Source organism: Orbicella franksi, chromosome 4 (assembly GCF_964199315.1).
Source record: "Orbicella franksi chromosome 4, jaOrbFran1.1, whole genome shotgun sequence".
NCBI lineage: Eukaryota > Metazoa > Cnidaria > Anthozoa > Scleractinia > Merulinidae > Orbicella > Orbicella franksi.
Window position 1 is genome coordinate 13,430,287 of NC_138148.1, and position 71,594 is coordinate 13,501,880.

The 71,594-nt window shown below is 39.5% G+C and overlaps 3 protein-coding genes, 3 long non-coding RNA genes and 1 other non-coding gene across 8 annotated transcripts; 2 read left to right on the plus strand and 5 right to left on the minus strand.

The window, feature by feature from the left end:
- The first annotated feature begins 1,056 nt into the window (after positions 1–1,056).
- On the plus strand, positions 1,057–1,128 carry Trnah-gug (transfer RNA histidin (anticodon GUG)). The gene has a single exon. It is a non-coding gene; the product is annotated as a tRNA-His (tRNA).
- Positions 1,129–9,615: 8,487 nt separating this feature from the next.
- Positions 9,616–13,160, minus strand: LOC145483479 (uncharacterized). Its single transcript, XR_014048929.1, has 3 exons — positions 13,039–13,160; positions 12,028–12,150; positions 9,616–11,747 (listed from the first exon to the last, which is right to left on the minus strand). It is a non-coding gene; the product is annotated as an uncharacterized LOC145483479 (long non-coding RNA).
- A 2,361-nt stretch (positions 13,161–15,521) lies between these two features.
- LOC145485471 (uncharacterized) lies at positions 15,522–16,997 on the minus strand. The gene is made up of 2 exons (XM_081464136.1): positions 16,446–16,997; positions 15,522–16,411 (listed from the first exon to the last, which is right to left on the minus strand). Exon 2 carries the CDS (start codon positions 15,873–15,875, stop codon positions 15,525–15,527), a length of 351 nt encoding a protein of 116 aa, XP_081320262.1. The 5' UTR covers positions 15,876–16,411; positions 16,446–16,997; the 3' UTR covers positions 15,522–15,524.
- Positions 16,998–17,914: 917 nt separating this feature from the next.
- On the minus strand, positions 17,915–23,474 carry LOC145485524 (uncharacterized protein F54H12.2-like). Its single transcript, XM_081464186.1, has 2 exons — positions 23,391–23,474; positions 17,915–19,443 (listed from the first exon to the last, which is right to left on the minus strand). Exon 2 carries the CDS (start codon positions 19,220–19,222, stop codon positions 17,915–17,917), a length of 1,308 nt encoding a protein of 435 aa, XP_081320312.1. The 5' UTR covers positions 19,223–19,443; positions 23,391–23,474.
- Positions 23,475–29,751: 6,277 nt separating this feature from the next.
- On the minus strand, positions 29,752–31,883 carry LOC145483431 (uncharacterized). Of its 2 annotated transcripts, XR_014048919.1 has the most exons (3): positions 31,703–31,883; positions 31,413–31,442; positions 29,752–30,698 (listed from the first exon to the last, which is right to left on the minus strand). It is a non-coding gene; the product is annotated as an uncharacterized LOC145483431 (long non-coding RNA). The 2 variants fall into 2 exon arrangements; XR_014048920.1 differs by lacking the exon at positions 31,413–31,442.
- A 421-nt stretch (positions 31,884–32,304) lies between these two features.
- Positions 32,305–34,148, minus strand: LOC145483429 (uncharacterized). Its single transcript, XM_081461937.1, has 4 exons — positions 33,749–34,148; positions 33,266–33,382; positions 32,898–32,948; positions 32,305–32,672 (listed from the first exon to the last, which is right to left on the minus strand). The coding sequence occupies exons 1-4, from the start codon at positions 33,938–33,940 to the stop codon at positions 32,322–32,324; spliced, it is 711 nt and encodes a 236-aa protein (XP_081318063.1). The 5' UTR covers positions 33,941–34,148; the 3' UTR covers positions 32,305–32,321.
- Positions 34,149–41,680: 7,532 nt separating this feature from the next.
- LOC145485867 (uncharacterized) lies at positions 41,681–43,357 on the plus strand. The gene is made up of 3 exons (XR_014049233.1): positions 41,681–42,101; positions 42,629–42,742; positions 43,039–43,357. It is a non-coding gene; the product is annotated as an uncharacterized LOC145485867 (long non-coding RNA).
- Positions 43,358–71,594: the final 28,237 nt, after the last annotated feature.

A 71,594-nucleotide genomic window follows, 5' to 3' on the forward strand; every position in this document is an offset into this window, starting at 1 on the left:
CAGAGACTCACCTCCTCGAACCGTGCAAGTCCTGGAAGCCATGGGACTCGACAAATTCAAGAAAGACGACCTCGTAGAAGTATCACCTGAAGTGGATGACCGAGGAGAATTCACCGAAGTCCAAGTGTTGGAGGAATTCGACCCCGATCAGTTCCTGAACCAACTGAAACCACAAGATCCCACTTGCCCGCGTTGTATGGTACCCATGGAATATGGAAGAGTGAAAACCCCAGACGGTGGTACCTGGTGGGAGTATTACCGATGCCCCTCTTCCAGATTCTACACCAAGTGTTATGTGACCTGTGGCGTCAAAGAGGTGGGGACTTACCTGAGACGCGTCGAAGAACAGACCCACCCCTGCTACAGGAACATCGACCCGGCTCGTTTCCGATGTCTATGCAGCAAATCCCTGGTCTTAGCCACCTCCCACTCCCAGTCCAACCCAGACAGGCTCTATCTCAAGTGTCCCAAGCGTACCTGCAAGTTCTTTCAATGGATCGACGAATACCCACGAGGAGTCGCCGAAGCCATACTGATTAATGGACAGGACCCAAACTAAGAAAAAGACAGACACAGTTTTTTGTAAAAACACACTCTGATTTTTATTTCACACTATTTACACGTTAGGTAATTTGTCCTCCGCGTCGATGATGGCTCGCATCGTTACTTGATCACAATGGTTGAAAGTACTATAATAATCGTTTATTGATTGATATCCCGAAGAAAAAGAGGGCGTCGGTCAATAGGACCGTGCACACGTCCCACCCTGTAATAAGTGGAATGACCAATAAAAAGTTGTTTTTGTTCTATTTTCAGACTCCATGTCTCGATTTCCTAACCCTCAATGTCTATGGTGCAAGGAAGGATACACTTTCAAACACAGTATCAGAGACTACTTCCTGACACCCTGTTGCGACCAATTCTTTCACGGAACCTGTAAAGCCCTCCACACTGAGCGGTTGAAACCCTCCGAAAGACTCTGCCCTCATTGCAAAGCCGTGAATTTCGGACTGCCTCCCGATGACAATCCCAAAACCAAGTCCTAAAGAGGTAAGCGCTTCGATGGTCTAATGGTTAAGACGTTGAGTTGTGGCCTCAAAGACCCAGGTTCGATTCCTGGTTGGGGCATTAAATTTTTTCTTTTTTCTTTTTAGAGACCCCTGGCCTGTAAAATCCGTTTGGACGAACCCCACCCCGACGAAAAAATCACGCAACAAACCATGTACATTCTCTCGTTAAAGGATCTTTATTAGTGTTACAGGCATGAATAAAAATGTTTTTTCACTCCTCTGATTCTGGTGGTGGTGGTGATTTTTTTACAATTTGTTTGATAAATGCTCGGTATGCCAACTCGTCTCGGTCCTCCCAACTGCTCTTCCACGCTTCCCATCCGTCCTCAAATCCATCTGACAACTTCTCCAAACACACAGGGTCTTTAAACGAGATGGACTGGTCATCAAACATCTTCTCAGACAGCATTCTTCTGAACCTCATCACCTCATCCGCCAGCTTCACCACCTCTTTCCTCAGAACGACATCCATAGCGTGAGAAACGGCGCATTTCATTATCTTTCCAAGAATACCGTCATGAACAGCATCCATCACCCTCGCGGCAAGTTCTTCTATCTTCTCCTCTTCAGAAACACTATTCACCTTCGTCTCGCTCTCCTCTGAAGACATCTTCTAGTCGCCTAGCTCAAAACAACAATACTCACGACACTCACGCAAACCCTTTTATTCCCATCCGAACCTTGATTTCATGCACGTGACAGCCTTGATCTCATGGATTGGCTATCGCCTTATTTGGACATGCGCGTCACAACCTCGATCTCATATTCTCCTTATTTGGACATGTTGCCCTTATTTGGGTATGTGCCAAAAATGTCGGCCATCTTGTTTATGCAAATCGAAAATACTGCCATCTGATTGGTCGAGAGCCAATTTTAATGATATGCACTGCCTCCTGATTGGTTACGTGCCCTATTAACGTCCTTTACTACTTACTCATCATGTCATGGTTTATTCAAATAATTGCTTTTTTGGCTTAAAAATGATATTTATTGTGGTTGGTTTATGTTGCTCTTAAATCAATTTTGTGATAACTGGCATTGGGCATGGCATAAATTAATATTTTGCCAACACAAAATGGAGAACTGGGTCTTAAGCAAAGTTGCAGGATTAGTATTTTTGTAGAAAGAAAGAGTTGAGAAATTTGTGACCTTGCCATTCGCAACATCCAATAAGGTTAATTTGTTCCCTAGAGTTGTGCAAATAGCGTTCTCTAATTTAGAAATTATTTCAATCAGTTGTTTAAATGATTGCCTTATAACCCCATCTCCAGCTTTGGTGCATGCAGGATATTGATGTATTGTTTATCCATTTTGCTATAAATTATCTTTAATTGATGTGTCAATCTAAACATATCTTTGATATGCTGGCTTTTTCTGACAAATGTACCTATGCCTCATAATCTTTGAGTGCGTTTGGTTGTGTAGTGCAGACAAAATACACGTACATAATATAACTTACTTATAGCTTACATGTACTTATAATTCTTGGTATAATTTAATCATTATGAGCAAAATTAATTAATGGAACCCAATAACAGCTCCTGTATTCCACAATCTCAGTCGAGAAAAAGAACAAATCACATTGGAATTGAATAGTAAAATTATTATCAGAAGCCTATGCAAGTATTCATGATCAGCAACAAAATATCATATTTATCGTTCATGCCAGAGTGATTTTGCTTATACTTATACTTTAAGAGATGGTGCAAACCCTTTTAGCAGGAGGAGATGCCATACAAAAATGAAGATAGCTAACTGTCTTTGGGGATCAAGTTAGAAAACAAAACTTTTAAACTTTTTACATGTGTATACTACTTTGGTATTTTTGTGAGATTTCATTTGGTAGAAATTTGGGGACTGAATATATTGTAGCCACTACATTTCAGTCATACCCCACAACAACAAAAAATGTGTAAATAAACGTCTTTTGTGCAGGAGTCCCAATTGTTAACTAAGAAAGAATATAATGATTAATAACAATGTCATGTCTTTCTCAATAAGAAAGAACAGGAAATGTCACCAAAAAGCACAGAAGACAGTTCTGTTATGTGATCAACATTATTGGTGGCTCCCCTGAAATGCTTGAAATCATGGCTCTGTTTTCATCATTATACCATCTTACACCTCGATCTGCTGATGTGATCCTAGTTCGGGCTGAAACTATAAAATCGCTCGCAGTTTACTTCACATACATGTACATGTTGGATTATTTTCATCAGTAACAACATTCCAAAAAATAACTGACGAGCTCCGCTTTTAGGCTTGGCTAAATCTATATATTACAGAAATAACTAAACCAGTACAATGTATGGTTCATGAAATTTGATTTTTTTTTTCAGGTTTTGGTTGCTTGAGAGGGAGTTAGGATAGTGAGAAATATTTTTTTCTGACCAATATCTTCGCATGATTTGAAAAAAACAAAAACAAAAACCACCTAAAACCCATCTTTTAGAATCTCTTTAATATTCTTATCCTTGCCTTGGATGGATTATTAACAAGGCAACTGATCACTTCGCCATCAGGGACTCTCGCAACCACAAACCAAACTGGCCAAGATACTAGCCATACCATATATTAACCGTTCTATGTACACAGTCAGACAAGTAACAGCATGTTTGTTGGTGGAGAAACTCCCTGGTGGTGAGGTGACTGGTAACCATTTACATTCAAATCAGGCACGGATTCAAACCAGTTTTCACCGTTTTACGGAAATCGGTCAGAGTTTTCAGAATGACTCAGAAACCCAGGAAAGGGGACTTAAGAGAGTTACTGCAAATCCAGAACATTTCCTGGGGAAGCATGGCCTTAGACCCCTGTAGTTTGCACCTTCAGCACTTGTTGTTTCTGGCGGAAATCGGTCACCATTTATCCTAAATCTGCACCTGCAAATTAAGAATTTTTGTCACCTGTTTAAAAGCAAAGACCTAAAAATGTGTAGTTCCAAAAACATGTACCTCTCCCACAGATGTTTCTTTTCTTTGTTTAATGAGATTTCCAGTTTACCTTTCTACTGTGAAACCCCCTCCCACTCAGAATTTTCAATGTCTGACCATTACTGGTTTAGTTATGAGTTCTGGAGTTCCCAAAACATTTACCTCTTCCAAGGATGGGAGAGGTATCTTAGGTTTTTGCCATGTTGATCCGCATTCCAATTGTGATATCTTGGAATAATTTGGTAAACAGGTATAATCCTGTTACTTAGTTCATTCTTCTGATAAACTTGATAATAGTATCTCCCTGAAAATATCTGTAAGTAACTTAAGGCTTATATTACCTGCAGGTATTTATGAGTCTCACAAAAAGAAGACTGGGCAGAGTAATTCAGGCTTCATTTATGCAAACCAATCAAAAGGAAAGCCTATCAAGTTAATGCCAGTTTCCCAGCCACAAACTGGAAGTTCATCTGCATCTTCTAGCACATTGAAAAAAAGGAGTCAAGTCATTAAGAAATTTGTAGAGTGTAGCATCAGCAACAAAGATGGCAGATGATGTCATACATCAGACTGCAACATCGATTAACAGACATAGGATCAGTCTCTGAAGTCATTTTCAGAGGGAGGTCTGAACATCATAAAATCTTTTACACTTAAGCAGATGAGTAACAACTACAAAGATGTTTTATTTGGAAAACAAAATTGAAAATTTTCAGTTGTTACATGTGCATTTTGAAACAATGCAGCAAAATAATGAACTAGTGTGAAGCCTGCATGGATAAAAAAGAACTTAATTCATCCTGCTAACCCAGTGTGTGCCATTATCTCAGCTCTGCAAAACATCTTTTAAATTTAATACAGGTTACCAAAGACATAAAAAGAAATAATTTCACATAAAGTAATTGCCTACCTTCCTAAAATCTACACTGTATCAGTACTAGACAGTATAACAAAAACAACAGCCTGTAACATTTTTGAAATCAAAATGGAAAAAAGCTCAACCCACTGTTTGTCTGAAATTTATTATTATCACAGTTGACATAAGCTTCTTTCAGGTTGCATAGCTTAAAGCCCATATGCCCAGTACCCCTCTCTGTCGTCATGAGGTAACCTTCCTTGCGGTCCGATGTGCTAGCTTTGGTCACTGGTTTCCTATAAACTTTCCGAACACCAACTTGCTTCAAAAATTGCATGTGTTAACTTTCCATGTCTCTGAGAAAGCCATTTCCAAGAACACCATGGGCATGGAAGCTGAACACTGCTCAGAAAGTATACACCCAGAGGGCAACAGGCTTGAAAGGACTTATGCAACTACACAAAAATATTAATACATGTGATTGCTTGGCACTCAGGTAGTCAAGAGCCAGTGGCTTAAAGGCAACTCCACTCGAACAAACTTCAGGAAACCTAAACACAGAAACAGATCAGATGCAATTGTAATTACAACAGAAGAATAGTTTCTATATTGAAAATCGAAAAGTTGCCAAGCTTCCATAATAAATGGGGACTTATGGCATATTGCACTAAAATATTCTACGATTCAGATAAACTGTAACCAGCTGACATGTGGAGAAATGTTGTTTTTTTTTTCAAACTGTAATAATTGTTCCTGTAGCTATTGTGATGCAGGCAGTAGCAATATACTTTAAGTCTTAATTTATAGCTGATCATGAGAACTTTATCATACATGTAAATCAACAAGTGCAATGAAAGTCACACAATACAATAACATGAAATGGCAAAAACACAAGAATACAATACAATACTATTTGCCAATACTATTTACCAATATTACATTGGTTCTATAATATACTTTTCTGAAAACCTTTTACCGAGGATTTATCTTCAAATTAGTACATCATGAATCATATACAAGAAGCCTAGTTTAGCCTGCTCCACAAAAAGTTCCATCCACATCATTCAGTGCTTTCACATAATTCACATCAATATGTGCCATTATGGATTTGCTTAATTTTTGTATGTCATAAATGTTAACACATCTTGTAACAACAGAAAACTGCAGTAGTATAGAAAACCAATTTCCCTTACACCATGTAGGGCCTAGGGGTATAGTATCACACAATCAAAACCATTTCTCTCATTTAGGGAAATTGCCACTAACTGGTTTGGCATTTAACTATTCTTTTAGAGAATTGGCATTTACATGTAAGGCATGATTATTTTGATGGCCAGTAAGCAATGTACAGAAATAAGAAAATGTAGTTGTCTACGCAGGACCATAGTAGCACCCTGGTGTATAATAATGTTATGCAGTGCTTCATCATTGGTATTATGTAAATATTTTAAATGATAAATGTACATAAGCATTTGAACTACTGCAATTACCACAGAATACCACAGTATTATTTAACCTAATTGTAGGATTTTTACATTACATGTACATCTATGAAGCTAGTTTCCTTGCTACTGCTATGTTAAAATCATACTTAATATAAGGCATTAAATAAGAGATCTCAACAAATAGACAATTAAATGAAAGTGTTAGTTGAAATAAGCATATAAATAGTTCCATGTTGCTGTCTTATTAAAACCTGAGGGGCGGTTGTATCATGGTGCAAAACACTGCTAAATATGGAAAAATTTACAGACATGCAAATGTGTATAAAAGCAATTTCATTGGAGACTTTATAGCACAACTTTGTCTGGGAATAAAATTGCACTTTTCATTTTAATCAAAATTGCACAAATGATCTTAACAAGTTGCACAATTCCCGGTGAAGTAATGTTCCCTTGAGTGGGGAAAGTAATTTGCATTATTATCAATATACGCGGCCAAATTGAAAACCGCCCTCTTGAAAACATGCGCTTTGTGGGCCGCAAATGACTCCTAGCGGGCCGTTAATGTATTAACGGCCCTGCAGCTGATTGGTTCTCGGTTCATCATCCGATGAATATTAACCAATCAGGTTACGTTTATTGACGCGGGAAAACCATTCAGGTGCAAACAGCCCGCGTAGTGAACGTTTGCCGTTTGGAAATTTCATTTTAAAATGGAAGAACTCCCAAATTTTCAGCTTTTTTCTAGTCAAAACTCGGACTTAGACAACGAGCAACTGGATGAGATTGAGCAAAAAGCTCAAGCGAAAAACACCAAGAGAGCAACTGAGTGGGGAGTAAAAAAGTTCGAGAAATGGTGTGAGAAAAGAAAAATTACAGTGGATCTCAAAACAGTAAGTGCAACGGACTTGAGTGAAATTCTGCGAAAGTTCTTCGCTGAAGTGAAAACAGAGAAAGGCCAAGCATTAACTCCAAGTGCATTGACTGGAATTAGAGCGGCCATTCATCGCCATCTAACCTGTGCTCCACTCAGCCGAAACATAAACATTTTGCAAGACAGCGAATTTATGTCTGCCAACAAAATGTTTGAAGCGAAGGCCAAGCTATTTACGAAAGAAAACAATGCGAAACCAAAACACAAATCATCCATTCAGTCAGGAGACATGCAGAAATTGAATCGATACTTCATGGAAGGGCAGAACACGGACGGCGTTTGGAAAGATGCGGAGAAGTTAGTTGAGTTTATTTGGTTTTCGTTGTGTTTTCATTTTGCTCGCCGCGGCAGAGAGGGATGGCGGGAGCTTACAAGGCAGTCATTTGAAATAAAAACTGATGACACTGGAGCCCGTTACATCACCGAAAAACTTACTGAACAAACTAAAAATTACCAAGGAGGCGCTAAACAGTCTGAGCAGTCATACTCGGATGTTCGTATGTACGAAACTTCAACTGCACTTGATCCAGTGGCTGCGTTTGAATTTTACCTCGGCAAGACTCATCCCGACTGTAAGGCACTGTTTCAGACTCCAAGCAAAGCTACCACCAAGAATGTAAACTTTGCAAGCACCCGACACTGGTACAGAAATGAGCCTACGGGAAAAAATACTATCAGCAAGATGATGGAAAGGATTTCCATCAAAGCAGAGTTATCGGAGCGGTACACGAATCACTGCATTCATGCATCGACTGTCACTTCTTTGTTCCAGCGCGGTGTGGACGCAAGGAAAATCTGTGCAATCACAAAGCACAAAGATGAACGGAGCCTTTCCCACTACATCAGCGAGACAACAAGTGCACAAAAGAGAGTGTTCAAAGATTTTAAGTGACACATTTCAGCCACAACTCGCTGTTCAGCAAGAAGCTTCAGGAATCACAAGGCAAAATGTCGCGGCCCATCAGCCGGTCCTAGCTCAAACTTAAACCCACAGTCTCTTCTCCAAAACCAATTTATTTCCTTGGCACAGCCGTACCAAAATTGCACCCAAGATATTCAGATTGGAACAATGAACATTTATCACGGAAAGTATGAAGAACCGTCGCCATCAACCCGCAAACGCCGCCGAATAATCGAGAGCGATGATAGCGACTAAAAGCTGTAACTTATTTGATGAAATTAGCAAAGACAGTCTGAGTCCATTGCCTGTGAATGGGAAGACTATCATTTTTTTAAATGTAAACTGTCTTTTTGCTAATCATTGTTACCAATCTTTTTAAAACTAGATTATATTTGACATTTTATTGTAAACAAAAAGGAATTTTATTTGGCTCTTGTTTAGCTGTTCATATTGTAGCAACAACTTTCCATTCCATAGTTTCATGCTACATCTCTGTTAAACATTTTTTTCTTATTAAATGAATTTGTACGATTTGGCCTTGTGTATTGATAATAATGATAATCGCATGACTTTTGTCGGTCATATAGTTTATTTGTGTCCCTCGTAGCATCATTTGCGCCCTTGCGCTTCGCGCTCGGGCGCAAATGATGCTACTCGGGCCACAAATAAACTATATGCCCTCCAAAAGTCATGTGATTGTCCTATTTACTTAAGTTTTTCATTCATTTGCTTACAGCGCGATGCGCCTTCATGTAGCCACCCAACAAACTTTTTTCACAAGTTTAATAGCCAACCAGAGAGCGAGAATTTCTTTGACCGGTAACACAGCCTCCTTTCAATGTTAAAAAACATCACCACAAAACTGTTGATCTCATTTGTAAACAAAGCTGTGGTGTTTGCGGCATGATACAGAGCTAACTAACTTGTTAAAAAAGTTTGTTGGGTAGCTACACTAAGTGCGTCAAGCTATAAATATTGGCATAAAAAAACTTGCACCACTTTCTCAACAAATCATGACTTGCTCATGACTTGCTCATGTAAGTTTTTCAGAGTTTTGTACAGTCTGGCTAAGTGTAATTGCTTTGAGTTATGAATGGTCGAATGGCTTGTAAGGGGCCAATTATTTTGGGAGAGGCTTGCAAAACACAATAAGCCACAGTTACAGCTGTATGGATCAGTTGTTTACAAATTTATTGTAATTTGACAAATTTAATTTCCCAAATTTATTTTCTTTTTTTTGGTTACTTTCTTTAGCCTTTCTCTTTCCAGTCTTTCCTTTAACTCTTCCCTTCTTCTCAATTCTCCTTCCTCTTGATGTCTTTTTTCTTCTGGGCTTCTGAAATGTATTAATCTTTTAAGACCAAAAACTCCTTAAGTGTCTCCTTTTTTAATGATGAAACCACATCAGGAAACACTGAATTGGCGAAAGCAAGCTACTTTTTTCATCTACTTCTGGCCATACAACACCTCTCGGTTTTGACCGACAAACAACTGTGCTTCTTCAAACATAGAAAAACGAATATATTTAGCTAGCAGCTGAAGCCAATTGCCTCGAAAATAACATTTACTGAAAGCAAAACAAAGCAAAACCCGACAATTAAATGCACTACCTTTGTTTTGGCATTCTGCAAGATACCAAACAAGTCGTAACCATTGAGCCACAAAATTGCAACACGCGCGGCAAAATTCCCACGCTTTTTGAGGACGCGACCGGCTGACTTAGCATCAAACAAAGAGTGGGAAATTTCTGGTCAGGAAAATGTCTGACAAAAGAGAACACTTGATCGAAATATTCGCAATTGACAGCTCGAGAATCTGCTGATCAACTTAATTTACAGTGAAGTTCGACACATTTAAATATGACAGTATATAGTGAACAATCTACCCCTTGACGTTGTCCTGTCAAGAGTTTAACACCGTAAATAGAGTGCCATGACCTTTGAGTTAACCGTTTAATACTCATAGGTCCGTTGTTAAATAATCATCATAATATTTCATCAATGAAACAAATAAACTACACAAAAAAATAAAAACTAACCTGAGGCAACTGTCAAAGTTCTCCACTAGGTTGGTGGAAAGCGCCAACAATCAGTACCACCGTATCTAGGGTGTTATACAAAACCGTAACGCGGTAAAACCTCGAAATCGTCTTGCAGATACTGAAAAAAATTCCACTCTCATACAATCGAGATTGGTGCAAACTGAAACCAGGTCTGTAATCTTCTTTTGAGTGTAAGGGCTTAATGGACAGCAATCCTCGATGAGCCAATCTAGGAGAATGAGCAACGGGTGTCGTTCTGATGGATCCTTTCTGTCACCTTCCAATACATCCACTTCTGAGTCATTTCACTGGTGAATAAGGTCCAATATAAACATTTGCACTCAACAAGACTTTTCAATGTAAAATTGGACTGAGGCAACCCTATCATTTTTGAGCGATTGCAAACAACACGTAGACAGACTGTCAGGCGCAAAATCAAGCTTCTGGTAAAACGACAAGAAGAAACTGCTAACTATTAAAGTTTCCAATAAAATAAGAAAAACAGAACTTACCAGTATATCGACCTGTTTCCAACGATGACCTTTATAGCATATTCGTCACACATACCGTCAAAATTTATCACAAATGGCAAAAAACAGCAGGCACGTAACCACAGATTGAAAAACTTTGCTCTCACGTGCTGGAACGCAAAATGCCATTACGACCAGCGGACTCATCTCAAAATCTACCGCTGCAAAGTTATAACGCGGGCTTCAAGTGGATCTGGTAGCCCAAGAATGAAACGCTCGTGAAGTGTCGTATGGAGAGCTTCGCTCTTCTTCCTTTCCTTGGGCGATCACAAAGACTGCCGGTTGCTTTGTATTGTTTAAGGAAAAGGCTCACTGCCAGTCTTGAAGCTACTATGGCATCTTCATCCCGTATATTCCAAGTAATTTGACTTACATTTTCACCACGAAAATGTAAGTTTACCATTCGTTTTCTCGCATAAAGCGAGTTTACCCATTTCGTGAAGTTGCAAATCACTGTCGCTAATTCCCCTTATTAAAAGCGTTCTTGCAAACGGGTTCTCGGAAACATCATTCTTCTGAACGAGTTTCGAGAATGCTTACCGATGGAACGCTAATGGAATGGGAATGGAACGGATACAGAACGGATACAGAACGGGAACGGAACGGATACGGAACAGATACAGAATAGGTACAGAACAGATACAGAATGCGTTCTGTCAAGCGTTCCCTGTTAGGTTTCTTCTGATCGGTACTGTATTTCCTGTATTTGTGCCTAGAGCCTCCTGCATCGGTTTGAAGGGAAAACCTACTTCATGCTTTACATGTATGTATATGTATGTATATGTGCATGAATGCATGCCATGTATGTACATGTGTGTGGCATATTGAAGTTACAATGGTAATGGTACCAAAATAGAAAAAGTGACTGCTTCATTTATTTTAAAAGGCATATACTACAACATTACAAATAAATATTCTTGAACTTATGCAGACTTGAAAACAAATCCAGATCCTTCCAACCTGTGCTCAATCACATCTACCACTGACTTGCCATCTTTGGGCTGTGGCCTGTTGCATGCCATTCCCTTGTACTTGTCTATCTACAATAAAGACCAGGTGTATTATTACAAGACAAAGAAAAATAAAGATCAAACTAGTTTTATAAATTTGAAACTAAGGAAAAATTTGAACCACAACATATACATTAAAAACCAACATAAAAGAACCTATGACTTTCAGTGTCAGGCTGAAAAATTTCAAGTATCAATCTAATAAACTGGACTTCAACCTTCAGCAAAAGTTATTATAATTATTGCTGTGTCCCACAAAGTGCTGATCAAATTTCATGAACAAGCAGGCAAATGTAAAATGTTGGTATACCTGATGTGCTCGCTTCCAGTATTTGGTGTTGTTCATGTGGTTTCTTCTATAAATCAAACTGACAGACAGGTGGCGAAGTATTTCTTTTGAACGCCCAGCAAGCTGTGGTAGCTCTTTTGTCACCTGTAATAATAATTATTAGAGCAGGGAAATTAGCTCCACCACATTTTTCTTGAAACACAACAGAAATACCATATTACCTTGCTTACCCAAACAGTGAAGGAAAATTAAATCAATTATTCTAGTAATCAGGGATCCAAGTAATCCAATAGTAACTGAATACAAATTAAGAGTTTTGAATCATCAGATTTCAGTTCTAATGTTAGCACTGGGTTTGAGTTATCCATGTGAGATGTGACAGGAGTTGTTCTGTATATATAATGCTGGCACAATAAAGTACTTACATGTACTGTACCATAATTTATTATGTAATTTAGGAAATGTATGAAAATTCATGCAATATTTAATTCCCTGTTCATAAATAACTTATACAAAATCCATCCCATCCCTAGTGTATAAAAAGCTAGGTATATACTGTAACAATCAGGATAAAATAATAATAATTTATAATAATAATAACAACAACAACAACAGCAATAATAATAATAATAATAAATAAATGAAGAGGAAATCGGTAGAGTTTTATGGATGTCCCTCATGAAATATTAAAACTTCTTCTCAGTTGGAGTTTACTTTCTCACATTGAAGCACTCAGAAAGTTGACATCAGCGGTAAGCTCTAATTAAAGTTCAACAAAAAAACGGCGGGAAAGTGCAAGAGCATTAAGTACTGATTTCAATACCTTTCATGTCCCAATAAGCCTCGTAGGCATTTAGTAACTGTAATAAATCACATAATAGGCGTTAAAAGATGACAACAAAACTTTTAAAAAGCTTGATCAATATTAAGAATGACCATCCGGCGTTACAAAGAGTAATAAGATAAGCCTTCGAAAAGAGCGGGAAACTTAAGTTGCAATTCAATATAAACCACGAGATCCAGCCCTCTCACCTTTTTCTCAAATTTGGCAATGTTTTTTGCCGGGATGTCTTTAATGTGCGGGGCACTCTCCCAAATTTCGCATTTCTTTGCGGCTTCTCATAGAATAAACTGAAAAAAAATGAAATTGTTTACAAATTTTAAGCCAGTGTGCTAGATATTTTGGCCTAATGATTTTTAAAGTAATTACATAAAGTAATATTAGCATTATTTGGTCCTCTTAACTTTCATCAGTGCTATTAATCATACTTAATGTGTGAGTCTAGATCAGTTGTGGAATTAAATGTTTTTACATTTCACATTTTGACATTAGAATTTCACATGTGGATTTTGTCTTTATGTAATTTCACATCTGTTTCACATGCCTGTGATGAGTTATTTCCATTCTACAGCAATTTCACATTCATGTGAGTAGTGGTATGGGCTAGTCCAGTACAGATTTGACAGGTATTGTGATGCAGATGAAAAGGTATTGTTATGGAAAGGAGTTCTATTGTTTTCTCGAGTTTGATGTATCCATGGTAACCAGAAGCCCCACCCCCTATGACGTCATTAATCTCGTTTCCATATTGACCGAGTAAAAAGCCTGGTTTCTAAAATAGAGCACACACATTGTAATCAGGATTTTAATACTAAACTTTGCTTTAAAACGAACACAGAGTCTGATATTTCATTTGTCAACTTTTATTGAATAATAACAACATGAACTCCCAAGGGAGAATTGATTACAATTTTAACTTTTTCTTCGCCTGCACGATTCTTTTCACAATCTTTTCAGTCACCGTTTTGTTGCCGGGTAACCTCATTATGGCCTTGATCATCTTTGTATCTGCTTTCCACTTGTCTTGCAAATTCTTAACTGTAATCGATGTCGTGTTGTTTGGCAATCTTGTCCAGTCGGTTGATGCCCGGGTCTCCTCATTTCAGTCTCTTTGTCAAATTGGTCCCAGGCTCCATGTAAATGCAAATTGCCCCCATGCAAATTCTTGACTGTAATCGATGTCGTGTTGTTTGGCAATCTTGTCCAGTCGGTTGATGCCCGGGTCTCCTCATTTCAGTCTCTTTGTCAAATTGGTCCCAGGCCCCATGTACTGGTACCCAGGCCAGTGAAATTCAATCCCCGTCTTGCCTAACAATTTTTGAATGTCAAAACCACGTCCACATTGGCGACACTTACGCGTACGGGTCTCAGTCGGAGTCATATTCGTGTTTTAGATTTCTTCTCAGTTTCTTTCGTTTGGTCCAGTCTTCCCAACCACTTGTAGGTTTTAAACGTTCGGCCTTGTTTTTACGTTTGCCCTTGCCTTTGCACTTGTCTTTACCCAGGAGAATGTCAGCTTTTCTTAGGAGCGTTCTCAGATCCGAGTCAGGTGGTGGAATGGGTGTTTTAGCAGCGGGTTGCTTCTGTCTAACACCTGATGTAGACGGTGTAGCTTCTTCCTTGATCTTTGGTTTTTTTGTACCTCGAGAAGCGTTCTTAATCAGTTGTTTGAACACGGTTTCCAAAGGACCCTTCACCAAATCTCCTTCCTCCCCATCTTCCTCTTCACCGACATCAGCACTGTTGCTTGACAAAGGACCAATTTGTCTGATACGTTTGGTTAAACGACCTCTCTGACGAGCTAGAGGTTTAATTTTCTTGATGGCAATCGAATCTGGAATCGATTTATCACGGAGTATCACGTGAGTTTCGGTGGCCAATCAACCCACTTTGTTCAACAAGGCATTGTCGGTGATTTCTCCTTTGTAATACTGAACCAATTGGTCAAACTCTTTTGTGGGTATCATCATGACCTCTTCTGTCATCCTCGAAATGTTGTTGGAGTAATATTTCGTAGCAGTCTTGCCAGTAACGAACCTCTTGATGAACCTTTTCTAGTTTCAGCTCCAGGCTACGTTTTGTTTCTTCTACTGTAGAACACTCCTTACACAACAGGATGGTCTCACCTGCTTCGGTCTCGTCGCGGTGTCGTTTGCAAGCTGAACACGGATCCTCGTACTTAAATGCCATATGCTCTTGAAGGAGGGCGTTGTAAGCTCGATGCCAATGTTCCACATCATGTTTCAGGGCGTCTTCTCTTTGGCTGGCTTGTTGTAATAACCTGACCAATTCGCTCAAGGTGTCTTTGGGTTTGGGGACGAAGTCGTAACCTTACAGTGGATAACCGTGGGCATCTCTGGTGTTTAACATCGACATGCTTGGAACACGTCGTTCAAACCTTGCCAGAATCCGCTACCTTTTTGCTTTTGGAGATGTTCTCTTCGCCTCTTGACCAAGTTTCTGCGTTTCCCCACCTCGCGTAGCGTTGTCTTATAGCAATGCAGTTTCGCCGTGGTGATTGGGTGAACAGGAATTCTCTTTCGTAATAGATTGAGAACCATTTCGCTTACAGCGTTGATTTGATCTGCATTAGCATGTTCTAACATCTCCTGTCTCCTGTTCCGATTGTCCTCTTGGAGAATAGCTTCCAAGAAAGGGCGTTGTCTGCGTAATCGAATCACACTTCCCAAGGTGCAGGACGTCTGTTGTAACTGACTGTGACAACCTTTACACCCATTCTCTTATACCGTTTGTCCTTTCCGAGCTTGTACCTGATCTTGGCTGCATTCTTGAGAACAGTAAACAGTGCACCTCCACATTGTCTCTTGTTATAGTGATTCACATTGTCTCTGATTCTTTTTGCTGCCTGACCCGCTAATTTCAAAGCCAGCATAGCAAAGGTAAGTGAGGGTCCCGATAATAACATACTAGCTCCTTCGGCGATCTTGTCAACCAATCTATGTTTACGTTGTGCCAGTGCTCCACCTCGCTGTTTACTTCTTTCCTTGGTCTTTGGTTTATTTTTCATCGTCGACGTTTACGCGAAGCAACTTCCAAACCCTTTTTCACACTGTAACCAGCTGCACCAGAGATTCCTCCTAGAGCCGCCACCTTGCCTGCTGCTACTAAAGCTGGAATGAGAGCTGCCAATGGTAACAATCCCCCTTTTTGTGTCCTCCTACGTCTCCTTGGTTTTTTTACGAACTGTTCGTTTGCTCTTCATGACACATACTACCACTCACGCGTAAGTGCTCCCGCTTTTATCGACGTGGTCGTAGTGAAATCGTTGTTCGTATTCTTGCATGCACTTGTCAGATACTGGGGGTGTGAAATCAGTGATTGTGTCATCCAAGGTTTACATCTTGATTAAAAATCCCTTAAACTCCTCCATCGGAAGTTCTCACACGTAGGTTCTCAATTTGATCAATGTTTTGTCGTAAGTGGTGTAGGCAAAGCGAGACATGTCGATTTTGAACGAAAACTTTTTGAAATCGTTCCACCCCTTAATCACAGTTCCAGCGGCAGTTAAACAGGCAATCAGGAGACTGTTTTCTAAGACGGATCCTATGACAATGCCTGCTGCCACGATGATCAATACCAAAGCGTTCAAACAACCGTGGCACCACTTAAAGTGGTAAAACATCTGGCGATGACACCACCACTGACGGTGGTAAAAGGCAAACAACCCATCCAATCGGTACAACAAATCTGTGTTTACCAACTGGGCGCTTTTCTTGGATCCGTTCATTAGAGATACGGTAGTGATTGAATCTTGGGAAGAACTCATCACGATGTCTCGATGAATTTGTGACATCTCATACATCCTTCGTCCTTTAAAAGGTGGCTGAGAATCCTTTGATCGTCCGAACTGCCTGGGTGTAAATCTAAGACCATGTATCCGAACGGACGTTCTGTCAAATACTCTTGGCATATTTCACCGGCAGAAACATGTCTTGGCACAAGTAGAGCACGGTGACGTTCTGATGGTGAGAATGTTTGGTGAACAGATCCAACACTCGTTTATCGTTCCCTCCTTCAGCCATTAGATCATCCAACACGAGTAATCCGCCTTTAGGAAACCACGTTTTCAATTGATCTGTTTCGGGAACGCCTTCATGAAACTTGACCCCCTGTTCTTTCATGGGCTGAAACCCATCTTGCTACACTGTAACAATAATGTATTTGGGAGGGTGGGGTATGAAACAAATCGAGGTTGTTCAGTGAAAGTTTGGTGGTAAACACAGTCTTGCCACACCCTGAAGGACCCACCACCAACAGACTGGAAGGGGTGTGAAATCGAAAAGACTTGCGTCGTTCCATGAGTCCAAATGACCAAACGCGCATGGGCATGCTACTTTTGATACCGCATGGAAAGGAAAAATTCCACCCAACGGGGAATGGAGCCCTAATCTCGAGTGACAGTCAAGAATACTAACCATTGTACTACAAGATCATCACACGGAAAATGAACATTTTCAATCGTATTTTAATGTCAAACCAACAATCATTACACTAAATATCTCACACCACGAGAGGTGTCTTGGTGATGTTTTACTTTACACACTTTATCCCATTCTAACTCTTTCTCGATCAACTTCTTTAACATCTGGCCTATTTTGTGATCGTTGTCTACATAATCATGTTTCGAGAAATGCCTCAAGAACTTGTTCATGCTTTGACCTCTCGCTCTGTCTTTTAAATAGAACAAGGCGTAATCACCACAGCTTTTACTGTAAATCGATTGCAGAGACTGTCCATTGTAATTGACATGTTTCCATTGACTTTTTAACCAGTCTTGCAAAGGCTGTGTTGACTTGTAAGTCTCTAAAGGTAGGGTGTAGCTGTCCATCACCTCGCACACATTCCCACTATGGGTCCAAAGTGCCAGCCAGTGTCGACCCCGTCTATCATGCGGATCTGTGTTTACAATGTACCCACGAGGTTCTTTCTTGATCGGTCAACGTGGTAATCGATCACAAGCCACCATCCCATAAAAGTAACGTTTCAAAATGGCATCTGCTTTTGCCAAGTGATCCAGTTGCACGTTATTCAGAGGTACTTTTTCCATTAACGTTGGTAAATGTCGTACAACACGGCTTTGTTCTTGTCTATTTCCAAGAGGTTTTTAAACTCTCTGTACAAGATGACTGTGATGTTGTTACCTGGTGCGACACCGAAGTTCAGCACGATCTGTAACTCTCCTGACTGCTTGGGGTTCAACACCGGACTGTCCAAACATCTGTTGGCTGCATTGTCAAATACAAACAGTGTGCAATTCTTGCCTTGACCCCAGTCTTTGCTTCTGTCCATGTTACCTTGATGTTTGCACAAACATCCTGTGGCTTGTAAGAATCGATAGTAACCTCTCAGATCTTGGGTACTGTCGTTATGCACTAGCTCCAGGGTCTCATAAGGGTACTCTTCTCCTCTGACCAGTTGCCTGATGTTACTCACACCAAACGTTTGAAAACAGAATGGGTCATGTGCCACAGTACCATTGAAGGCTTCTGAAAACACAAGCCCAACAATGACTCTGTTAGGAATTCTGCCTTGAAATAAATTGTTGCACTCATATCTTTGGTAGACACTGGGGTTGAGCCTTACTTGACACAGGTACATTCTCACTTTGACCTCTTCGTGTGTCAATCTTCCAGCTACGTTCACACCATTCAAGAACAAATTGGGAGAATTGAAGGACATCTGGATTCCAATCTGCACACCAGGTACCAGCAGTTTGTTTAAGTGGAACACCTCAATGTGGGGTGTGAACCTTAGCACGTGTTGTTTTCCATCCGTGTAATTGCCTTGTTCTGCTTTCATGAGTTGCACTGAAGCTTGTTGGTTGGAGGACAATGCTTGGAAAGCCTCATACCCATCTCCTTCCGTGTTTGTGTTGTTCACAGTCAATTGCGCTGGAAAGTCCAGGGCATTGTACCAACCTTGAGGCTTTAACACGGTTTCTCCATCATCTCTGTTGTAGTTGAGCAATGTTTCCAGGTATGCTTTGTAGTGATAAGTGTCGGTCTGAGGACTGATCAAGGTACCATTGAGTCTCACACTGATCTGTTTGAACAAAGTGTGGGCCAAATTGTTCGTGGGCCAGAGTCTTGTGGCTTGGACTACGTTATCATCATTTGCCAGTTTGAGTGCCAACTCAATCTCAAAGAAACTTTGACTGAGATCGACATGATCTTCTTGAGGATCCACTTGGAATTCCACGGGGTTGATGCCTGTCATGTAGGTCTGAATGGGTACAATGCGATAACTGGACATGCTGAGATCAGTGGGTGGAACGGTGAACAGGTTCAGTTGAGGATTCAGGACTGATTTGGAACCCAGATGTAACAAGCCACCGTCCATCAAGGTATCCATCATATTTTTCTTCTTCTCCGTTGTCTTCTCGCTAAGATGTGATCCCAATCGTAGCCAACAGGTTTACTGACCTCAGGACCAATCCATCTGCCTTTTTGTACCTTTTGTCGACGTTTCGAGGTTTTTGGGAACCCTTCACAACATGATGTTGACAACCCCTTTCTAGATTTGATGAGTCTCGAGCCTCTGGAGTAGATGGGATTCATTATTCGCCGAAGATGTTGCTGAATTTTCGCTTGATGTTTCTATCTAGGACTTCGTAAGCTTTACGTTTCACTGCTTGTTTAACACTCCGTTTCGCACCCTCTTTTGCCTTTTGAATGCGATCTCGAATGCTGCGACCGCTTTTTAACCCTTTCAGACCTCCTCTAACACTCACTTTCAGCAGTTCATGAGCGAAGCCACCTCCACCTTGTGGGTCAGGTTTGAATCGTGTTAAACTTCCACCTTTCATGCTCGTTTGAAGTGGAGGGTGAGAATCGTGTTTCCTTCACCAAATTCGGTCAATTCACCTGTGGTCTCCGACACTTGCGTCTCAATAATGTCCAACTGGGCCTTGCGCAACGGAATATATTGAACGTGGAGCGGTTCAAAGTAATGACTTCCATCCCCTGTGCGTCGATAATAAACCTCTCGCAAGAGATCCATGACTTGATTTCCCACCACAGAACTTCCTCCCGCGTCAGAATAGATAAACAAGGAACGTGATGTCGAGCCCACCACGTTTTGAAAGGCTTTGTTGAGATTTGTGAAGCGCCAATTGCAAGTAACACTCAGATGAAAAAGGTCTTCTGCTATCAGCCAAAACATAGGCTCACCCCTATCGTTTTTCAGATCGTGTGTCATCGTTTCTAAATTGGGTACCGTGTCAGTAAAAAACTCAACGTAAATTGGGTCCCGTCATAATTTTCAGGGCTGCTCTCCTTCAACCATCCCATTGTTAAGGCCAACATTTTATTGATCTTCAATGCTGGTGAGTAATTGGAGTGCACGTGTGTGGATTTGATATCCGTTAGCAGATCATCTCCATCCCAACGAAATTTCACGTACATTCTCTTTCCATCGGATGTCTTATAGCTGCTACCGAGATGGGGTCCTTGGTAATTTAAGATGCGCCTCTGTTCAAAAAAAGTCACCATACTTTTCATGAAACCAACACCATCAATGTACTGTACCACGGCTCCGAGATCTTTTGGATCATAGTGGGCTCTACCAAACTTTAACACACCAGAAGGGTATTTCAGGATCCAATCCATGGTAAACAGGATGTTGTTACCATGGACCAAGTTGGGGAGATGAGCTTTCACATCTGGTAGTGAGATGCTAATTAATCGCACTTTCCAACTCGATCCTTGCAACCTGATGGGGTGGGGTAATCGAATCTTGAAATGATTGCTTTGGTTCTGCGGAAACTCTGCACGATTGCTGTGACTAGGTAAGGTGATGTAAAACTCCTCACTCATCCTAAAAGCTTTTTCACGTCCTTCTTGTCAATCCAACTGTCGTATTTATCTGACCAACCTTTCCAACGTACCAAGACTTTATTTCCTTTTCACTTCACGACCTTGTCCACTCAGAATAAATCATCCTTTGACACGGTCACTTTTTATAAATCTTGTTCGTAAAAGGTACCCTTGAGCAAAAGTTCCATCCAACTCCTCAATCTTGTAAGTGGGAACCACACCAGGTATGACACGTTGCACGACAAATACTTCTTCGGTCCATCCTGGTAGATACCCTTTCTTAAACTGTCGGAATTTCTTATTCAGTCTCACTCTATGCTTTACTTTCAATGACCCTTTCTGCGGTTTTCTGGACAGACGTTTACCGTACATGTGATCCCACACTTCTTTTCCATTCTTGAAATTCACTTGGTTAGGTGCCATACCAATGGTGTGATGGTGGGATGCATTGTATCCTTTGACCAAATCTGGTAACACCGGTAAATAGCCGAGGGTGTTCTTGACCGTGGAATATCGATACAACCTTTCCTTGAAAGTACGATTAAAACATTCCACGATACTAGCTTTGGTATCACCACTGGTCGAGAAATGGTGAATGTTTTTTGTTTCATCACGGCTGCAAACGTACTATTGTAGAATTCCTTACCATCGTCGGTTTGTACGTTGATGGGTTTTCTACCCTTGGCATGTTTCAAAATCTTCTCAACGGCTTCGGTTACTGCTTTTCTCATTTGAGTTTTGATGGGTTCCACCCAAACGTACTTGGAAAACACGTCCATCACCATCAGTAAATAATGCATGCCTTTGTTGTATTTGGATATGTTTTGTATTTCCACCAGATCGGCCACCCACTGTTCATCTATGTTGAACACCAACACAGGTAAGGTAGGGAAACGTCTCCTTCGGGGTTTGTGAAGCATGTAGCCCAAATCCTTTTCCAACACCTCTTGCACTTTTTGGACGGGGAGTTTTAGGGTTTGGGCAAAACTGGTTACCCCACCCCAAACTACCCGGTTGGCGAGGGTCATGATAAGATGCTAGTAACTTGGTGGCTTTTGATTTCTTCATAGCGTCGCTAATTTCAAAATGCAAGCCTCGACGAGGTCTGGATGGTGTTCTCGGATGGTCAGGAATCACTCGTATGCTTGGGGTTGATGTTTCAGCCACATAATAAAGATGAGAAAACGAAAGACGTTTTGCTTTACGTCTGTGGCTTCAAATTCTTTGAGAGGGTCAGCACTGGATGCAAGAGGAATGACTACCCCTAGTGCATATTTGAGATACGCTCTTTCACACACTCGACACAACCAACACCAATACAAGTGACTCAACATTGTGTCTGTGCCAAAATGAACTTTATTGATACACTTTCAATCCTTTATACAATTTATACAATTTAGTTTAGAGTATCAAATGGGTCTTCGTCTTTCTTATACAGATCACGTGTCCCAAGCCGTACTGGAATAACGGCAGCCTCCCAGATTACATTCTTTCCCTGGATTCCAGTCTCTGGCTAATTGGTAATCGTCTGACTGATACAATCTATCTTTCTCCACAATACAATCTTCACACAAATTTGTGTCCAGCAAGAGGTCGAACCTTTCTTGCCACAAGTCGACTTCTTTGGCCATCTTACAAACTAGTTTGTACAGTTCGTGACAAACTCCTTGGTGCGTCGCTTTAACTGTCATTTCAAACGGAATTCTCACTTTTTGTTCCAAGTCTTCTGTGATTTGCTGCATTGTTCTAATGGGTCTTAACAGAGAAACAAGGGCAACACGCATCGGATACGCCAAACCTACGGTGGCTGCAAACATGTTGGTATCTTCAGACAACTCAGGGGATCTGTCGCACACGACAAAATCAAAGGCTTTCGTAAATCTATCATACATTACCTCATACCACTCTGAAGTAAAGAGAAACACCAAGCCACTACTTTTCATCCGTGGTAGGATGCAGTCTTTCCACTCGGGTCTTTTTTCTTCCAAATCTGTCTCCGACATACTTTCACCGTTCGGATTATAAAACAAAAAGTCAAAGACGAACAGGGTGTCAATCAACGTGTTGGTATCTTCTGGCCATTCTTCCCAACGGACCTTGACTTGACCGTCGATGATGTGCTTGATATGACTATCGTTGTTCTTGTTCGTGCAAAACTTCATGATGTTTCCAAGATGATTCAAACACTGACTGCTGACGGCTAAGTACTGATTTGACTTTTATACGATGTGGATGTGACGTCATCTGGTTCGCGACTGGTGTATCACATGTTCATGCATACACTAATGTCATACTTTTCCTTATTTCGTCACAAAATCCTATGATTGGTCAGAATAGCAAAGGTGGGAAAACACAGGATGCTGTCAAACCAGTTTGATGGCATCCTTCACAAAGGTTGATTTCCTTATTTGGTCACAAAATCCTATGGTTGGTCAGAATAGTAAAGGCAGGAAAACACAGGACGCTGTCAAATCAGTTTGATGGCGTCCTTGACAAAGGTTGATTTCCTAACTTGGTTACAAAATGCTGTGATTGGTCAAATATGATGCCATGCTATGGAAAAGTACTGAGCGGTGATTGGCTGATAAATCCCATATGTGTGGACCTATTCATTTCTTTACTCGCAAACATCGTTTGGTCTGAGCACATCCAGAAGAAGAGAGAAGAAAGAATAAACAATATGACAGGAGAACCAGAAATGATACAACTTGAAAGTGATCATGGTGGAGTAGAAGTGCAAGATACATCATGTACCTCTTTCTAACCTGGAAATGTATCTCCTTGCTGTTATCCTATCACAAAATAAAAAAGAAAACGAAAAATGGCAGACAAAGATAAGAAGGAGAAGCACGTGAAGAAGATCAAAAAGGAACCTTAGGAAGGTACAGAAACGTTACTTGATAAATGGTTACATTCATACAAACCATCAACCATTGAGTTCAACGAGAAAGTAGTGGTCAAGACCATAGAACCTCAACGAGAGACATTCACTACAATACCTTTAAAGGGTATCTTAAAACAAACAAAGTTTAATTCCAAGTGCGAGGTTGATTTTAACTATTTTGTAAAATCAAGACCATTTTAAAAAATGGTAGACTAAGTACACGACAAAAGATTCGTTGTCTAGTAGAGGAAGAAGACGCGGAAAAGAGTTTCTTCAAGACAAAGAGAAAGCAACAAAAACAACACATGAGGCAAAGACATTTACTTAGAAGAAAAGAAGTTACACCAAGGCGTGTTAGATTAGTAACACATATTTTAGAAACTTTAAAAAAAGTCAATGTTTAAATAATTTTTTTTCAATAGTGTCTGAGCATATTGATGCGGTGATGAGTAACGAAGACTTTAATGCTGATGAATTCTTAGACGATATTACTAAAGAGTGGAACGATTTACCGAGAGTCGCATTGTCTGCCAACACCTTCGGGAATTCGCCACCACCACCACTACCAAGACTAATTACAAGAGTAGATACTGAGATTTTGTACCGTTGCCCACTACATGAGTCTGAGGCTTTACAGAAGAAAAAGACTCACAAAGTACGGAGAGTGGGAGTATTACAAGTGTCCTGTTGCCAAGTGTTTTGTGTCCTGTGGCGCGGATCGCGTAGAGTATTACATAGACGCGGGAAAACGTCAATTGCACCAGTTCTACCTCGAAAATGAGTTGGACAAAATGCAGTGCTACTTTGAACTTCCCTTGAGAATGTCCCAGTCTCAATCTGAAAAAAACCCTGGACGTCTCTTCTTCATTTGTCCCAAACGTAACTGCAAGTTCTTCCACTGGGTTGATCAAACCCCGAGTAAGAAAGTGAAAGCCTGGTTATTAGAGAGCCAACACTCCTCCAATCACGCAGGTTACCCACGACCGCATGAATTATTCAAACCCAACAGGCAGAATTATGTGTCCAATTGCCCTACAAGAAGCAATCTAACTGATTCTGTGATGAGCAGATAGTGAAAGATCACGTGATCTCCAAACCTGGCACCCCTTTGACGAAGAGTTGTGGGACGAATGTCAAAAGGTCAACATCTTCTGCCTAGCAGACCATCCCGACATCATTGAATTTCCGCGGGAATTGAAAGGGTGTCTTTTCAATCCGAAAAAAGAAATAGAATTTCCTGAAGACTTGTATATGTTACGCGTCATGGCCAAGGTCAGGGAACAAAGTAAAAAAGGTCGTTGGAGCTGCGATTGTTTTGCTGGAAACAGAAGACCGCACGATCATTAGTCTCCCGTGTAAACTAGATCAATCAAGATAATTCATGTCAAGAACGTTGATTGGTTCTAAAAAATACCATAAACTTAACTCTAGCGACATTAAATTTTCAGTCTCGAAGAACATGGCTTCTGTTAAGGACAGCTTATGTCTCATCATAGACTTAGAGGGATTCTTTGTGCAAAAGAAATTTCAAGTGTGTGAAATGGGTTATTACTCTTGGAATGAACACTTTGGACGCCATGCTTTCTTCCAGCCAGCAACACTCAAAGACATATCACAAGGATAAAAAGACAGTGAGCTTTGCAAAGCATAAAATACACGGACTCACTTATCAACCCCGTTACCAAGAGAGCTTATGAGCAAGATCAAGCAGATATTGTCTTACTGCGCTTGTACCACCAATCAAGACGGGGAAAAGAACTGTGGTAGCCTACACAGGAGGTCATGTTGAAAAAGACTTGTTAAACGAACAGAACATTCCTTGTCTCGATTTAGAAACTTGGGGTTGTCCCAAATACGAACAGTTAAAACAAACGATTGTAAAACCGTTAGCAAATTGCAGTTTTCACTTAAATGATAATATTCACCATTGTTCCATGACCGAGTGTCACGCGTTTTGGTTATGGTTTCAAACTTATGTCATGTAAATAATCAGTTTCCATGTCCTGTAATTTCAGGGAAAAAATTGATATTAAAGTTGGTTAACTTTAAAGTTGCGTGATTTATTTGTTTATGTTAGAAACCAGGCTTGTTTTTTACTCGGTCAATACGGAAACGAGATTAATGATGTCATCAGACCAGGCTTTTTTTTTTACTCCGTCAACACGGAAACGAGATTAATGACATCATTACACCAGGCTTTTTACTCGGTCGACACGGAAATGAGATTAATGACATCATTACACCAGACTTTTTTTTTACTCGGTCAACACTGAAACGAGATTAATGACGTCATTCCTCACCCGTCAAAGGGAGCAGGGCTTCTATTACCATGGATACGTCCAACTCAAGAAAACATTAGAACTCTTTCCCATAACAATACCTTTTGATAAACATCACTCACTGGACGCTCGTGTTATTATTATTCAATAAAAGTTGACAAAGTAAATATCAGACTCTGTGTTCATTTTAAAGCAAAGTTTATTATCAAAATCCTAGTTACAATGTGTGAGCTCTAGTAGCAACGCGCCCGAATTATGTTAGAATCGATGTGCCCAACTTAAGAAACATCCATTGAATGAATTACCTACTCGTTATTTAAATGCATGTCGGTTGAAACAGAATACAATTCTATGATTTGATTCACTTCCCATGGAAATAAATAGTAAACAAACTCTCGAAAACGAATGTTATGCCAAAGGTTATTTACATGGCAAGTCGCAACATAAAAAATTACATGATAAACATTCCTATCAATGTTTTGGATGACACTTTCTAAAACATTAAAAACTGTTACAATGTTATCCGTACTGATGTGGTAGGGAAAATGAAACTGAAACAAAGCAAGAAAAAACTACATTAATATAATGCTTTCTAACCTGTAATCATAAATGTCACGCTGGTGATACACTATAAAAATACTGCAATAATTTTGAATTTCCTCGGGTAAAACATAGTCCAGAAATATGCGAAAATAGACTCGATTACGTTCTGTATCAGCGTCACAAATTGCTAATGTTATCATAACATTAATTTGAGCGAATGGATCAGGCAATATAAGATTCTCTCCATCAGAAATCGAACATGTTCTGCAGGAAGCGGGTAGGCAAATTCGAACTGAAGAGAAAAAAATAGTACGATTAATGTTTGGCATTCATAAGCATGTAGCAACAATGTGTATGTGGAATCCTTTTGACTTTGTGCCACGCGCACAAAAGTAGCATCGGTTTATCACTCACTCACTGGATGCACGTGGTAGTCAAGTCAACCTTAAAACTGACATGTATATATAAAAAGTCAAACTTACCACGTTAATTCATTGTTTGAGTCCTTCCCTATCTTGTATCGCTTCTTGAAGAGCGTTTATTGCTCGCTGTCGTGGTGAAACCTCTCTGTTCCGAGGTTCAGTAAGTTCCACAGGTGGGAGTTCGTCACCTAGTTTTCTTCGGCAGTGGGGACACAGAGGCAAGTTTCTTTCCCATTCTCTTTGACAACTGCGGTGGGCGAACTTCTTGCAGCATGGGAAGCGTAGGACATTTCCTCCGATAATACTGAAACCATGCTTCTCATCGGTCAAACAGAATACACAGTGTTTGTCGCGGGCAGTTTCCGGCACTATTTCTGCATCCAAACCATGTAGCCTTCGGGATTGATGTTGCGCCATGTTTTTGCAATGAAAACTGTAAAATACTCTGGACTCGATTTCACTCGATTTGCATGAAGTAATTTTAGCTAGCGCGACGCTTATTTCAAAGTGACGGATTTTTTTCAAAAGGACGGGTCTTTCAAAGGCACGGTATTTCAAAGACTACCCCACCGTTCATGCCGCCATAATGCACTAATCTGATTGGTTTGGCAGAGCGTTGCACTATTCTGATTGGCTTGCTAAACATAGATGGTACATGTCACTCAACTTGGGTGTGCTCATAAAAGATCAGGCATAGTAGAGAAAAAATATTCTCATTCTCACTCGTGGAAAAATGGCAGTCAGTTTTGAAAACGATTATGTTATCCTATCTCACGATCATGCTGAGCACATCAATGAAAGGCACGTGGATTTGGATAAGGAACTCAATGCATCCAAATTCCTGCGGACGTTTAATTTAACGTCAACTGTGGCCTTTCTGGTAAGGAAAACTTTTGTCGATAGTGACGATTATGAAATCATCGAAGGTTACAAGATGGGACATGGCCACTATTACATGTACGTCTTCAAAATGAAGAAAGTCATCGGAGTCTGTCCGTGGGGTTATCCCACGGACGAGATTTGCGTTTAACACAGGCTAAAACTATTCCGGAACACACAAAAAGAATCTGGAATGAACTAATAAGTATGCGATAAACCAATCACAGATCGCTAACTCATTAAGTTGACTTCACTGTACTGAATAAGTATTTACCAACCAATCAGGAAGTAGGATGAAGACAGGTCACCAAATTTGAACTCAATGAGTAGAAGTACGACTTCTTTAGTACAAAATAAACCCAATCAGTACTATTGTGAACTTAAAAAGTCTGCCAACAGCAAATCAAAAGCTAACATTCAGAATGAAACATTCGTGTTCAGCTTTGCTCACCAAAATATGGCAAAGAAGGTATTAGTTGTCAATCATCGTTTTCCTTGATAAAAGCGCGTTGATAAATTGTAGCGCGAAAAGTTGTCCTATATATTATATCCTAAAATGTCGCAGATGTCAAGAAATTCAATAATACAGCATTTAAGTCGTGTCGATGGCAGCATTTTCGGCGAAAATTGTGCTGTCTGTTGATGTATTTTCACTGACTTAGGATAAACGCGGCCTCGATCGCCTTGGGTTATCAACAACCTCCCGAGACAACCTACAATCAGGCAGAAGCAAATATCTCAATTAATGGAAACCCATTATTTCTAGCTTAGTTTAACCTTGCATTTAAGTCGGAATTTACAACTAGTAAATAAATTACAGTATCAATTCTCATTCTAATTTACCAGAGCTCTGTATTATTCATGCTTACCTTGGAAAGTCGGAAAACCCTGCCACCACTGGTGCATCGAATTCAAGGTTTTAACATCCATCCTCATGACTCGAAGCATTAGTTTTCCCTCGATGTATATGATATATTTCCCCTCATTTTCGTTGGATTATCAATAATATTGATACACTGGAGAAACACAGGTACTCGAGCACTGAGGTACATGTAAGTTTTTAATCGTTCAGCCTTTGCACAACATTGAACACGCCACACGCGACGAAATTCGAGACTGTTCACGCAATAGAGTATGTCACTCAACAGTACGTCACTCTTCAGGAATGGATGTGAAGGTGTCATATGACTTAATTTAGTGCCCGAAAACTCTCACCTTAATATCAATTGCCTAAATTTCCACTTAATGAAATACTTCTGGGACTAAAAGTGACGTTGCAAGTAATGGTTAAGTCGCTTCTATAATTGTTTTGAGGGGAAGAACCAAGAATATAGTAAACAAGTTATCATATTTCACAGACAACAATTCATCCCAGCACTTCTCGACACACTCCTAAGACGCACTCTATTTCTTTGTTTACCACTGATACTTTCTACTTGATAATCTTGGTGTGAAAGAGCAAGTGATGGCAATGTTCTTCGAAAGGTCCGTGAAAGAGCTAAAAGCATCTAGTGCAGTGCAGTGCTTATATTTTATGGCGAGAATATAACAGTTCACAATACAGGACCACAGCTATGTGCATCTATGCCGCCGTTGTGATGCTCAGTACTCAGTGAGTGCAAATGATACTTTTTAAGTAAATCCAGAAGAAGACTACCAAACATCGACAGCTTGACTGAAGATCGAGAATTACATTTAACATTAACTCAATCGCTATCTCGTACTCAATGAGTACAAATTATACTCTTTAAGTAAAACTAGTCGCAAGGCTACCGAAAATCACGAATTACGCGTAACATTAACTCAATTGCTATCTCGTACTCAATGAGTACAAAGTATACTCTTTAAGTAAAACTAGTAGCAAGGCTACCGAATATCCAGAATTACGCTTAACATTAAGTCAATTGCTATCTCGTACTCAATGAGTACAAAGTATACTCTTTAAGTAAAACTAGTAGCAAGGCTACCGAATATCAAGAATTACGCTTAACATTAACTCAATCACCATCTCGTACTCAATGAGTACAAAGTATACTCTTTAAGTAAAACTAGTAGCAAGGCTACTGAAGATCGAGAATTACGTTTAACATTAACTCAATCGCTATCTCGTACTCAATGAGTACAAAGTATACTCTTTAAGTAAAACTAGTAGCAAGGCTACCGAATATCGAGAATTACGCTTAACATTAACTCAATCGCTATCTCGTACTCAATGAGTACAAATTATACTCTTTACATGTAAGTAGAACCAGTAGTAAGACTACTAAACATTGACAGCTTGACTGAATATCTATAATTACAATTGAAAATTAAAAGGTTTCACGATTTCCATTTTAATTACTTTACAAATTACTACTTTTAAAGTCAAAAAAGATCGGTACAGTTCTATTCGCAACTTCTACAGTGACACTGCCTTTATTCGCAATCAGATCTAGGTGGGCAAAATTGAGACCGAGAATTATACTACACAAGAAATCTGTGGCATATACTCATTGAGTACAAATTAAAACATAAGCAACACTTTGTTTGCAATATATTGCTTGGCAATAAAAAGACCTAGAGGAGAATTAAATCTCGATAAAGCTAAGCAACTGAATAAGCGGCCCTGGAAATGTCACCGATACGGGTTTATTCTGTCTTAGCATCATGCCTAGTGCTTCTATGATGAAGACGGCCGAACATTATCCTTTAAGATAAATCTGTGGTGACATTGTACTCAATGAGTACAAATTATACCGCTCTTTTGTGTCAAGAACAATAATAAGCAAAGACCAAGAATTTTACTTGCAGTTGAATCTTTGGCGATGTGAAACTCAGTGACTATACATTATACTGTGTGAGTAAAAAGCAATACGGTACGTTTACAGAGAACAAACGGTTGCAACCTCAACTTCTTTCCTAAGCTGTTTTATTTCTCTTTGCCGTTATATTTCTGCTTTGTTCTGATTCCTCTTGGTCGCCTTTTCTTTTTCTATTCCCTGTTTTTATCTCGTTCTTTTTCTTTGCTACCTGAAATGCAGAGTATAACACAAACTGAATAAGACTTATTCGGCCCGAGAAACTGGTGCCGCACTTGGCTATAACTTAGTGCTTTTCTAATACTTCTTATGTTCCAAGCAGTTCCCTGCGTCACATAATCATGTACTCAGTGCGTTCAACCGCGATGAATAGATGAAAAATTTATTTAGAAACACGGCTTAAAAATATCCGTTTTCGGTATTCTTCATGTGCAATTCAGCAATTCTCTTAAACTTGTTGAAATTTTTGCGGTGTTGATTTTCTGGAGCCAAAAATACTTGAAAATAATAAATGCCTCTCTTAATAGCCCTCTTTAGCTTAGGCAGTTTGTTTTCCCATTGTAGATCACGTGATATTCTCTAGAGAATGTTTCTTTTATCCATCTTAAAATTAATCATTCATACACATGCGACTATTTAAAAATTTGAAAGCAAGAATTCTCTAAAGTATCATCACGTGGTCTGCAATGGGAAAACAAACCTCCCAAGCTAAAGAGGTCTATTTGGCCTAATGAACTTGCTCAACAGGATTGTTTCGTAGAGAAGCACCATGCACTGTAGCTAAAGCTGCACTTCCCAAGGTAGCTTGTTCTTGGTTTGGATAGACAACACCCAATGCAACAAAGCCAATTCAATGAATGTTACTAGAATTAGAGCAGCACAAGGGGCACTGGTTATTGTGTAAGGTGAAGAATACCTGTCATACCTGAGTCTTCTTTGGCCATCCTACGACTACCTAAAATCAGATAAAAGAAGTATAGTTAATGCAGGCAAAACGTTGACTTTTTCATTCCTACTTAGTTTATACGTGCATAACATTTGTTTACAATAGAAGTAATGTAAGGTGTACTACTACCTGAAAAGTGTCAGGTTTACGTAGGCTTTTTGCAACTGTAATATTTGAAAAATCTCGTATAAATACTTAACAGCAAAATATATATTAGAACGTATTAGGTACATGCAGTTAACACGAGCTATTAAACCTTATAGTACTACCTCTGGAAACTTGTTAACTTTTTCTACAAGCATTGCAAGTTTCCCATCCATATCCGTCTCGTTTTCTCCTGGCAAGGAATTTTCTCTCAGACCTTTTTGGCTGAAGGGCGAGAGAAGGGAAATAAACCAGCCTTCTTTGCCCATCTCTAACAGTTGTTCTTCACTGGCAGAAGACCACAGCTTCCTTATCTCCTGTTCTGATGAAAGGTACTCCCTCCACCATCCACGCTGACAGATATCGAGTCTCACGCGGCACTTCTCAACTTTGTTTGCTAGCTCTAGTATTTCCAAAGATTTCTTGTGGTCTGGTCGGAGGAGAATTGGTCTACCAGTGGGAACACTAGAAAGAACAACTTATTTAATGATATTTTAACGGGAAGCTTTCTCACCCGTAGGTGATCTACAGAAAGGTCCCGATCCAAAATAACATTAAATTATTAAAAAATAAATACACAAATTAAAAAAATATATTAAAAATACAAAAGTAAATTATAGACTGATAGATTTAAAAAAATTACTTTTAAACTGACATATGGTGTCAGAGTTCTTCAAGTCACTGTCCAAGGCATTCCAGTCTTTAAAGGCATGATAACAAGTTCTCTGTTTACCCAGTTCCGTTTTACTGTTGGAAGTCTAAGATGATCTTCGGAGCGAGTGTTATATCTATGGACATCGCTATTTCTAGATAATTCAGACCACTATCTTCATTTGGCAACCACAGTTCGTCGCTGGCCCAGCTCTTGTAAAACATCTGAACAGCCCCTTCCTTCTCCTCAAATTTGAAAGCGTGTGGGTAGATGTGATTTGACAACTGCGACGCGAAAGGCTCCAACCAGGATTTATAATCATACATCTGTGTCACCTCATAAACATCTGGTCTAGGTGTAAAACTCTGGGATATGGCATCACAAAGCTCTGGAATTGTGCTCACAGCTGTCTTTCGAAGTTTTTGAGCAATCCTACTAAAAAACTAGAAAAGAAAAGAAAGGATTGGTTTTCAAATGTTTTGTTTGGAATTCGAACATCAAATGACTTGCAAAAAGGGGAAAGTAAGTTAGCCGCCCTAGCAGATTTTGAAATGTTAGCACCATGTTTGGGCTCCAACAAAGGGCTCCAAAGTTCACCTCTGTGAATCAGCATATCAACTTGTCATTCATTATAGCTAAAAAAAGCTTTTCCAATAAATCAATCAAACCTGGTCAACATCCTCATGAGTATGCCCCACCATTAGAAATGAGAGTCGGACCTGTGAAAAAAATATTACATGTGTGAAAATAACCTTTCTTGTTATGAAAATACCGTGTTTTACTGGAAGTGGCCTTCTGCAGGAACTGTATTGGTCCCTTAGGACATATGAAGAATGTGCTTGTTTTTGTATTGATTGATTGATTGATTTTTTTACTTATTTTGTGCGAACACATTGGTACTTGTATCTTAATGCTGCGAACTCTCGTCAATTTTAAAATATTTAGCAAACACACATTTCTTCAGTTCAATTTGAACAACATTGTAACACAGTATATGTATTTCCAGAAGTTTATGTAAAAGTATTACTCTACCCACCTTCTTAAATATTTTTTTCTGCACGAGAAAAGCACAAAATGCCATGATGTATCGGTTCTTACATTCTTGGTAACAATTGTCCATCTGCAAGTATAGTACGGGGGGTAATCTTCCCTTCTGAAAAAAAGGGTTATAATAGTACTATTACTACTCCTCCTGGAGCTGCTGCCTCTCCTATCTATATGTACTGTTCAGCTGAATCGCATACTCTTTGCGCCGCATACCCATTTCAGAAAAGAAGTTAAAGAATAGAAGTATAATAATTATAACACCACAATATATTGCACAACCTACACGAAACCCGTCTGAAACAAATGGCTACGAATCTCGTGGCAAGATTTTACATCAAACTGCCTATCCACCATTTAATCTCTACATAGAGAAAACAAAGTTACTTAATAAGTAAATATGATTATTTGAAATCAGTAAATGTAAGACATTTAAGTTCGAGCTATAATCAGACAAAACTTTATTTTTACAAACCTTTGCTGTTTTAAGGAGAATGTTAACGAGGATGTTGATTGTCAAATTTGAGTCATGAGGCCACTCCAGTTTGTCAATGAATGCGAACGCTTTCCCATCTCCATGCGACAACACACCAGTAACATGCGTCCTTAGAAAGCTGGATTCCGCAGCCTTATGAAAAATAAAACTGAGTTGTTGGCAAAGCGACATCCAACGGAGAATCGATTGGTGGGCAATAAATTAGTGATCTTCAGATGCGAAAGGGGAATTCTTAGCCTACCTTTGAAGCTTCTGGAAAGTGAGGAATATTTGTTTTCGCTTGATCCATCCCGTCTATTATCAGGCTAAGGTATTTCCTTGGTCTTTCCTCGGCGAGCATCTGGTGGCGGTAGTACTGTTCTCTCTCTTGCCTAACGTATTTCAAAAGTAGTTAGAAGCTGCCCACTTACGAGCTCCTTTTCAAGGCTTTATAAATGCGGAAAAAAACTTACATCTGCTGCTTGTTACGATACTGCTTCATTATCATCAGTTCTTCCCTCTTTTCCTTATTTCTGGTGACTTTCAAATAATCTTTCAGTAAGACACATACTCCACATTTTGTGAATCGGCTCTCCTGAAGAAGAAGAGGAGGAAGAAGAAAAGAAATTCAAAAATTAGGTTTTAATTTAGGATACGAGAAGCGCATCATAACATAAATAAACCTTTGAGCAAAATCCTTGTCTTTTATTTTGGAAAAGAAATGGCAATAATGTCAAAATGGTACACAAGAATCAACTTACATTGTTTTCTTCCACAAGCTATCGTTAGTATGAAAACATTAGTATAAAAACGAAAACATTTTCGGCGAAGCAAAACAAACATAAATTGCCACTGTCGGTCAACCATACCTTTGGAATAGTTACATGAGAGAAGTAATTCTCCCAGACTTTACGAAAGGTCTCCCCGGACACTGTGGAAGGGTTCCTCATACGTTCCATATCCTGAAGGTACATCTTGTAGATGTCCCTTTTGGTAAGGCAAGCAGGGAGACAGACTTTATCCTCGTGTGGCATGCTATCTCCAGATGTCCTCACAAATTCCTGAAACCATGCCCTCGCCTTAATTGCTTTTGTAGAAAGGCCTTTCGAAGAAGTTTTATTCATCGATGACGGAGTTCTACACACCCTTTTGAAGTCATCCCAAAGACTGTAGAACCTTCAGATCGAAAAAATGTGATTTTAGTCAAGGGCAAATTTTTAAAGTATCACTGTATGGGGGTGCTGACACATTGCCCTTGTTGCTGTTTCCCCAAAAACAACGTCTCTTGCGTGAGTCTACTTTCGTATATTTCTCTTACGCATACTGCGAACGGATTTCGGAGTTGCACTTCTCTCAACAGCAGAGTTATTGGCGGTTCGTGCCTCTCATTGCTGATTATAACTTCCATGAAATTCTATTTCACTAAAAAGAGGAAAGTTTGAGTGGAGTTTTTGCTACTTGGTTCCTGCTTACAAAGTTTGCCTTTTTCCTCGGACCTTTCTCGTGCTTTCAAATCACTATTTACAACTAACCTTCCATTGGAGATGTGATGGGCCCTGAGCCATGCTTTCCTGCACACCTGCTTTCCAGCTATAAGAAATTTCAAGTCATTAGCATGTGCCACTGTTGTCCCGCCTGCAACCTGGAAAAAGGAAAAAATGAACTGTTGCTGCTGCTTTTCCGAGCAATCGCCCCAAAACAACGTTCTGGCCTGCTTAAAATCTCCAAAGCTTATTTTTTCGGAACACTTTAATCGACAACACCATTCCTTTTGGTCGGCGCGCATTTGGTCTTCACTCAGCATCTTCTCTCTCCTCTTGGAATGCCCACCTTTACCACAAGTGGTTGGTGTCGAAGAGTCCTGAAATTGAAATTGAAATGTCAGTGAGAACAACTATGAACAACTCACGGGTGTCGAAAATTTTCCTTCGGCTTTGCACACCAAAGAAACAGGGGATTATTTAGTAAGTTCTGTTAGGTTAGACGGTAGTTTCACCATTTATGACAAATTGATTGGCTCGATACTCTTCACTAGTTACCTGCTGTGGTAGCGATGCAAAAGATTCCTCGCTATCACTTTCCGACAAAACATCCTCTGTGCTTGTATCCCACATCGACTCCTCTGAAAGATATTCCTTTAAAAAAAAGAAAAGCTACACTTGAAATTAAGTCCACCTTCCCCTACTCCTACTAAAACTATGTAATGCAAACTTGTGTCATTGTCTCAAAGGGCGTAAACCTACCCTACGGTCTGCATCACTATCTTCATCGTCCCAGTCAGGAGTTCCACCCTTCAGGCCCATGTCCTTAATGAAAAGCGTGCTTAGATCGTGAATTCCATACTCCAAAAGAGGTAAGTCGGACATCAAGTTCTTTCCACACCAGGTAATTCTTGTCGATGATGTAATCGTAAAGGAATGGTTGAAATTCACCATATCAATAACCTCCCTCCAAGTTAAACTCAAGTCTGCAAAAACGGTGCAGATATCTCCTAAACTTCTGTGTAAAAACAAGGTTGCATTGGTGGATGTTGGCAGTGTAATGTCCTGGTTCGAGGTCTTGGAACGACAAAGTTTATGTATACCGAATGCAATAAAGCATGCTGTTAAGGTAATGCAGTTTGTAAGTGCAACAGTAAGGAGGGCATAATCTGATTTTAAAGAATTGCAAGTAGAAATTGCATTGTCAATTAATACCATTTCTACTGTCATTGATGAGAATAATTTAATGACATCCTTCAAGGCTTCTTTCTCAACTGAAATTGCAATTCCTGTGCTAAGAGCACCCGCGTAAAGTAAGACATGTTTTATTTCTGCAAGTGCTGCAAGGTGTACCATCGCGTCCAACAAAATACCATTTATTCCCAGCAGGTGACCCGCGGCAACAACTGAAGCACAAGTCAATAAAAGTCGAGTTTTATCGTACATATTAAAGGCAAGTGCCGCACCATTGAGCACCGTTGAGAGTTCCTTTTCTTTGCGATTGGAAGGGATGAATTTAATGTTGTCACGGAGTGCTGGTGACTGGTAATACAATTGTTCTTCAAACATACAGAGCAGGAACACAATGTGTACGATCCATTAATAATGCCAGTAAACAACAACAACAGAGATGTCGTTACGATGAAAAAGGACAACAAGAATTCACTACCATCTGCCAGACTTTTGAAGAAACTTGGTGTCGTTTTCTCTGCTGTCATCGAACCACTGCTACTGTTAATTGTTTCTCGAATTGATTTGCAATCTGTCACAAGGAGAACAAAAACTTCAATTTTACGACACAATTACTGGCTAAAATCACCAAGCGATCGCAACAGTACACGTCAAGCTGTACTTACCGAGGAATGAGCCAACATTTGCGTCCCGGTGAGGAAAGAAAGCTCTCAGTAGGCTGCAGGGGCAATGAACCGACTCCAGAGGAAGGGGCAGCAAACAGAGGAGAAGAATTGTGCGAAATTTCCACATTTCAATATCAAAAACCAACCCAATGTTACACATTGCAAATAAGCGCCAAATCTAGATTTCCGTTTTTGAAAGAAGCGCCAAATCATCTTGAAACCATGGCGGTTTCAGTTTGGCCACTAAGGATCTACAAAAATTACTGATTGAGTAAAAAAGAAACTTTATGAGTTGAAACCTGATAACAACCAGTGAAAACTCAACTCTTCAGCTACTTAATAAGTTAACGCAACACTCAAGAAGTTGCAGATCACGATATATGCGATGTAAAGTCCGAGAATTTTCAGTTCAGGACTAATTCAAAAAATGCAAGAAGTCTTTATGGTGACAATACCGCCTTCCACGTTTTAGTTTTCTGCCACAGTCGATTTTGTTCTTGACAGTGATCATTTAATTAACGGGAATTAAATGGGTACATCTAATAATTGGCTACGAAATCCATCAGGTCATATGTTCATAAAACTTTATTTCATCAACGTTTCCTAAACTTTTCCTCGAATCCTACAGGAACACAATTTATCCACCTCCCTGAGCAAGGCTCAAAACAAGCTACAGATTTGAATTTAGTAAACTGATTATTTGCTCGAGTGTTGGTTATCTCACGCCAAGGTATATTCCTCACGTCAACTTAGATGTCAGGATACACGCACCATTACATCACTTCCGAAACTTTCCCAAATGGAAAGTGATGTACAAGTATACTGGCCACTCTTTAGTCAAATTTTTCAGCGTTGACTGCAAGCGCAGACCAACCAAGAAAGGATCTAGTAACTTCGTGACATGCGACTTTAAGTTATCATACTTCTGTCAGCATCAATTAGATCTCACATGGGTGTGTTACCCATAGAATGTTCCAAAAGGAGGCCAACAAGCACGTGCAATTTAAATAACTCTGGGACTATATCTCATTTTGAAATCCATTTCAGCCGGACCACAGTTCTATTCCCCTGATTTAATCTGGATATTTTATTGTTTAACAAATACTATAGTAAAAATAGCTATTTTTCAATGGTTTTTTATAGGGAAATCCGACTCTTTCTAAACTCTCAGTCATTAGCACCGTGACATGTCATGGATCATTGAGTCATGGATCACGGATCACGATTTCAGCTGAACCCAAATACGCGTCTTGTTGCTTATACGTAGGCCAATCTTCCTGTTTCCCACCTTGACCTATACCTAATAGTTTGGACTGGGGCAAGGCCTTTCTACCACGACATGTGACTACAGTGGACAGAAAGATCGCGATGCTGGAAGGCATACTACATTTGTTGTCTCTACAAAGCACTGAGATCTTATTCACTGACCTACGTGAATGCATGCAAAAATCACGGTGCTCAACCCTCTTATGCATCCATATACGTATCCCTACGCGTTGGCCTATCTATTAACTGCCCAACGCCCAATAACTAAGGCCTATACGAAAACACGTTTTACTTTCCGTTTCAAGTGGTATAAATACCGTATTTACCCGTGTATAATGCACACTTTTTTTCCAAAATTTATAGTTCGAAATTTGCACTGCGCATTATATGCGGAATCTTTTGTTTGTTGATTACACCGCTACACTCATTTGCATGAATACACGAAAGAACAATAAACTTGGTTTTAATAGGCTGTGATTAAGACTTTTGTTATAATAAAAACATAACTAACCAATAACAGCTGTTTAAATATGATAGATTAAAACAAATTGTTTTGAAGCATCTTTATTGGAATAATTGTAAACTTACGGGCAATCATGGCAGCAGAAAACACGAAGCGACAAAGTTACACCACAGCGGAGAAGTTGAAAGTTATACAATTTGCAGAACAGCATGGAAATCGTTCAGCCCAGCGACAGTTTGGAATTGCCGAGAGCAATATCCGCCTTTGGCGAAGAAGCAAGGAAAACCTAGAGAAAATGCCGCGACTTCAACGTGCGAATCGTGGAAGGAAAGCGGCTTGGCCTCGCCTTGAGCAAGATCTGATGGCTTGGATCACAGAAAAGCAAAACAACGGACTGGCGATTTTACCGGCCATGATCAGGCTAAAAGCGATGGAACTTTCTAAACATCCGCAGTATGACATCGCTGCTGGCGAGTTTAAGGCTACCAACCACTGGTGCCAAAGATTCATGAAGAGGAATGGTTTGTCATTGCGACAGAAAACCACGCTCACCCAACGTCTTCCACGCGACTACGAAGAGAAAATCGTGCAGTTTCACCAGTTTGTTATCAGGCAGCGAAGAGCCCACAACTATCCTCTTCATCTTGTGGCAAACATGGATGAGAGTCCAATTCAATTTGACATGCCATCAAATCGAACTGTCAGCACAATCGGCGATAAAACAGTGAAGATTCGAACCACAGGAAATGAAAAGAACCGCCTGACTGTCGTTTTGGCATGCACAGGAGATGGCTCCAAACTGAAACCGCTGGTCATTTTCAAGTGCAAGACCATGCCAAAGATCCAAAACAAACATGGCGTCGTAGTTGCTGTCCAAGAAAAGGGCTGGATGGACAGCGAAATCATGAAAATTTGGATTGAAAAAGATTGGCGTTGTCGAATTGGAGGTCTAAGTCGGCGAAGAAGTCTACTTGTGTTGGATTCCTTTGAAGCACACAAGACGGAGCAAGTGAAACATTTGCTGAAATTGGAGAACACGGATTTGGCCATAATTCCTGGCGGGCTCACCTCAGTACTGCAGCCTCTAGATGTCTGTTTAAACAAACCTTTTAGGGACAGAGTCAGGCAAAGGTGGATGGCATGGATGGCTGAGGGAATCCATGAACTGACAGCAACTGGAAGACAAAAGAAACCATCCGAAGAACTCATGTGCCAGTGGATCGGCGAAGCATGGCGTGATATTCCACGAGAAATGGTCGCGAGATCTTTTTTAAAGTGTGGAATCACAAATGCTCTGGATGGTTCCGAGGATGATTGTGTTTTCGACAGTTCTTCAGATGATGAATCTATTTTAGAAGATGAGGTTGTAGACGAGCTCTTCGCATCTGACTCAGAGTCAGAGGATTTTTACGGATTTTGAGGTACTGTTAACAATCTTAAAATTATCGCTCACTTCGAAACTGTTGTAAAAAACTGCTTTGTGATTCAGGAAAGTTTACCGGCAGGTCAACACAAATTACCTGAGTATTGTAAGCTTAAAAGTTCATGTTATTAAACTGTTGCAATGGAATATACTCATTGTAATGTTTGTCTTTCGTTGAACAACGATTTTTTTGTTTTTTCAAAAATTGTCCGGAAAATCAGGGTGCGCATTATATACGGGTGCGCATTATACACGGGTAAATACGGTATTAGTGCACGAGCACACCGAAAGTAGTTTCAAGTGATGCTAAGTGGAGTCAATTGTTCGTTCACTTTTGTCAACGAAGTTCGTTCTCATAATCCCAGCAAAATGTCCAACCAGGAACGTGTATCCGAAATGCCCGAGACCTCACGTTCACCTTCACCTTCAGTGGATTCACTACATCTACATCTAGCAGGAGATGTACCCCTAACAGAGGCTACCTTGATCCCCTCTTTTCCACAGCACATTGTCTCTCCTGTTCCACGGTACAGCTTTTTGAGAGACCTTCAGGGTGCAGATTTGACAATTTCAGAGCCTACCACGTTCCAACCCATCGTTCCATACCCAGAATCCTTGCAACGTTCCGAAGCAAGTGCTTCTTCAATGTTGAGAGAAGAACTAAACTTCATGAAGATGGTTCGGGATATGCGGCAAAACCTGTTCGGATGTGCTCGTGGTAGATTAATGGGAAGAGATGATCCTCCAGAAGAAAAAGCCCTTGCGCGCGAATGGATAAGAGAAATGAAAAAGATCTATGGTAGCAGCACGACTGCTTCTATGGCGCACATACGAGTCAGTTCAAATTACGTTAATAGAAAGGTAGCACGCGTGTATTTGAACAACTTTAAATCTGATGTCTTCATGTAAGACTAAAATATTCTTTATACATTCTTTAGATTACAGAGTATAGTACAATCGTCTTTGCCTAGTGCATGCAACAGTCATACATGTACGCACATGAATGTCCCGAGCTGTACACGTTATTTTGTTAAAAACATTCTTTTCAATGGCATAATGAAGTAATTTTCAAAACAGGTGATTTATTAAATTTCTGGGAACATTCTTAAACAAATTATTTTTCACTGAAGAGCGGAGAGTGCATATTCTAAGCATATTCTGAACTTGTCCTCGATATTATTCTGAAACACTCGTACGAGAAAAGAATAGTATAGGTTGTTAGATTAAACGGTGATTCACTTTTCAATAGAATCTCCAGTGCTATACATTGGTGGCTTCCCTGAGCCACAGATGCTTTGAACAAGTCAAAGAAATTGTTAAGAAGTACAGGCAAGGTCAATTGCTCCTGGCCAATAAGCACACCACGATAACGGCAAGTTCTTTTACATTTCTGGAAAAGAAGACTAAAGAAGAGAGGTACAGGGACCTTTCTGAAGTGGCGAAAGGGACAAAGTTGTTGTCAGCGATGAGGAAAATGCAACATGAGTTGCGTGAGAAAAGGAAAACAGATGAGGGAATTTCCAATTTGAGAAAACCTAACGTCAAAATTTCAAAGGCAAGTATATAACGTTTATCCATAATAGGAGGAACGCACTGGCTTACACTAATATAACACTGAACTAAAAACCAGATAAATATTTTACAGTATGGTCTATTGAATCTTCAGTTTTCCTTTTGGATCTCTGAAGGAAAGTTATGTTTGCATTCGCATGGTCATGTGATAGAAATCTGACTAGCGTTCTTTAACGTCTTCAAAGAACTCGGCCCGTGTCACGTTTCCTTGCAGCCAAATGAAGTCAGTGACAAGGAAGCTACAGATAACCTGGAGAAGCAGGTTGAAGACCTGAATAAACAGGTTGCCTCGGTACGTTCACTTTATCCTTGAAAATTAGTTAGTGTCAAAATTTAAGCCTTGTTGAAATATAGGTAGACGAAAATGCGATGTACTGAATACCGCAAACGACTTGAAGGGAAATACGTTACCTTTGCTACAGTTGGGGTCGATAAGAAATGGAAATTACATAGTCACCCCATCTAAAGTTTTCAATATTAAAGTTGCAGGAACAACTCAACAAAGTGAAGGAGGAAAAAACAGAACTGGAGCTCCAGCTGGAAAAAGAAGTCGATCGGTCCAAAAAGGTGAAACATATCTTTCGGGATAACATATGGACCACAAATCAATTTGCAGTTTCAAAAACTGTAGAATGCAAAATATTCTGAAGATTGAAGACAGGGGATGCTCACTGACGTGACAAAGGCGTAAATGCCCGAGAGCTGACCACGAGGCCATGTTTTCAAACCTTGAAAAACAAACGTATACTCAAACACGCCTTTAATACGCTATATGTATGTGCCTTAAAATTTAATAGACTTTTTTTTTCCTTCTAACAGGAAACCGATAAACTGAGGAAAAACCTTGAAGAAGCAAAATACCAGGTGTATGACATAAAAGCCCGTTGGCTAGATGATATTAGGAAGAGAGATTTAACAGCTGAAAAGACCAAGGTACGCTACTTGAAACTAATATGGGCACGTTAAGGTTATCCAGAGGTAATGGTATATTACAAATCCTAAAGAGATGAATCAGTAGTGTCCAGTGCCAATGATATGTTGCCAGTGTGTGTGGGTGTTAGGAAAGATACTGGCAGTAATCCACCGTACATTTCTTATAAGAAGCATTCCATGAAAGTATCAACCTAAACACTTTTGAAATGCAAAATTCCTTCCGATATTCCCTCCTCGAAAAACATGGTGTCATGTAATTTTTCTACCACACGTTTACTTAACATGTTTGCTTTTAGGTCAGCGCCCAAACACCCTCGGTAAAAGCAACAACGTTGGTGACCGCAAGTTCATCTGAAAATGAAGAGAGCGAGGATGACGGAGAAAGTTCGGAAATCGAGGAAATTGTGGTAACAAGGGTACAAAATAAAGAACTGTAAAATGTTTTTCCTGCTTTGTCAAAAACAGAAGTAATGTTATAAGGTAACCCAGGCATACATGATTCTTTTAGGAAAAAGTGGTTGCAAGTTCTGCAATGGATGACCTGAGAAAGAGATTCAAGAGGACAGAAGATTTAAACTGCCAACGACAGGAGCAGGCAAGAAGTCGATCATCAGCTCCACGTGCTCCTCGTTTAGTGGAAGAACTGAAGTTGGAGAGATGATGAACAACAATCAAAGAAACAAGATAAGGTAAGAATGGGAAATTTTCTTGGGAAGAATAGTGCTGATCAATTCACTGATTGCAATCTTGCAAATTTGTAAGCCACTGCCATTTGCTTCTCTTTAAGGTCCATCCCAAAGTTAATGAGAACTGGGCGGTGTACTGCTCTACCTGGGGTCGAGAGAGACCTTTGATTGGAAGGGTCTTAAAGGTGAAAGAAAACAGTATTACATTAGGCTGGCTAATTGGTCGATACAAGCGCACTTGGAGTGACTGGAAGAGAGCAGGAAAGCACCAAACGCAGGAAATACCACTAGAAGACCTACTTATGAAAATAGAATTTGTTGAAAAAAAAGGGGAAAAAAAGTTAAGCAATGAAACAATAACGAAACTTAAAGAGAAATACAATGATAAAGAGAAAGCCCCATAAGATAAAGATTGTTTTACTCTAGTTTTATCACAAAGTGAAACATTTGTTTTAGAACCTTGTCCTGTCAATCTGTGACAATTTGAAGTTCCGCTGTTTCTCAATGTAGCAGATATTTGGTGAGGAATCTTGTATGTCACACATAGGTCAACCGGATGTTTGAATTATTGGATTAACATTACACATTTTGATTGCCATGTTGATTGCCTCAGTTCGCTTTCCTACAACAAACAAAAAATCTGCTGTACTCATTGAGTATGACATTGCCAACTCAGTATAATTTGTACTCGCTGAGCACGAGATAGCAATTGAGTTAATGTTAAGCGTAATTCTCGATCTTCGGTAGCCTTGCTACTAGTTTACTTAAAGAATATAATTTGTACTCATTGAGTACGAGATAGCGACTGAGTTAATGTTAAGCGTAATTCTCGATCTTCGGTAGCCTTCTTTAAAAGTAGCAATTTGTAAAGTAATTAAAAAGGAAATCATGAAACCTTTTAATTTTCAATTGTAATTATAGATATTCGGTCAAGCTGTCAATGTTTAGTAGTCTTACTACTGGTTCTACTTACATGTAAAGAGTATAATTTGTACTCATTGAGTACGAGATAGCGACTGAGTTAATGTTAAGCGTAATTCTCGATCTTCGGTAGCCTTCTTTAAAAGTAGCAATTTGTAAAGTAATTAAAAAGGAAATCGTGAAACCTTTTAATTTTCAATTGTAATTATAGATATTCGGTCAAGCTGTCAATGTTTAGTAGTCTTACTACTGGTTCTACTTACATGTAAAGAGTATAATTTGTACTCATTGAGTACGAGATAGCAATCGAGTTAATGTTCAGCATAATTCTCGATCTTCGGTAGCCTTGTTACTAGTTTTACTTAACGAGTATAATCTGTACTCATTGAGTGCAAGATAGCAATTAAGTTAATGTTAAGTGTAATTCTCGATCTTCGGTAGCCTTGCTACTAGTTTTACTTAAAGAGTATAATTTGTACTCATTGAGTACGAGATAGCAATTGAGTTAATGTTCAGCGTAATTCTCGATCTTAGGTAGCCTTGCTACTAGTTTTACTCAAAGAGTATAATTTGTACTCATTGAGTACGAGATAGCAATTGAGTTAATGTTCAGCATAATTCTCGATCTTCGGTAGCCTTGCTACTAGTTTTACTTAAAGAGTATAATTTGTACTCATTGAGTACGAGACAGCGATTGACTCAATGTTAAGTGTAATTCTCGATCTTCAGTCAAGCTGTCGATGTTTGGTAGTCTTCTTCTGGATTTACTTAAAAAGTATCATTTGCACTCACTGTACTGAGCATCACAACGGCAGCATAGACGCACATAGCTGTGGTCCTGTATTGTGAACTATTATATTCTTGCAATAAAATACAAGCACTGCACTGCACTAGATGCTTTGAGCTGTTTCACGTACCTTTCGAAGAACATTGCCATCACTTGCTCTTTCACACCAAGATTACCGAGCAGAAAGTATCAGTGGTAACAAACAAAGAGTGCATCTTAGGAGTGTGTTGAGAAGTGTTGGGATGAATTGTTGTCTGTGAAATATAACTTGTTTACTATATTCTTGGTTCTTCCCCTCAAAACGATTATAGAAGCGACTTAACCATTACTTGCAACGTCACTTTTAGTCCCAGAAGTATTTCATCAAGTGGAAATTTAGGCAATTCATACTAGGGTGAGAGTTTTCGGGCACTAAATTAAGTCATATGACACCTTCACATCCATTCCTGAAGAGTGATGTACTGTTGAGTGACGTACTCTATTGCGTGAACAGTCTCGAATTTCGTCGCGTGTCATGTGTTCAATGTTGTGCAAAGGCTGAACGATTAAAAACTTACATGTACCTGTGCTCGACTACTTGTGTTTCTCCAGTGTATCAATATTATTGATAATCCAACGAAAGTGAGGGGAAATATATCATATAAATCGAGGGAAAACTAATGCTTCGCGTCATGAGGATGGATGTTAAAACCTTAAATTCGATGCGCCAGTGGTGGCAGGGTTTTCCGACTTTCCAAGGTAAGCGTGAATAATACAGAGCTCTGGTAAATTAGAATGAGAATTGATACCGTAATTTATTTACTAGTTGTAAATTCCGACTTAAATGCGAGGTTAAACTAAGCTAGAAATAACGGGTTTCCATTAATTGAGATATTTGTTTCTGCCGGATTGTAGGATGTCTCGGGAGGTTGTTGATAACCCAAGGCGATCGAGGTCGCGTTTATCCTAAGTTAAAAATACATCAACGGACAGCACAATTTTCGCCGAAAATGCTGCCATCGACACGACTTAAATGCTGTATTATTGAATTTCTTGACATCTGCGACATTTTAGGACATAATATATAGGATAACTTTTCGTGCTACAATTTATCAACGCGCTTTTATCAAGGAAAACGATGATTGACAATACCTTCTTTGCCATATTTTGGTGAGCAAAGCTGAACACGAACGTTTCATTCTGAATGTTAGCTTTTGATTTGCTGTTGGCAGACTTTTTAAGTTCACAATAGTACTGATTGGGTTTATTTTGTACTAAAGAAGTCGTACTTCTACTCATTGTGTTCAAATTTGGTGACCTGTCTTCATCCTACTTCCTGATTGGTTGGTAAATACTTATTCAGTACAGTGAAGTCAACTTAATGAGTTAGCGATCTGTGATTGGTTTATCGCATACTTATTAGTTCATTCCAGATTCTTTTTGTGTGTTCCGGAATAGTTTTAGCCTGTGTTGTTTATTTCTCATGGAAGGAATCGTACGGCGACAAATTCCGCGTCATTACGGTGTATCTGTTCTCCAGAGCTTATCACGTCTTCTTGAAGCAGAGAAAGCAAGGTATGGCGACCTTTTAAAATCCTACAGACTTTATGTAGGTAAGAACCAAACGGCTCTTTTAGGAGCCACCACATTAATAAAAGTCAATGGTCCAACGTGCTTTCCCCAGTTCTTTTAATTTTGTGCTCGAGCACGTGGAGACACGCACTTATTATTCACAAAATCGATTATTGATTATCAAAACTCCAGCGTCATAAAATTCAGTTTGACAGCGTCCTCAAAACCAGCAATGAATTTGATTGATGAACCACTCTTGGCGGCTGTCTGTTCTATTGAGAACGCGGACCAAGACAACGATTCTCAAGAGGTAATAAATATAACTTGAAATTGGAGTACATGTCGGGCGAATACAAATCCGTAACGTTATTTTGAAATGGGTCGTTGAAACTGAATGGAAAAGATAACTTCATACTTTAACCTACATGATTTAATCAGACCTGAAATTTGAAGACAGCTGAGGACTTTGAAAAGAAATTATTTTGATTTTGACTTAGGTCACTGAAATTGAATGGAAAGGATAAGCCTTTATGCTTTTCAATACCACTACATGATTTAATCACAACCTGGAATTTCAAGGAGGGTATAAGCATTTCAATAGAAATTCTTTTGATTTTGAATAGTCACTGATAATGAATGGAAACGATAATGAACCTTTGTGTTTTTTATATGAATACGTGATTCAATCAGACCTAGAAGTTGTAGGCGGTTACGGTTTTTGAAAAGAAGTTCTTTTGATTTTGAATAGCTCGCTGTATTCCTTTTATATCAGGTCTGGAATTTGATGGCGGTTACGGTTTTTGAAAAGAAGTTCTTTTGATTTTGAATAGCTCACTGTAATCCTTTATATCAGGTCTGGAATTTGAAGGCGGTTACGGTTTTGGAAAAGAAGTTCTTTTGATTTTGAATAGCTCGCTGTAATCCTTTATATCAGGTCTGTAATTTGAAGGCAGTTACGGTTTTTGAAAAGAAGTTCTTTTGATTTTGAATAGCTCGCTGACGGACTTGGAAATGTTCTACCAGTATAACACAAGTAACACTGGACGGATTTAGGATAAGCAAAGCTATAGCGTTCGTCCGATCGTATTTTATAAACCTTAAAGTTACAATTGAACTGTTGCTCCTAAATTTAAGTTTAGCGCGCGATGCAAATAATTTGTCCCATTGGCCGCGGGGATAGCGAAATTTGCATATGAGTTGAAGACTTAATGCAAGAATGTGACAATGGACTATTATCTTAAACATTGAATGATTAGACTCTGTTAGCTTAACTGAATAGGCTATTATCTTTTAAGGCAAATTGAACGGACGCTAAAAGACTAATGAAGGCATTTGTTTTCATGCGAGTTGTGTAATTGTTATTCATTTACAGGAAAATTAAATTAACAAACTAAGTAAACTTTTCGGGTGGTCTGCGTGTGTGAATGTAATTATGATAGATCAATAACGTCATGTTACTTGATTGGTGGTTAAAAATATGATGTCGTTTTTGTGCAATATGATTGGATGTTGGAAATGTGCTGACATTTCCTGTAATATGATTAGTTACCGACACCAATAAAGTTGGGACTCACTAGATAGAAATCATTTGCAGATGGTGGACTGTTGAGTAAACTTTTGTTTCTCTGGATAAGATTTTTGCCCCATGTCAAGCCACTTTGAGGATATAAGCGATGAAGAATTGTTGGAGGCCATTATTGCTATTGAGAATGGACCAGAAAACAGTTATTTCCAAGAGGTAAATTAAATATGTTGCAACAAAAATACATTTTGTGTACTTAATGTGTGATGAACCGGGTTATTTATTTTATTTTATATTTTCTCTTAGATTCTTGACGACTCTTTTGATGATACGATTTTGTCAAATGTCGCCGAGGCTACAGAACGTGAACTCACTAATCAAGAACAAATGGGGGGAAGTCTTGCTATCACAGAACCTGGATGCTTCGAATTTGTACTCAACCCGTACGTAGATAGTCAGCAAAAAAATGGACGTTAGAGAGCGTCACTACACCTCCAACATTCGTCAGGTGGGACAATTTATACCTCAACAAAACTTGGCAGCAGCAATTGCTGATGGATTACATAGAACAATCCAAAATTTGATTCTCCGAGACAGGATACCAGCCGCTGATCGTGTCTGCTTCAATTTAGCCAGCAATCGCTTAGTCAACAGCTATGCTTATCGAGGGTTACCGGTGGGGGAATGGTTAAATGGTAGCGATCGTGTCGACAGTCTGCTGCAGCAAATGTCACAGGTGTTAAACTCAAACGAGAACTTTGAAATGAATGATTTGTTTCAATTATCTTTTACACACGTTCGTACATCTCCTCGTGGTAGCGGTCAGAAACGAAAATTGAAACCTGGACATTCTAATCCAGAAACTTTCAAATGTTTGAAAGGTTCGGTCATCAGTATCGATAACAAAGACGAACTATGCTGCGCCCGCACCATTGTGACAGCTAAAGCTAGAGTGGATGATCACCCTAAATGGAACAGCTTCAGAAGAGGTGTCTCTATCCAAAGAGATGAAGCAATCAAGCTGCATATAGAAGCTAATGTAGAAATGGGAAAATGCGGTTACGAGGAACTCACTAGATTTGCATTGACGCCATCCTTGAACAATTATCAGCTCTTACTTGTGGACGCTACCCGAGGTTATAGCGTGACTTCTTTTGGAAAGCCTCAGGAAAAACAATTGGTACTGTTGTATGATAATGAACACTACAATGTGATCACTATGTTACCTGGGTTCTTTGGTAACAGTTATTTCTGCGCAAGGTGTCTCAAACCCTACAATAACGAAGGTCAACACGCCTGTGAAAACAACCCTGATCATTGTTCTTCCTGCTTACAAACGGGATGTGAGGACTTTACAGAGGCCAGGTGTCATAATCAACCACCAGCTACACCCTGCGGATCCTGTAAGCAGATGTTTTATGGTGATGTTTGTTTTCAAAATCTGACGAAATCCTACAAGGGAAAAACCGCTGACTCCAAAAACATCAGCGTTTGCAGTCAATGCCGCAAATGTCGTAGCTGTAAAGTTGTTGGTGGGTCTCAAGAAGCAACAAGAACATGAATGCGGTTACATAGACTGTCCCTCTTGCCACGAGTACATAGAGGCCGCAAGTCACCAATGCTTTATTCAGATACCTAAAACACTGGAAGAGCTAACTGAAGAGAAAAAAGAAAAAACGCAAGCAACGAACCGAAGCCGAAGATAATGGTAATGATGATGATGATGATGATGAAAAGCCTCCCATTCTCGTTTTCTTCGATATTGAGGCGATGCAAAACACTGGCAAACACATCCCTAATCTTTTAATAGCGGAAACTGAGGATGATAATTGTCCACTCCACTTCAAAGGTGAAGATTGCATTCGTGATTTCCTGGAATGGCTGCATACGTTAACTGAAGAAGACACGTGCAATGTAACTGTTTTGGTCCATAACTTTTCTGGCTACGACTCCTATTTCGTCGTGGAGGATTATCATTGCCAACACAGGGTCCTCAATCAAATCAGAAATGGAGCTAAACTTCTCCAATTAACCTTTGACAATATTAACTTTATTGACTCTGTCATTTTTTCAAATGCCGCTTTCTGCATTTCCAAAGACATTCGGATTGAGAGAGTTAAAGAGGAGCTATTTTCCTCACCTGTTTAACATGCCTGAAAATCAAGACTACATGGGACCAATTCCCGAGAAAGAATTTTACATGCCTGAATCAATGTCTGTCAAAGGCCGTAAAGACTTCGAGAAATGGCATGATAAAGAAAGAGCTGAGAATGTAGTGTTCGATTTCCAGAAAGAATTGCTGGAATATTGCGAGTCAGACGTGAAATTACTGAAGGAGGGATGCCTTACTTTCAAACGGCTTTTTGAAAAAGAGACAAAGTTTGACCCCTTCAGTCATATTACTATAGCTTCGGCATGCAATCGAGACCTGCGACAAAACCGAATGGAAGCCAACACAATTGCTTTTGAGCCTCTCCATGGTTGGCGACTAAAAACAAATCAGTTGAAAGTTCCCATGGAATATCTACTGTGGCAACAAAGTCAGATCAGTGGGAGAATTCAACATGTTGGAAATGATGGGGAATACCGTATCCCCAACAGTCACTACACCGTGGATGGCTACGATGCAACTACGAACACTGTCTACGAATTTCAAGGTTGCTTTTGGCATGGCTGTTGTAAATGCTATCCCAACAGATCCGAAACACACCTTAGATTAGAGCACCGCTGCACTGCCGACGTGTATCTCTGCACCCAGAAAAAACTACGATTCTTGCGTGAGAAAGATTACAACGTCATCGAAATGTGGGAGTGTGATTGGTGAAAAATGAAAGAAGAAAGGCAGGACGTCAGGAACTTTGTAGCCAGCCTTGATTTGGTGGAGCCACTAAATCCCTGTGATGCCTTCTGCGGCGGACGAACAAACGCTGTCAAACTTTATCATCTGGCTGACATCGCCTCAGGAGAGAGGATTCAATACTATGATTTTACATCTCTCTATCCGTTCATCAATAAGAATGCTAAGTATCCTGTTGGCCACCCTGAAATTATATTTCAGCCGGAAGACACAGACATCCAAAATTACTTTGGGATTGCCAAGGTCACAATCTTACCTCCAGAAAAACTGTTTCATCCAGTACTTCCGCTGCGTGAAAATGGTAAACTGACATTCCCACTATGTAGAGCCTGTGTACAAGAAGAGATGGAAAAACCAATGCTACAACGGTCCTGGGTTTGCAGTCACAGTGACAGTGAAAGACAAATTACAGGTACACGGTGTACCCCCGAACTGAACAAAGCTGTTGAGAAGGGCTACAAAATAACTTACATTCACGAAGTGTGGCATTTTTCTGAAACGAGGAAAGGTCTATTTAAAGACTATGTGAATACATGGTTAAAGATTAAAGAGGAGGCAAGCGGCTGGCCAGCTCATGTAGGCAATGATCCCGTCAAAAAGCAAGAACATCTGAGATCCTACAAAGCGAAAGAGGGCATCGAACTCAACCGCAACAACATTGAAAACAATCCCGGCAAACGTAGCCTTGCAAAAATGATGTTAAATTCCATGTGGGGGAAGTTTGGCCAGCACACCAACAAAACTCAAATCAAAGAGTTCGGGGATCCTATGAGGTTCAGTGCATTCCATGAAAGTGATGCAATGGACATTTGCTACGTGAGTGTATTGTCTGAAGACATCGTTGAAGTTCACTATAAACTGAAATCGAATGACGAACCTGTCTCACCAAACCTCAACATTTTCATCGCTTGTTTCACGACATGTTGGGCTCGACTTCGTTTGTATGCAGCTCTGGACATGCTACAAGAACGAGTACAGTACACAGACACCGACAGCGTTATTTTTTCCAGTTTACCTCATGAAAACAATCCTCCCCTTGATGACTTTCCCGGTGATTTCAAGGACGAGGTGGGAGAAGACGACTTCACCATTGAATTTGCATCCACGGGACCGAAAAATTATGGCTACCTCACGAAGAAAGGAAAAGAAGAATGCAAAGTGAGGGGAATCTCTTTAAACAGTGAAGGTAGCAAGCAGTTCAATTATCAAGTGTTGCAGCAAAATCTTTTAGACGAAATTCAACGCCCTCTCGAGAAAACGCGACGAACTGATATTTACAAGCCTTATCACATCGTCCGAAACTCCAAAGAGTACTCACTGACCACAGTCTCTCAGACGAAAAAGTACCAGCGTGTGTACAAAAAACGAGTGATAGATCCCTACACCTTCAAAACATATCCCTATGGCTATGAAAGAATAACAAACGAGGACGTGGACATGATTGAACTGTTGTGTCATTTGTAAACACTTTTGTAAATAGTTTCATTCATAAGGAGCGCAATCCACTAGGGAGTTGCACACGGCTCTGTCCTGTAATTTTAGGGAAACATTTGATATTAAAGTTAATGGTTAACTTTAAAATTGCGTGATTTCTTTGTTTATGTTAGAAACCAGGCTTTTCACTCGGTCAACACGGAAACAAGATTAATGACGTCAAAGGGGCAGGGCTTCTGGTTGCCATGGATACGTCAAACTCAAGAAAACAATAGAACTCCTTTCCATAACAATACCTTTTCATTTGCATCACAATACCTGTCAAATCTGTACTGGACTAGCCCATACCAGTACTCATGTGAAATATGTTTTTCTACGCTAGAAATATTTCACGTGTTTCACATGTTTCATTATTTCACATCATCAATTTCACATGGTAAATTTCACATGTTTTGCATTTCACATCCAGTTCACATGGTATTTCACATGTTGCTGCCCAGTAGTGATAGTTATATCGGGAGTCTCAATATAACGATACCTCGATATAACGATATAATTTCACTGCTCCCTTGGCATATCGTTACATCAGGGTTGCACTGTACATTGATGTCGCAATCTTCTTAAACAGTAGTTATGATCCAGAATAGATAGTAGCATTAGTGGGAACTTCATGGTTGCGTTGAGTAATTTAGTTCGTGTACATATTGGAATATTAAGCTAACATTTTTAAAACTGCACATGGTAGCATGATGCAAAAAGACTGCTAAAAATTTTATAACTTTTTTTAGCAAGGAGTGCAATTGAACACATAATAGCCTATGCAGTTGTTTTGGTCTACATGATGAGCAGTTGTCACCAGTAAATTGTGAACATCATTTAATATCAAACCCTTCCTTGCATGGAAGTAGTTACTATATTGTGATAGGAATGTTAACCCAATTACAGTCAGCTTAATTTAATGGTCATTTGTTAAATATTCTTGCTTGCTGTACCTACCAAGAGTTGTAAGTCAGCAAGTTTCCCTTATTTTTAAAATTATTTTGAAACAGGTGACAAAGAAATGCCCGTAATCCCAGCCACGCCTTAGTCTGTAAAGGGCCCTTGTAGAGTCACCTGCTGGAACCCCTCCAATGGCACCCACTGTGCCACCTGCTGCCGTGCCACTAGACCTGCTGCTTATGCTACCAGCTGTTGCTTGTTCTACCTACCAGATGCTATTATTTAGTGAGTGAGATAACATTATTATTCAAATTATTTTGAAATAGGCGATGAAGAAATGGTTATAGGAAGAGGAGAAGGGGCCCAGAAGAAGCCCCTCCAGGGGTAGCAGCTCATCCAAAAGCAGCAGCTGTGCCCCCTGCAAGAGCCCCTCTAGGGGCAGTGGCTGTACTGCCACAGGAAGGAGCCCCACAAGGAGCAGGTGTAGTGCCCTCTAGGCCTGCTACTAGACCTGAGCGGCCAAGGATGACACCACAAAGGAGTCAGTGATAACTGAAACAATAGAGTGTGTGCATTGTCATGCAATGAAAAATAAAATAAAAAACCATGCAGTGGATAAAGTCAAGAAATTGTGATATTGTAGATGATAAATAGAAAAGACAGTTCTCCAAGTTTCAGGTGTGTGCGTTGTATGACGCGCCATCTGTAGCAAAATTACTTTTCGACATATTACGACTCATGTGTCGAAAAGACATGAAACAGGTCGAAATAGGTCAAAATAAGTAATGTGATATCATCATGTCATGTAATTCTATCTCGAAATAAGTTGGTTGTCATGGCTATACCATGTAATGCGAAGCTCGTAATGACTCATACCATGTAACGTGAAGCCGGTAGTGACGTTCAAACCCTTGGTTACTGCCTGTTGTTAAGGACGGAAACTGTTCTCCTACACGAAGCCTATTTACCCCAGTTTCTCTCGGCTCGATACAGTTCCCCCATATTTTGATCGTCGACTTTAGGTGTTTTGAAGATTTATCTCGGCAAAAGAAGTCGCTTTTCTTATCCATATCGTTTTAATCTCCTTTTTCTTGTCGCACCGAGGGTCACCAACACATCTTGCGCTTTTAAAGTGTTGTGGTGCAATGACTCCTACGAATATCTTCGTGGTTTTGTTTCTGATTTCTGTGGTTTATGTGGAAAGGTGAGATAATTTTAATGTAGATCCTTATTAAGATATCTTTATTTCTACAATTCCGTCTATTTGCCTTGCTTTAATGTTGAGTTTCTTCTTTCACACACATTATTTTAAAAAGTCGTATGTGGACTTTAAATATAAAGTGAAGCTTAAATTGGGATGTGCTGACAATAGTTGGTTTCTATTTTATCCCTATATTTATTTTAACGGTGATAGTTAATGAAAATTAAGTGCGGAAATGACATCTAAAATCTAGCCTGGGGTCGGAGGGAATATTTCTGCCATTTTAACTCCTGTTCATGTTTTTGTTTGTTACTTTCCTATGCATTTTGTTTAGGCAAGATGCCAACAGAGGGACGGAATATTTCTGCCATTTTAACTCCTTTTCATGTTTTTGTTTGTTACTTTCCTATGCATTGTGTTTAGGCAAGATGCCAACAGGCAACTGCAGCGCTTTGTGGCATCCATTTTGTCCCTTCTGCAGGAATTAAATAGGTGCCACGATTCTCCTTTGGATAGGGAGAATGCAGAGTTTTTGCTCCTTAGACTGGGAGGTGCAATGCGTCACATGCATCAGGTCATTGCCTTTGTTGAAAGATCCCCTGAGTTTTCACAAAGTTATGTCAACAACCTAAGACAGCTATCCAGAGAGCTCAGCTTAATCAAGGATTTATTTAGGGCGCTACCTGTTTTCACTCCCAGCTCCTACCGTGCCCCCGTTAGGTATACAGGCGCTGTAGGCCGTCCTTCTTATGAAATTTCTAGAGAACAGATCATGCTTTTACGTTCCTGTTACTTTTCGTGGACCAGCATTGCTAACATTCTTGGTGTGTCTAGATGGACCATACGTACGCGGGCCATTGATCGCCATGACAACCAACTTATTTCGAGATAGAATTACATGACATGCTGATATCACATTACTTATTTCGACCTGTTTCATGTCTTTTCGATACATGATGAGTCGTAATATGTCGTAATATGAGTTGTAATATGTCGTAATATGTCAAAAAGTAATTTGGCTACAGATGGCGCGTCATATGCGTTGTCCCAAATTTGAGATATTCGTCGAAATGTTCCACCCAAAATTATAGAGCCTAGTATGGAGCCATGTTGGAGGACCTTCCTAGTCCTCCAATATGGTGGCCAGAAAATAGTGTAAACATCTGGAACTTACTTTGGCTATCTAGTTGACGGATTATGTGAACCAAACCAAAACATATTTACAAAAGCACTTTTCCTAATAGTTAAACTCCTAGAATAGCTAAAAATCACGAGATAAGTATATTTTTCAACAAACTTGATCTTAGCTTTATGTAATGCACGGCCATAACTTTGAAATTCAAAATGTGCTGGTTTCCAAACGAAAGACACTATTGAGCTGGAAAGTTGTAAACAGATTCTAAGTTTAGTACATCTTATGCCTGAAGAAAGGAGGACGAATCACGTAATCCGTGATGCTTTACGCAAAAATATTACCTAATTTAGTCACCTCCAAGAAGCTTTTCACATTGGGAAGCAGCATTTTCTAACATCGATTTCAAACAGATCAAAGTACTTTAAGGTAAGTTTTTTTGAACTGTCTGAATATTTATTGCCTCTTTACATTGTTAAGCTTCCCAATTGATTCAGTACTAACCTTTTTGACCTTTTTTTAGATCAATGTTCTCGATTTCATTTCACTTGCAAACGACGTGATGGCCGAATGACCCCAAACAATTGCGGCAAGTGACAGTTGTTATGGCAATGTTCTATCCAATAAGCGATGGGATTAACAAAATAAGATATTACCAAAGTTGATTTGATTCTGGAACCTCGAAGAACCTCGTAATTTCAGCAGTATTTTGTCGTAGAATTTCACGTTTTTTGTCTGTTTACTTCAACAAAATGTGTTTGCAAGGTGTCAGGTTACTCAAATTGCGGAAAAGTGAGTTTCATGTTGCTTTCTTCCACTTTTTTGTTATTGAAGCTCAATAACTGATATTTCTCAAACTTTTAACTTCCCGTGTCTTTTCTATTTTTTTATCTAGATGGATGATTAGGAAAAATGTCCACATGTTGTGACCGGCAATACGCCTAACAAACCTAATGAAAAGAGACCTCGTGAACAGGAAGTCGATGGTGCATTGGAGGAAAGACCTGCCAGGCAAACGTTGACTTTTCAAGAAAAGATAAGCCCTTTCGAAAAGGTGCTTGTTTACTTCCTTGGCCTCTGATTTGTTCATTTTCTGATTTTATTTTCACTGAGCATACTACGTTACAGCAACAGCAATTCGAAAATCAACTGAGTGAACTTGTAAGTTGCATCTCTTTTTATCGTTGAAGGTCAGTCGCGGAATACTCAGAAAAGCCAAGTTGGTTCGATCTCCTAAAAGCCCAAAGCAGTTAATTTCGCCCCAGAAAAGGAAGACGGTGGCAATTTTGTGGGGAGGAGTGAAGAGATCGCCTTGGTACAATTTATAGCCCTATTCGGTGAACTAAAGAAAGGAGAATGGCCATCATACGGCGCTCAACTTGAATACTGGGATAAAGCTGCAGAGTTTACCCAGGAAATGGCGAAGACAACACACAGGAGAACCAGTAAGACATATTAAAAATTGCTGTTGTCTTATATTCACAATAATTTATACCTCTCTGTTGAAGCAGTATACTTTGTGAATGATCTCATAAGACCAGAAAATTGATGCTTGGAGAACTTTCTTGGACTTGTAAATACATATGGGTTATTGACCAAGTGTGACATCAAGATGGCTGGATATTGGCCAAGTTCTTTTTTTGCCAAAAGAGGATGAGGCCAATATCCAGCCATCTTGACCAAACAAGCTTGGTCAATAAAGGATTTATTATATAGCTTTCGGGGAAATTTTTCTTGCGGGACGTGGCCAGTAGTCTCAAGCGGGCAAAATAGCTCCATCTTGCCTGCTCGGGTAGCCAATCACAGCGCAGGATTTGATTCATCTTGCCTGCTCATGGAGCTGGCCATATAATAGCAAGTATTTGTAGAACAATGTACATTGCTCTACAAATACTCTAATCTTTACTTATGTCCTCGTTGATAATTTGTGATATCATAATCAATGCTCAGCATTAAAAGAGGTTGGAGACAAGTAACAAAGTCAACTGGGTTATTAAATTTTGTCAGATGCTTGCTAATGATCGCCCAGACAAGTCAGGACCACTCATCCCACTTAACAGAATGCCATTTGGGCTACTGCAGTATTGCATTGAGTTCTTCACCTGCACTAATGTTATGCAAGTAAGTTACCTTTTCTGGGCAGTTTTTAACTGTTGTGGGAAAATATATGATTTGTCTGTGCTGTCTACAGTTTTAGTTTGTTTACATTGATGATTATGTCATGCCTTGTTGCTGATTGATGTGAATCAAATTTGGTGTTAATTGAGATTGCTGAAATGCCACACTGACTGCACAATTGAACATTGATAGCTGAGTTAAAAATGCTCTGATAATACACCTCATATTTAGTAAAAACAAGACATATTAATTGTCCGTTGTTAGGATTTAAACCCAATTTAATACTTTTCCCTCTCAAACTAGATTAAGGAACCTGAGAATTTTAAGTAAATGTGGCACGAGACAATGCTTATGGAATTTCCAGAGAGATTCCAGAGACTTTTGGCAGGCCCTATGTGGAGTGGCATGGATCCAAAAGACATAAGAGATCCCATGAAGGTAAATAGGACATTTTTTAATTAATTATCAATTGACTTGTACAGTGTTTGAATGAGTTTGTTCATTTTTTTGAGCTATGATGTAATATCAAGTATCCAGTTTCCCTTATTGCCTAAACAGCATTTCAATTTGAACTTACTTTATGTTTTAGGCACAAGTAAATGTACCTTGCACCAGCAAATCCACCCAACAAAGAAGGAACCAAGAGTCACTGTTTACCTCAAATACAGATGTGCAGGTAATGCATTATTCTGCCTAATAGATTGTTTCCACTCAAATAGACACCCCTTCTATTCTAGATGCAGTATATCAAATCAGCACCCCTAGTGAAAAATTAAGTTTGTATCTTTAATACCTTTCAATGATGTTTGTAGGGAGGTAATGTTTATTCAAGTTATTCAGTTATTGCAAGATTATGTTGTTTCCCCAGTTTAGTTTCACTATTTGTCCATTGTAAAATATTATTTCTAATAGAGAGGCTTTAAATTAAATTAAATTATCTAAGTAGCCCTATTAGAGCTGTATTTATTTGTGTGTTTTATACCTGGCGGCATTTGATGAACTCAAAGAGGCTAATCCCAGTGGGCGATTCTGGTTAAAATTAGATGCCACAGACATCAACGAAGCATTAATGGAATCAATGAAAAGTGTATGGAATGGAGATGTAGATCTCGGTGACGGAAAGTTACAGGAGCTGAGGGAGGAGTATGACAATAGAGTTCATCAGGTGGGCAGTTTGGCAGGCCTTGAGAGTTGTGTAGAGCTTGAAGCAGGGTTGAAACAGTGGATTGATGAGTTGGATGCTGATGGAGTTCCTAGATAGTGGTTTCAAGGAAGCTGTTGAGGAGTACAGGAAGAAGTTCACAAATGCATCTACTGCAGAGGAAACTCTGAAAAATGCAAATTGGAATGTGGTCGAATTTCAGACACTTCTGCAACAAGTACAACTCTTAAAGCAAGTCTATGAAGCAGAATTGAGTCAACTTAATCCTGCTGTGGTTAGACCACAGGATTTAACGGTTGTGAAGACATTTCTCAGAGGCATGGCTAGTGATACAAAAAGCTACCCTCGGAACCTATTGAAGAAGAAGAGAACAGCAGCCACCCATGTCTTGGTCTTAATGCTCTCGGATGAAAGACGGCAAAAGAAGCCTTATGCCTTGCCAGTGAGATTCATTCCATACAAAAACCTGCATGACCGGTATGTTTGTGACTTCACAACAGAAGTGAAGAAACATATGACAGAGAGAGGACTGTCTGCTGTGGGTAAGCAGGGTTAAAACTTGGCAGTCGCACGGTCGCCAGTGGCGATTAAAAAGAGCCCAAGGCCACTAAGAATTGAGGTTTGATCGCCCGAAGGGCGACTACGATTTGAGAAGTACGCAAAGGATAACAATAAAGATGAAATAAAATGCTCTTTCCTTGGAGTACCTTTCTTTTCTTTCTGTTCTTTCCTGAACTCTAAGTTCATCAATCTGTAGTACAAGTTAGTTCTAAAGTGCAAAATTTAAAGCCGTTCGTGATCGAGTTTTTAGATCACTCCGATATGTAGACGCCATTTTGATTTTATTGACACGTGACTCCAGACTTACCCAGAGGTCTGTGTGGTACATTTGGAAACACGAATATCGGCAAACTGCTCGAGTTTGGAATACAAAATGTGGAAATACCTCTCTGGATGTGAACAGCTGCCGCCGAAAAAAGCCAAAAGCAAGGACGATGTTCTGGAGAGTAACCGACTGTACAAGAAAATTTGAGGGCCACTTCATTTTGGCCTGGGCCACTAAGAGTTCAGGGATACTGGCCCGAGTGGCGACCAAGCACTGAGGTTAATTTTTAGCCCTGGGTGAGTGGCCCTAATGTATCACACACTCCCTCTCCCTCTGCCTCTCACTTTCTCTCTCTCTCTCTTTCTGTGTGACTCTTTGTGGGTTTTTTCATGATTGGCAAACTGTACAATTTTTGTAAAAAGACTATTATGTTTCCAATTTCTCCTGCCTGGTTTGTCTGACTATGTGTCCCTGGAAATACATTTTCAGGCACTACTACAGATGGTGAGTTTTGCTCCCTACGATCACGTGGTGAAACAAGGGCTATCCACATTTAGCAGCTCATCCATGATGCTAAAGAGAGTGTCAAGAGAAAAAGCAAGGACACTTTGTTGAAAATGCTGCGTGTAATTGACAGTAAGTGCTGATCATGTGAATTGCTATTAGTCCCCATCTCAGTGTATGCAGGGCTCTCAGTGATGTTCCAATTGGGTAACTGCTTCAGCAAAGTACCTGATGGAGAAAACTATAGATTAAGCGTCATAATGTAACATCAGTGCACTGACTGCATGAATTGTAGCTGGCTGTTTACATCAGAATACTCAACAGGTTGTATAGTTCAACTGATTGAGTAACCTTTTACAGCTTTGTCCTCACAATTTTTTAATTTAGCTGCTCCAGATGGTAGACCAATTGTCAAAAGTCCCAACAGTGATATTCCAGTTCCAGTCATCCTTGAACTGAATCAGATACTGGCCAGCGGTCTAAACCTGGAGGATGCCATTACTAACCTTAATAATAATAATAAAAGCTTTATTTAAAACTGAAAGACTGATCGGTGAAGTCCGGGAGGAAGACGCTGGTATAAACCGATGATTAGTATCTATAAATTACTTGGTAAAAAACGATAATCAATCAAACAATACTAAAAAAAAATCTAAACACTACATTTATGATCAGTCTTGTCTAAATAACTAAAAAATTTAAAAAGTTTAATTTTAAAAATTTTCAGACTACTGCAGTGTAGATGGTCGTTTGGGAGGTCATTCCATTTCTTGGCAGCAGCATACATGAATGTGGACTGGCCCATAGTAGGTTAAGTTCTAGGGAGATGAAGTTCTCTGTTGTCTCTGAAGACCTTACCATGAAGGTCGGATCGTAATACAAAATAGCCTTGTAGTTGGTTGGGACAGTTATAATCGTTCACGATTCTATAAACTAACTGTAGATGCATATAACGCCGCGTATTGAATGAGGTTTTACAGACCAAGCTTCTCTCTCATAAACTGTGTGCACGTTAAGTGATTTGTTCTCAAAATTATTCTCATCGTCTTATTTTGCAGCCCTTCTAAAAAATCAGAGTTCTTCTTGCTGCAAAATCCCCATACGGTGCAACCATAGTCTAAAATAGGTAGAATTGTTACTTTATAAATCTTCAATAAAATAGCAGAGGGCTAAGAAAAGATGAAATTCTGTTTAAAAGTTTCAGTTTGGGATAAACCCTGAAGGCAACATAAGACACATGATTGTTCCATGATGACGACTCATCTACCACTACGCCAAGATACTTAAAATGCTTCTGTTGTTTTAAGATTGAATTTCCATAGAATATGTTAATGTCCCTGGTGGTTTTAAGTGCATTCTGTGATGCAATAACCATGGTTTCCGTCTTTTTTATGTTACAAAAAAGGCCATTTCTGCAGAACCAGTGTCGTACGCTCCTGAGGTCCTCATTGACATTGTGCTCAGCTAAATCAATGTCCTTAGAACTGGAATGCATCTTGGTGTCGTCTGCATATAACAAGACATTGGAAGTATGGCATGCCTTCAATATATTATTAATGTGGATGTTAAATAACATTGGTCCTAAAACCGACCCCTGCGGGACACCAAAAGAGAGACGGAACAGAGCCGAAATGGCGTCCTTGAAGACAACACACAGTGATCTCTCAGAGAGGTAACTGTTGAACCATCGAAGTTCAGATTCTTTGACACCATGATATTGAAGCTTGGTTAGCAAAACGTCATGTCTGATATCATCAAAGGCTTTTCTTAAGTCAAGGTCAATACCTCCATCTGTAAGGGACGCTAACGCTCTTTTAACTTTTAAATGATTACTAGGTAATTATTTTAGGTTTAAATAACTTATTTCTTATTATATTTGTACATAACTATTTTTAGGCATCTATTGTATATTACATATTTACATAGATTATATAATCCTATTTCTTCTTTTTCTTCTTTTACACAATTCTGAGTTCACGCACACATTTTAACGAGCACTTGCGCTCCTTGGTGTCGCGTGGTTAAATAAAGTATTGTATTGTATTGAAAAACAGACTTGAGACCTTTATCAATTGCCATCTTCCATGAATCTACTACCTTAAGTAGAGCCACAGTAGTTGAGGAGAACTTGGAGTAGGCAAACTGATGCTGTTCTTTGAGACCAGACTTGTAAGCAAAGTTCTGTCAGTCCGAATTTGCAAAGGATTCCAGGATTTTTGAAACAAAGGGTAGCACTGAAATAGGTTGGTAATTATCACAGTCAGTTGCCGTGCCTCCTTTGAAAAGTGGTGTTACTCTTGCTTTTTTCCAGGCGGAAGGGAATTGACCAGCTTGAAGCGATTCATCGAAAAGATGAGTTAGGCTTTGAGAGACACTCCGTTCCGCCATTTTTAGGACTTTCGCGGAAATCCCTTCTGATCCTGTTGCCTTTGTCTGGTTAAGATCCTTGATAGCTTTAGAAACCTCATTCACATTTTGCAGGGTAAATTTAAAGGATTTGATGTTTGATGGCGCCGTGTCTGGAACAAATTCAGATTCGACTTCATTTGAGTTGGCTAAGAGAGAGGATGCTATTGACATAAAATATAAGTTCAACGCATCGGCAATGTCATTGTGAGCAGTCACCTCTTTGCCATCAATAATCAGAACCTGCTTGAAAGTTTTCCAGAAGTTATGCGGATTGGATCTACTTTCCGCTAATTTCTCAGTAAAATAATTCTTTCTGGCTTTTTTGAGTAATGAGGTGACTAGATTTCGCAGGTGCCTATATTACAACCAATCTGATGGCCGATTGAATTTCCTAGCTTTTTTGTGGAACTGATCACGCCTTCTCATTGTGGACAGTATCGAATTATCTAGCCAGGAATAAGTTGACTAGCGAATGCATTTGCGGCAGATAGGAAAGTGCTCATTCATAGCATTAAGAAACAAGGATTGCCAGACGTAACATTTGTTGATGTGAGAAAAAATTTCCACAGTATTCCACGGCACAAATTGTAAGTCTGTGATAAACTTTGCAATGCATTGTGAGGTAAACGAACGGGTTTCAATGTAGCGTTGTTTAATAGGTTTGATGGATGACCCATGCAGAACTCCAATTAAAGGAGACCTGTGGCCAAACTTGTGGATTAGGTAATCTAGAAAAGAAACATATTGGTGAACTTGCAATTACTGGTGTATTATTAAATGCTGTTAAAACAAGCCGGTTTGTACCATGCAAGGTAGCACTTAACTCACAAAGTGTAGGCTTTTTTCGTTGGCTTTGTTTTGAACACATATTACAAAGACATATGGCCAGAATAGCTAGGGTGGCAAAATTGCAGCAGAACATGGAATGGTAAAGGCTAAGGGTTCTTGGGTCACAGAGGGCACTCCTGCCCAACAAATCATAGAATACTCTCCCCCCTGCCCCCCTTCCCTCACACCCAGATCTTAATGTTGATCTGCCTGCTGGAAAAATTTGCATGCATTAAAGTCATACGAGCTCACAAACCTTTTTCATTGCATTTCATTCAAGATTATAGGTAAGGTTTCTTATGAGACAGCACTTCTTTTCCAATGTGGAACCGCTTGTCTCTATATATTGTATGTAAAATACATAAAAATAAGCACTCTTTTGCAAGCATTTTCAGTGTTGATCCGACAAATCTGTTGACCATAAATATGTGTTCTCACAATAATAATAACAGCTTTACTGAATGTCAATGTATTTAGTATTAACTAATAATTGGGGACAAGCTCACAGGAAGTTTCTTTCCCTTTGTTTTCTCTTCAATCAGGAAGCAAAAGTGTAAACAAAAGACAGGGTAAAAATCATTTAAGCTTATCAAAATCAAGTATTTGGGACTTTCTTTCCAAGTTTACGTGCATTTCACATGCCACTTAGAGTTCTGATCAATGTACTAAAATAAACAACACAAATATAGAGAACACAACTTTAATCTAAACTTAAAGTGCCACTAACCCCCCAAAATTTTTTCCTTTAATAAAATCTACTGGTTTCCCTGATTACTTCAGCAAAAAATTATCTCGATTGATAAAATCCCTGCGTTTCTACAAGCGTTTCAACATGTAATTTCTATGCTCACGACCGCGCAAGTGGGATCTGGGTTGGGCTACTAGTCACGTCACTTCGGGAACCCGGCTAAAACACTCAAGAGACTTTTGACTGAGCTTCGAGGGCAGTCAGAAAATTTTTGGGGTATTTGTGATTCATATTTTATCAAAACGGGACAAGAACTTAAAGTGAAAGAACTGTATCATCTAGCATTACAATTCGGAGTCTAGCTACGATTTGGACGGCTGCGAGGTACATTTTTTTTTTCCTTTTCGAAGTGCGGGTTGCCAGTCAAGATCGCCACGTTGTATAATTATATTAAGGCCGGGATCAACAATTTGCCAGTCCATTTGGGTTATAAAGGTACAAACAATGACTGAAGAGTTAGCTTACAGCTCTTAAAGGGTTATAAAGATGTCAATGAACACGAAGAGTTGGTAATTTGACTTTACAGAACGTGCAAATTTCGGAGTGACAAAACACTTTTATATTCAAATATTAATTTCCCCTGAAATACAAGTTAAAATGCGATGCAGTCGTAATCCACTCCTGCCTACTTCTCCAGATCATTGATTGAAACTAGTTTTTACATAAGAGATAAGCAGAGATGTCGGCAAACAATATTCGAAGGTGAGGTAACTTTTCGCTTCATTATTGTCGCCTGACCGTAGAATATGCACATTCAATTACTGTGTACGAACATGAGCTACACAAATTTGCATATTCCGTACTAGTGAAATCATGGAAAATCCTTTGACAAGATCTTGAAAAGAGGTTCAGTGTACTACTATTAAATGAATACATTTCTACTTCACTGTTATTTTGAATGAATTTACGCATGCTAATAACCTGGGAGTCCTCAACTTCTTAGTTTGCATTTCAGTTGACTGATAAGCGCGTTCTTCTTTCAGCACAACAATCTCTGTCGGTAGCCATAAGGTCGAATCTTAATCGTTTGTTTCACTTTCCTCGTATATTTATAAATGCTTGATCCATTCTAAGTTTGTAGTTTAGATGTATTTCGTTCCTCGAAGACGAAACTCCAAGAGCAAAACAATTTTGTATTCGGAATGGCCATTGAGAAACACGGCCAGATTAGACGACCTCCGGCGTGCGTGTGTTTTCATTAAAATCCACAAATACATAGCTAGTTCACCAGTTCGAAGTCTCAACAATCTTCTTCGCGTCGTTGTAGAACGTGGGTTTAGTTTACTATTTGTTTAGACAGGTCAAGTCTCTATTTCAAAATGCGATGCGTTTAATTTACCATGTAATTTCGTCACCTATAGTTTTGTCTGGGACTCGCGATGGAGGATCATTTGCGCTCGAAATAGTCAGATGGCTCGCAGCTTATCCCAAATTTGTGTCTTATGCAGTACCTTGACGATTTCAAGCTTTCCACTAGAGATAGAGAAGAATATACAGGCCATGAAAATCTCTAGGTTTTTACAGTAGCGGCGAACCCAAGATCGAAGAAATCCTAAATGGCTCCCCGGCATTAGCTTCACACAGATCAGCCCACTTCTTTGGTCTTTTTCTCATTTCTGGCAGAGTTTCGAGATAGAGGTATTGAATGAAGAGGAACACTCTATTCTACGCATCCTGTATTGCTACAGCCTCCAACATATCTTCCTTGCATTCTGCAACGATTTTGACACACTATCGCATGTTCGCATACATTCTTCTCAGAAACAAAATATTGTTATTCCCAAAGTGACGTCAAAAGCCAACTTGTCCCATTCTCCGCTATTCCTCGGTCGTGAACATGGAAAAGGGCAAATTTGCAAACTTTAAAATTTCATAGAAAATTAACGAAAATAGCTAAAACGATAATTTTTTCGCAGTGGTGATCAGGAGAAAAAGGAAGTTTATATTAGCAAAAAAATTTTTGGGGGTTAGTGGCACTTTAACTCGATGCCGGTTGAACATGGACAACTCAACATAAAAACTTAAGTGTTTAAACTGCAGAGTGGTGAACGAAGGTCCTGCTTGATTGAACGTTGGATCTCACAGCAGATCTAATCAGCCAAACTTGAAAAGTAAAACAATAATACGTCACTACTGCAAGGCTGACACAATGTTGTAGAGCTAAAACAATATTTCGGCTGGCCTCAGGTTTAGGTGTTACTAAATTATAAAAATGAAATTACAATATTATACAACGGTGCCGATGTTTGTCTTGCATTCAATACCTGTTTCGTTTATTAAAAGCTGTTCGTTTCGCTCATATAAGCTCATTAAGGTCGAGAAATAAGACACATTCTCATCAAAGCTTACCAGATTAGCTTTTCAGGTCACTTTCCAGCAAACAAATGCACATCTCGTGGTCATTTTGAACACCTGGACGACTCAAATGCTCCTAAAATTCAGCCTTCAAGTTGGCCATAGTACTAATTCGAACATTCGAAGTCAACTCCACTTCAATTTAGCGAAACACCTAATATTAATGGTCGTGTAAAAGCTACAAAATCATCAATATTCGGGCTGGCATGATGCACACATTGGGTAGTAGGCTTGCACTGACTGCACGGTTACTATTCCAATATGGCATCGGGCTAGGTTACTATTCCAATATGGCGTTGGACTTGGGCGCTCTTGTTCGGGCCGACTAATTATGAGCAGTGTCTACACCTGAGTGAGTGAGTGAGTGACACATTTGCATATTGGAGTCCCCGCAACAAACACATTTCTACGCTTCGCGTATCCATGAGTTTAAAAATCGGTAGATGGTCACTAAAGGAGGCTGATAGAACACCAGTAGATTCATTTGCCGTTAAGAACTCCTCCATTCTTTCTGTTTGATGTAGTGCACTCTTTAAACAATCGCAATTCAAGTCGCCTAGAATAATTACCCCCATATTGTGCCTAGTGGCTTTATGTAAAACATCTGCCAAGTAATTAAAAATCTCGAGGGACTCGTTTGGTGCTCGGTAAGCACAGCAAAGTAAATAATTTTTGTGATTTATCTCAAATTGCAGCCAGAGAGTTTTGTATTCATGCTCAAGATCACATCGTCGAGAAAACTTAAGTCCATTCTTATTGAGCAAATAGATAGCAGGAGCACTGCCTTTACGGCCATGGGAGCGATCTAAGTGAAACATTTGATAGCCAGAGGTATGTATTTCCGAGTCTATAAGAGTGTCGTTGAGCCAGGTTTCAGAAATTGCGATCACCAAAGGATGGTTTCTAGAGAATATAAGGCATAACTCATCGATGTGGCGAAGAAGACTTCTACAATTGAAATGGATTATCCAAGGTTTCTGTTGAGTATCTTTTCTAAGTAGACTTTGTTGGTTATGCATGTGCACTGGAGTCAACGCCGTTGACCGTGAGCTGGAAGAAGTCTTCTTGTTGTTGCCTCTTGCTTGATAAGGTCTGGGATTAAGCTCGATGTCATGAATAAGGTTAATGAGACGCAAAGTTGCCACTGAATTGCAGTAGTAGGACACTGATGCTTGAGTGCGATGCATTTGATAGTAGCTTCAAAGAGCGCCTCAAACCCAAGATGGCGTTTATGCCACGAATGCAGCCCTTGCCTTTAAACCACTAACCATGAGAATTAAACTGCACTTTGCCTAACTGCTCATGAATAATTACCCTGCAACCAATAACTTAAAGAGATTTTAGGATAACCCTTTGAAATTTAATATACTTATAGAGTTGCTCATGCGCTATGTTACTATAGAGTTTCAGATTTTTTTAATAAAAATTTTAGAAGTTATAATACTTTGAAATTTTTCAGGTTAGGCAAAGTGCACATTTTGAGAACTAAGGCTAGATAAAATCTCTGAAATTCAAAATAATTGGCCAAGTAAGGTGTTGGGATTCCCCAGGGATGCTGCTGCATTCCACAGCGTTGCCCTGAAATTAAAGGAAAGCCGTTAAAAAAAATTGATTAAAACGTGGTTGAAATATTATGAGTACACTGCATCATGAGCTCTGAAATCGAGTGTTTCTGATATTTTGGACTTAACTACTTATAACTTTTGTAATTTACAGGGTAAAGTAATAGTTTTTTAATGACAGGTAGCAGTATACCTTGGCAACATTCAGTGTAAATTTGAGCTTAATCTGTTAAGAGTTGTAGATTTTAAAAATGTTTTTGTGACCCCCTATCCATACTCTTGCATCTCATTAAAACTTAGGCAAAGCGCAAAAATAGGGTAGCATCTTCATGACAGGTTTTTTTACTATAACTCCTTTGTGTATCATCCAATTGACTTAAAACTTTGACAAGACTTAAAATAGACAGCTATCGATAATTCGTCTGATTTTTTTTCTTTTCCAGCAAAATGTGATTTTTTTCATCAATTTTTTTCTCCTTAAACCATTTTGGGCTTTGGAAGTGTTTCTGCTTAAAAAATCGTCAAAAATTCAGGTTTCGACTAAAAGATTCCACATTACATAGGATGGTTTGTCTCCCTATAGAACGCATCTGCGTGTCAAAAATAACTCAAATTTTGCATGCGCTGTTTAAAAATGTAGTAACAATGCAAGGGTAAATTTCTCTGATCATTTTTTCCGTGCAAGCGCAGTTAGGTTACAGATTTTTCATTTGGACCATGCCACATAGTCTATGCTACAATCATGTACAATGTAATGTCTATTAATAAAAATCTGAAGTTTTGACAATTTTTTAAGCAAAGCTATTACTGAAGGTTAGGGATCACTTTTGCAAAAGTTATCGTTTGATTGACAGGTAACTCTAAGACAGTTATGTAACATTTTTTATCCAGTTAGATAGTCCAAGCCTTTAGCTCTAAAAACAAAAATTCAACTCAAAATCATAAAACCTAAATTTTTTATTAATTTTTTAAAAAACATACTATTGCAGCTTACACAAGGTTGGTACCATTCTCCCCTCGGCCATTCTCCCTTCAAGCCTTCATTGGGTAAGTACATGCTTTTTTTGCTCCGTTTTGTGATGGATTTTGCACCCTTAGGAGACGAGATAGAAGCCATCCAACTATCAGGCAAGGTACATAAGGTGTTCTAGACACTACCTGATGCATTTTTCCTAAGATAGAAACAAAGGCTTGTGTGTGGTAACCATAACAAAGTCAAGGGTGCTCCGTTACGTATTTATGTTATTAAGGGACCTCGTAGATATGTTTGGAGGACCCTGATTGATGTTTTATGCTATCCATGTGTTAGTTGGCATTGTTTGGAACCATTTGCTACCAGTTTTATGCAAATCGGTTCAATATTGCATGAATAGTGAATGAGTTTGATGTGTTATTTGATTGGCTTATATCATGGCCATTACGTAAGTAGATCATGAAACTTATATACTGTTATATAGGCCTAAGTGTCTTCTATCTACCCTGTAAATATCATGGAAAATGGCTAAAACCTCTAGGAGTTATAAGTGATTTAAGTTTTGTCCAATATGGCGGACGTGTAAACTAGTATCCAATACTCTCTCGAAATATGCAAATAAAAACGAGACAAAACTTTAACTGCTAATATCTCAAAGGGGTTTTAACCATTTGCCTTCAAATTTGGAAGGTATATAGAAGCATTCAAGGCCTACCTGCCCATTGTCTTAAATTACTTGTACCCATTCCCTAACGGAAACCCTTACCCTAAATACAAACATACCCTGCTCCCTTAATTTTGAAGGTGATTTTAAGAGTTTCACGGTCTACAAACGATTGATTTGATTGATTCATTGTGGACCTCTATGTGAGGACCCATGTTTGTGATATCTTATGATTACACTGATATCTAACTGATTCCCAGTGAATCGGTGGTGATGTCTAATGATGGAATTGTGTCAACAGCTACAACGGCTTTTCCCAAAGCAAAGATAGTTCTTCAAAATGTAGCGGAAGGGGATGAAGAGTTGGCTGATGCTGTACGCATGAGTGACCAGACCACTGAACCACTGGAAGTTAAAACACGTAGATCTGAATTGCGAGCTGATGCCTACACTTTAAAGTGCCTATAACCCCAAAACATTTTTTTCGCCTAATCAAATCTCTGTATGGAATTGGGAAAAATGTCGCAAAAATTTTTGAATTGGGTTAAAACCCGAATTTTTTACGAATTTTTAAAGTTGGCGCTGTTAAGAGCACGACCGAGCATTCGGGAGAATGGGACTAGTGACGTCATTCCAGGCCATTGCCAGCGTCGCTCCAGTATAAACTCTCACGTTGTTTTGTGTGTGGGATAGAGTACTGAGGGTTAGTTTTTCGTCAAAAGAACTTTTATTTGACTCAACAAAAGTTTGAATATTCAAACGTACTTATAATGTTGTCCAGCGATTCTAGCTATGACTCTAGCTCGGACTCTGAGGCCGCAGAGGTCGAGGTCGAGTACGACTTAGAAGTCAAGGGTTCATCAAACCCGAGCGAACACGAAACCTCAGATGATGAACCAGATGCCTATGCGAATGGGCCGATGGCAGATGAGGAATGGCTGGTTCAATATGAAGAGGAAAGAAAAACGGAGGAAGAACTAGAGAAGAAGCTTCAAAACCGATTGAGTGGATCAGAGGAAATCAAAGAATGGTTAGTTGGCATTGTTTTGCGTTGCTAGCGATGCGTGGCGATGCGCCATTTGCAAGTTTACGGTTGTCGGGTGCATATTCTACTATCATTTTAGCTGTTCTTCTTTGTAAATTTTGTTTGGTATTTTATTTCTTATTTCTCTCAGCTCGCTTGCTTTCTGGTTTACTTCTGCCCGAAACACAAGGCGCTTGGATCGTCGGGCAAGCACAAATGCCAATTTCATCTTTCCGTAGTCTTCTTTGCATATTGACGTTTGTCAATCCAGGGAACATTACTTCGTAGTCCTCTTCTCGGAAATGCTTTGAGCACACTGCCGAGTACTTCATGGGCTCCCAATGAGCACGCTTAGATTTTACGAAGTCAACCCATTGCTTTCTTCTTTTTTGCTTCTGCGGTTCATCAGCCCCTTCAAAAGGTATGGGATGAAGCGAAATACCTTCTGCCTTACTTGGCTTATTATTACAGCCGAAAACAACGCATTTATCTGGCATTTTCAAGATTTCTGACCTTCCGAAGCGAAGCAAACACGGTTCCAAACAAGAAAGCGATCAATGGCCTGGAATGACTTCACAAGTTTCGCTATACCCAGACCCTTTTCAGTGACTCTGTGACTCGGTCGTGTTTTGAAAAAGTGCCATTTTTC

Excerpts from the sequence above, each read along its gene's own strand:
- LOC145483429 (XM_081461937.1), bottom strand. The coding sequence starts at position 33,940 with ATGTCGCTTTGCCAACAACTCAGTTTTATTTTTCATAAGGCTGCGGAA. Across the intron at positions 32,949-33,265 it reads AGAAAAAAATATTTAAGAAG|GTCCGACTCTCATTTCTAAT; the intron begins GTGGGTAGAGTA and ends TTTTTTTCACAG. Across the intron at positions 32,673-32,897 it reads CTCATGAGGATGTTGACCAG|TTTTTTAGTAGGATTGCTCA; the intron begins GTTTGATTGATT and ends TTTCTTTTCTAG.
- LOC145485524 (XM_081464186.1), bottom strand. The coding sequence starts at position 19,222 with ATGATGGATACCTTGATGGACGGTGGCTTGTTACATCTGGGTTCCAAA.
- LOC145485471 (XM_081464136.1), bottom strand. The coding sequence starts at position 15,875 with ATGAAAAATAAACCAAAGACCAAGGAAAGAAGTAAACAGCGAGGTGGA.